Raw genomic sequence first — 72,089 nt, 5'->3', positions numbered from 1 at the left:
ATTTCTGGACTGACACTACCAATTATCTTTTCTGATTCACTGAGAAACACCCGCCGGCCATGTTGTGGTGTGTCACACAGGACACGTCATACAGACTGAAGTAGTAGTCCTGGTTCAGGATGTGCAAATCCGGTTGATGTGTGTCAACCTGTGATCACTCAGCATTTGAATTGGGGGGGTGGGCAACATCCGACTTCTCTTTCAAACTCTCCTTTTTCCTTCTTTACATAACCACGTCCATCACTCTGAATACCTTCAGGGAGACACTGTACGGAAGTGTGCACCATTATCCCCATTTATAGAACTCATCCCATTTACACTACTTGGTTGGATGGCTGTGGTTCAGGAGGTGGAGCGGGTCGTCCACTAATCAGAGGGTTGGTGGTTTGATCCCAGATGTAAAGGACTGGATGAAAAGCTAATTCTGTTTATAACAACTTTACAACACTATGTTCAAACCATACAAGTCAAATCATTCCTTCTTGATTTCTGTCACAGTAGAGCTCTTTGATGATAGGGCTTTTGGTATTACATTATTTCTGGTCCCCTAATAGAACTACTGACACAGCTAAATTTGGTATTTCCAACATCAAGCTTTGCAGTGTGAAATTCTTCTTTTATTACTCTTGGCTGACATTTCTGTGAATGAAACTTGCCTACAAACGTAGTGGAACAAGTAGCCAATTTGATGGCAATTTTATGGTCAAAACTCGCCAAAGGGTGGCATTTATTGAGTTGAAACCAGCATTTACCAACGTGTTCGTGCAAGCAAACTTCATAGAAATCATTAATGATTGTTTGAAAATACAAAAAATATTCTTTCATTAGGCTCAGTAGTAGTTTCCTCCAACCTGTGGCACCTTGGTGACATAAACCTACGTCTTCACACTTTGTCATGTGTAGAAAATCTAACTTGTACATCTTGAGATATCTCACACTGGACCAAAGAATTAGATGGATTACAAGACTGTTTGACAAATGATTGAAAGGTACTTCTTAATAATAAATTCTCAAAAGCAGAAATCAGCTCTGGCAGCGTCTCTGTCACCTGCTGTGAGCATCTCTCAAACAGAAACATGAGAGGAGCTGCCGGGTAAAACGGAGCCTGGACTGCAGCCAAACAGCCATCAGAGTGGGAGGACGATGCCTCGGATGCCAAGGCTGCACGGAAAACCTTGTTAGTAGGAATGGGACAAAAAAATCGATATTGCAACATATTGCAATAATTCCACTTGTGATACGTTATCGATACACTGGCACTAAGTATCGATACATTTATTTTAAACACAGGACTCAGAATTGATTCAGCTACTTTGACTTACCATTACCAGAGCACCACTACCCTCCACCTCCTCATGGAGGCGCTGAACAGACTGGTAACAGTCAGATGGATGGCAATTGTAGGTCAAAATGTCGAAGAAATGCAAGCAAAATAACCAGCCATGAGCCACTGAGCTACTGTCAGACTCTCCGTGTCAATGCTAGAGACACACAGAGTCCACTGGAGCTTTGACAGTCACTAGAAGCACATTCATGAACCTTTGAAAAAGTTTCTGTGTGGCACCTTTGTTGTAGCTCAGCTAGCAGCTTTACAAGAGGCTCTCTAAAGTGTGTGTCTGTGTGGGAGTGTCAGTACATAGCCCTGCTGTTTATCATGTTAATGTTACTTTATGTTACTGTTGTCAGCCCTGAATATCGTGTAAAGCTTTGAATATAGCACAGTTAGTTATGGCGATGTTAGGGCGGGTTGTGTGTTGTGTTTACTGCCACAGACGTCGCCTCTCTGTTGTCTCTAATCAGGCTTAATAACACAACCAGCAGCTCTGTGTGAGAACAAGTAAGTAAGTAACTTTATTTATATATATTTATATAGCACCTTTCAACAGCAGAAACGTCACAAAGTGCTTCACAGAGGAAATAAAGCGTAAACATACAAACAGACATAAAACAATAAAAACAGAATAAATAGAAAATAGAAAAATGACACAAAGGTAGGTCTGAACAAATGGGTATTGATGTGCTTTTTAAAGGTGTCCACAGAGTCCACAGATCTTAAATCCAATGGGAGAGAGTTCCAAAGTTTAGGAGCCACAACCTCAAAAGCACAGTCTCCTTTAGTTTTAAGCCTAGGTCTAGGAAGAACCACCAAACCCTGATTAGAAGACCTGCTGGTAACATAGGTCCACAGTAGATCTCTAATGTAGGCAGGTGCCTGACCACGCAGAGCTCTATAGGTGATCACAAGAACTTTGAATTGGATTCTGAATTTGATGGGGAGACAGTGAAGAGCAATCAGTGTCACATGAGACCTTTTGGAGGACCTGGTCAAGAATTTAGCAAGTGGCACAAACTGTGGCTACAGCTAGCAGTGTTCTGATATTTATACTTGGTGGCATTTCTTTACTGTGAAAATAATGTACTGTTGATAAGCATTGTACATTATCTGACTAGTTCCTGCTCTTTGAAATACTTTTGAAATATTGTGATATATCATATATTATTTCTTTGTGATATATCGTGTATCGCATTATTGCCATTGTTGTGTTATATATCGTTATCATGGGAAGAATATCATGATAGCATTACATTGTGAGTTCATCTCTGATTCCTCCTACTTGTTAGACTGTCCAATCTGTTCATAGAAAAACTACATACTGAGAGATGACAGTTTGTATGAGTCAGAGCAGAGAAGCGCATTCGTAGTGCCTCAATGATGTAAAAACTGTTTTAAATTTGATGTAAATTAATGTTAATACCACTACAGTTATGAGTTCATCTAATATTGATGTAAACACTGACACATTCAGAGGACTGATTACTTGGATTTCCTGGCAGACAGCTGTACATATCCTATTAAGATAGTACACTGACTGAAATCTTTGTGTTATTTAGTTTTTAATCTAATGAACGAGTTGATTTACATAGAAGACACAAGGAGTTTCCTCACCTCACTGACAGATCCCTGTATTGTACCTAAGGGGAGAACAAAACTTAATAAATGTGATTTGAAGTCTGGGTGGAAAATTAAATGACTCGTAAAGACCAAGGTAGTTTGTTGAATATGAATGAGGGCCACAGTGGGAGGCGTTCAGTTCGCTATAGGAGCTGCAATTAAAACTAATCCACACACGTTTAAAATGTCTGATTCAGAGCCAAAACTTAAGGAGGAGGAGGGGAAGCGTTGCCAGCTGCTGTCAGAGCACAACAGCACAACTTTAAAATACACAGTAACTACATCCAGATCAAAGGAACCAGGCTAACAGTTACTAGCATCTCATAGAGGTGTTCATTACACCCCAAAATACAAAAATCTATTGGATATTTGATTCTGTTGCATCATCTTTTCAGTTTTAGAATGTAATTTCTATATGCATACATGGACAAATACTACATGTCTGCATCAGTTAGTATTCATCTAGTTTAGTCTGGCGGAGGCAACCTATCGACCTGTTAAGGCCTCAAAACACTGTGTGATTGCAGCAACCTTATAGGTCCATGTCATACTGTGTAACATGAATCTAATAAAATCGTGGTGTCAGTCTGTGTCAGATTGTATGATGTCAGTTTTGAGGCATGTCAAAACACTACTGTGCAAACGTTTTCAGCACTTTAGATGTTTAAATTCTTTTCCATGGACATCTGTGTCACAATTTCAGTCTTGGTTTCAGAACCGTTGCACCCTTAGTTAGTTGGTTTAATCATCTGCTTGACAGTTACACCTGGCTGTTAGTAGAGTATAAATATTTAGTAAATCTCTTCTTAAGAACCAGTTCATGTCATGCAACCTCAATTCAGTGATAATAAATCTCACACTTACTAAGTTTGAAAAGCTGGTGCACACGACTCCTGATGATTTAGCTATTCTTAGAGCCTTAACACATTTGTCCTGAGGATGACACTATACGAAAGGTCAAAGAGTCATGAGGTTCTCTGGGGAGCAGGATTGGGATTTTACAATGTGCATGGCAATTTTATGATGATCTGTCCAATACATTTGATATTTCTTGCATACAAGTGGAAATTTTGTGATGGATCAGACCAATCGTTGTATTGATATCTCATTCTTTTTTAAAATATTAGATAGAAAGACCAACCAACCGCAGCAGCATGTTCTGAAAGTATCAGGAGTTTAAGTTTCACTTCCTGCTAAAATTCCAATTAGACAAGCTCTGTTGTCTGGCTGCAAATTAAAGACCCAAGCTGATGAAGTTCTACGACATCAGACAACTTCCTGCAAACTGCAGTTGATCAAAAGTCCGATGTAAAATAACAGCAGTGAAAGTATTATCATCATCAGTGATAGTAATTAATCATCCTGCAATGTCGGCACTGTGTCATCATGCAGCCGCACTGTCACCTCCCGCTGCTGATGCAGTTTGACGTCGCTGCTGCAGGCGGCGAATTAACATCATGACCGGACGTTACACGCAGCCAACCTACTGATGTGGCTGCAGGCACCGCACTGCTGTGGCAGCGTGTGTGACTGTAGCTGGTTAAGCCGATGTGACATTTTTCTGAAGTTTGGTTCCATTGAAATAAACTGAGATGTGAAAGTTTTCCAGGTCAGTGAAGACGGTACGCTTTTAAATACAGCGACCGGTTCTCTGAAGATCATGACCTCTCTGACATATCCTGGGTCATGATGAAGACTGACAGGGTCGAGCTGACTGACTCAGTGATGTCATAGAAGCTGTACCTCTGACCTCTGTTTCTCTAGGGAAAGACAACAGAAGAGATATTTGCTGGGTTCAGAGTATCTGTAAAGGACCACACCACAGTTTTTTTCATGTTTCAAATCCAAACTTTCCATCCTTGCTGGTCATTTTCCAAATCTTCCATCAGAGATTCATCTCCTTCTTTCCATAGGTTTAACGTTGTTTTTTGTGTTTTTTTAAATGAAAATCCGCCTGCTGATACTTGAAACCTGCTGCAGAGAGATGATCCATCACAGTCAACAAATCACATCATGCGGATACATTAAAAAGTAGATAAACTGATCTTCTTTGACAAAGTGACTGCTGGTACAGGAGTAAAGTACATGTCATGTCCCTATTTAACTAATTCAGTGAAGCTGTAAAGAGTTGTCGAAGCGCAACTGGAAAAGAAGGTCAGATGTACTATTTAATTAGTGTTCGCTTTGATTTCTCTTACATATGCTAATTAGTCATTTATGAATTGAGTTGCTGACATGAAGGTTTGAATATCTGATTATTAAGTTGCGTGAACTGTCTTTATTTTTGGAATGTGGTATCGTTGGAGAATGTGTGCAGCACATTCTGGATCTGGTTTATATTCTTTTGGGGTGTCCATGCAAGCATATTTGTATGCATGACGCAGTGATCAAAGGTCACATTATCATGATGTTGAGATGCAGTTGAGACCTGACATGGTTTTTAAAAACTCACACTCCACAAAAAAGCTGCTGAACATAAATTAATGTCTAAGAACTACAGAGCCACAGGAACTAAACTCAGGTCCAAGAAACTCTTGAAGGACTCAGGACTAGAGGAGCAGAGTCTGTCAGTGATTGGCCAAACACAGATGAAACAACATCAGCAACTTGTCTACAGCAATAAACAAAAATAGTGTGATGTGAGTTTCCTCTGTGTGTATATGTAGTCTGTCCTCTTCCTAGGTCTCCATGGTGATAGAGCTTGCATCTGTTTTTGGCGGCACCTAGAAGTTGCTCGATATCCTCCTGTCTTGATATATGTTATTAATCCATCTATAATTTTGTCATCCTGTTTATTCTTGCTGTATTACTGTAATTTTGCTTTCTTAGTCTATCCTTTACACATCTATTTCCTGTCTGTCCATCCTGGGAGAGGGATCCCTCCTCTGTTGCTCTTCCTGAGGTTTTCTAACGTGAGTTGTTTGTTATTCAAATTGAGGGTATAAGGACACAAGATGTTGTATTACTGTGCAGCCCCCTGAGGCAAATTTATGATATTGTGCTATACAAATAAAAACTGACTTGACTTGACAAGAACAAGAAGTGAAAGAGAAAGATTGTTATACATTAAACTAAAGTAGAAATGAAGGACAATGAAATGCTCTAGAGTTTTCAGTCTCCTTTTCCTTCATTCATTACATCAAAAAGATTAGAGTCAATCATAAGTACAGAGGACAGCAGATGAATTTGTGTTATTTCTTCATGTGTGGAAACAAGATCATTTTAGTTCCTGATGGCTTTTTTGACCAAATAGTTCTGGGAAACTAGGAACTAAAAGACCATTTTGAATAGTCCTGTTTGTGTTTCCAGCATATCTGAAGAATGGAAGAAGAATTACATAGACGTCAGGAAGTACTATTCACAGAACAGGGAGTTTTTTGGGGGTTGGGAACTAATATTAGTTCCTGGTTCCTCTGATTGAAGCACAGATAAAGTTCCTGAGAAAGTTCCTGCAAAAGTTCCTGTGGTAGAAAGAGGCTGTAACTTTGATTTCTATAGAAATGAACTGAGAGCAGCTGCCTGGAAAGACTCTACAACTGATGGATGATTTACAAAAATCATCAACACAAGTGGAACTGTTTTCTTTTTTCCAAAACTTGAAGAAAATAAAATGCTTGAGGACAACTATGTCAAAAAGTAAACATGTGAACAGTTATATTTATTTAATTTACATATTACATGAATATATACATATATAATAATATATACATATTATGTAAAAATATAGAAAATGTATAATACATTTTATATTGATCAAATCAGCTATGGTCTAGAAATAGTGTTTAGAATCCAATGACACAACCAAACACACCCACACACACACAAAAAGGCACATTAAACATATTTGGTCGTTGCTAAGCGCCCAATCAGCATGCAGTATTTCACATGTTTAACTATTTAACGACGACACATGTTCTCCATTAGAACCACAGAAGAAGAACTCGACTCGACTCAATGAGGCCTGCAGCGGAGGGGGAGGGGCCCCCGTGTGTGTGTGTGCGTGTTTACATAAATCATGGTTGTCAGGTGAAAACCTCGTATAGTGGTAAAATCCTCCATCTCCTGAAAATAAATCATCAAAACAAAGATTTACATCACGGAGATACATGGTTTTCATCTGACAACAGATCTGTGTGTAGGACTGCTTGTTCAGTAATGTATGTGTGTGTGTGTGTGGTGTGTGGTGTGTGTGCTGCATGCAGGACGCATCACTAATCTTTATAAGTGGCTATAAATCCAGCTCGCTGTGCTGCGGCGCCGGGCGGCATGCTGCTGCTGCTGCTGCTGCTGCTGGGGGGAGGTAGGCAGAGAGGAAGCAGGGGGGTTCGGTGAGCGTTCAGGGTTCATTGGTTTCTGGAGTCCTCCTCGCTCGCTCGCGTGACGCCACGCCTCATGATATGAATATTTATGAGAGGAAACTGCTGCAGTTGAGGCAATTGATCTCATCTGGCGAGAGCTGCGGCGCTGCACAGGAAGTGATCGTGCCTCACGCCGTCCTGGATGTTTCTGGATTTCATCCAAACATGGCCGACTGTTTTGTCATCTCCCGACCTCAGCGGCTAGATCGTCCTGTTTGTTTACAGCAGAACAGGCGAATGAAAATGATGTAAATTGTACTTAATAACCATGCAGCACCAGCACACCTGCACATGTGTGGCCACGCCCCTGCCCTCTGACCTCGAGATACAGGCTCAGAATATAGTAGTACTGTTCTCTTTCCCTCTACATGTACAATGCACCGCATGGCCAAAAGTATGGGGACACCTCCAATCTTCTGGTTTCAGGCTTTCCAGCACGTGTTGGCACCTGGCTGCAGGGATTTACTCCCATTCAGCCACAAAAGAATTAGGGAGGAACACTGATGTCTAAATGTGATGAACAGGACATACTGCCAAAAATGCAGAGAAGATTTATGTGTTGTTCTGGAGTGCATGGACCAACAACGTTTTTTTCGTCATTTAATTTGGAGGACTAGTTGATGGCAGTCTAAACGACTTACTGAAGCAATCAGCTGGCACACGTTGTATTCATTAGCTATTTCCTGACACCTCTACCTGCTCATGATGATGTTTTGTTAATCTAGTTTTTTTTACTCTCTTATTTGCATGAATTAAATTCCTTTTTCTTCCTTTTCATTATATTTTCTTTAATCAGAACAAAACAGAACAGTCTACAACCCAAAGATATTTAGTTTACTATCATATTTGGCAAAAACAAGCAACAAATACATTTAAGAAGCTGGAACCAACAAATGACTGAAATGATTAACCAATTAATTTTCAGTCAATCAACTAATTGATTAATTGTATAAACAACAGGAAAGTGGCATTATCTCTTCTACTTTTTACGGTTGGCAAACAACAAAACTCTCCATCGCAGCCAACATCTGTCTGAAAGCACTATTCCACTGTTTGGATAAATTTGGGTAAATGAAAAGGCTCAGGTTTGATGCATTTACAGATTGAGTTGTTGAATGTAGCCCAGTCTGTGTCTCGAGGCTGTAACATAAAAGTCCTGGGGATGTTCATTATGTTTGTGTGTATGTATCATGCGGTTCAGAATATAAACACTTTACATCCAGGAGGCATGAAAACTGCACGCCTCTGCAAAAAAAAAAAAAAAAAAGCTTTTCATTTGTTCTCCAATTTTTAATCAGCTCTAAAATTTTTCTGCAGACAAAAAAAACAACAACAACACCCACAACAAAAAGCAGCAGAGTAGAAACTACAAAAAAAAAAAACCGCAGGCAGGAATAAAATAAGTAAAAACCAATTAATGTAAAAGCCTGCAGGAGTATTAATGAGGAGGATTTAAAGGTGAGGGAGATGTAGTGCTCCTCAGGCAGGTAATGCAGGCTCCTGACATGAATAATGTATGAGTGTCAGAGCAGAGCAGCTGATGTTAAATATAGACAGCTGAGAGCACAAGACGTAAATGAAGCGCTAATGTTCAGAGCCGAGGCAAATTACCGTTCTGTAAATTACTCACATGCCTGTTTTGTTTTTTTTTTGTTTTCTTTTTCCATCCAACCATCTGAATAACGCAGAGACAGAAACACATCCACATACTCACTTAAAATACACACCGAGCCTTTCAAGCTACAAATGCTACAAATCCAGAAACCTTCATTGGAACATGAGATACCAGAGGATGAGAGCAACCTAGTTACAGTTTGAGTTCCAGCTCCTGGAGCAGAACATTTTGTAGGGCTTCTTCACTCTCTTTATTGCCACGGTGTTAATAGCAATCAATATTTTTACAGTAACAACGGATCAAACAACTATGTGAAAAGGGTCACTTGTAGTGAAGAATTATCACCTGCAGTTCCCCTCAGCTTTAGAGAGCTTTTAAGCCTCGTATAGCTAAATATTTTGGTTTCTGGGAATTGATTTTACTGTACTGGTTCACTCTCATAGCGTCCTAACCCTAACAGGAAAGACCTCAGGAAGACAAACAGAACAAGGAACCCTCTTCCAGGATGGACAGACACAGGACCCATATAAATATCAAACTGAACTGAGAGAGTAAAGACACACCTAGATCTGCCATTAGAGCATCTGTATTCACCTTCAAAAACCCACAACTGGTCAAAACTTCCAGTGAACTCATGACTCGAACCTGAAAAATGACAGTGAACACTAGATAAAACATAAATCTACCTACTGGCAACAAAAGAGTTTGACCAGTCTATGGAGAACAAGGGAATGTGTTTTGTTGATGAATATACATGAGTATTTCTAAAGGGTTTCATATTTGTCCTTTTTCAGCTATGTTTTGCTTCAGGTCAACCACTAACTGGTAAATGGAGCTCTGCCGTACTAACACACAGGAACCCTCCATGTGTTTGAATTATATTCTCAGATTTGTAAATGACTTCCTGTCCACCGCAGGAGTGAAAAACCAAATTAAGCCGAGCTGAGCAGCAGCTAACACATCGTTTTCACTTGTCCACCTTATTAATCCACCGCTCCTGGCTGCGACTACACACAGAGAGTCTTTTTCATTTGGCCGAGTGATCAACCTCCCAGACCTCAGCGACACACACACTTCATCTGTTACCGGAACACAGCGAGAGTTCAAAGCTGCTCCTCAACATACAGTGTGAAGGGTCCAAAGTGTCTTTGTTCCAAGTCAAGACCAACAAGTCCCTAATAAAAATCAACAAGTCCCAAGTAAAGACCAACAATCCAAGTCAACACTCAAGTCAAGACAAACAACCTGTGCCAAGTTAGGGAAATCCCAAATCAAGAGTAACGTGTAAATTATGTCAAGACTTAAATAACATAACAGTGCAGGTATTTTTTCCTTTTTCCCCATAATGGATGGCTGGATGGATTGATAGATGGATGGATGGAGGACGGAGTAAATTAACGTCTCCTTGGTGTTAAAAGCCTGCTGTGCCTCTAATGGATTGTCTCTGACTTTATTATTCAACTCTGCTTCTTGATGAAAAGGTTTTACTGCTTTGAGCTTTTAGCTTTAATGTGATTCTTGATTAAATTTAACTCCTGTTGCTTCCATTGTTTGTTGTTTTTCTGCAGCGTTTGGAGCTTCGCCAGTGCATTTTGACCAGCTGTCGGCAGAAAGACTGACTCTTAATGAAGCCGTGGATGAAGTAACGTCTGCTTTTTTTTTTTTTGTAGCTCTCCACTTTATAAAAGCAGAGTAGTGGCACCTTTTATGAACCAGACAGGCATGTATGCCATCATAGTGACAGTGTATCTATGATGTGTTTGAATCCTCTGTTGCATTATCCCACCTCAACAGTAATTTTCATGAATTTTTTTTTATCTTATGATGCTGAGCTGTCAAAACATTGATGCTGATCAGTTCATGATCACAGGAAAACAAAACTTGTCATGTTGTCACATTGCAAAATGATCAGATGCCTAATGATTACATCTTCAAATGTAATCTTCATTTTTTTTTGTAATTTACTGGAAATGTTTTCACACATTCTTCACTCTTTCATTTCATTTCTAAGAACATTACCCGTCAGAGCTATGAGAGCGAGAATCAACCTTTGATTCCTTAAGTGAAACATAATTGATCACACTGATTGATTGGAGGAAGGAAGATGCTTCTATGCTGCTGAGCTCTGAATCATCAATTTGGTGATAAAATACCCTGATATTAGCAGAAAGACGGGGAATTATTTCAAGCAGCGGTCGGCTCTTTGTGATCGTCAGACCTTTCATCAGCTGACTGATAGCTAATAGAGGGACAGAGTCTCTGCAGTCTTTCAGATAAATCAATGAGACCCCCCTCCAAACAAATATATCAAAGCATTGATATACTGTTTATCATCCAGCAAATTATGATTAAATGGTTATTATTATAATCAAAAGAGTGACATAGATGATTGCATTATACACGCTTACTCGAGAATCAACAATAATTTCCTTAATGAAGACCTGTTACATTGTGATAATGTTATGATGTTACATGAAAAATGGGTCGCAATTTATTTTAAAGTACACTAATGAAATGTAATAATACTTTGTATCAAATTAGACAAAAACAATAAAATAATACAATACAACAATAAATAATATTTTCTTTATTAGACAGTAAACAAACACAGTTATAACCTAATTAGACCCCATACACCTAAATTAGAAAGTGCATACAATGCTGTATTAAACCCAAAATATATTATACTTAGACACTTATTATATCTTATACTCTAATAATATATCTATGGATTGGAGACCATTGATGTATTATAAGAGCTGGATATTGGACCGAAAATGGTGCCTATTCAGTCCAATGAGAATTGCTCCTCTGGTGCATACGCCAAAAAAAGTTTCTAGCTTACGGGTTTGCTTCCATGTTTTGTGGCCCAACTTCCCGCTCAGCCCATACGGATTTTCACGGATTTTTATCAATTGACCAGTGGGAAAAATTGGCTGCAGGGCTGAGTGGCAGAGCCCTATCCAGCTCTTATGATACATCCATGGCCAAGACACACACCTGTCTCATGAGAATCACATAGTTCACCACAAGAGTTGAGAGCTGAGATAGGCGCTGCTCACAACAGGACCAAGAGGACAGAAACGGAGCAGAATTAATGCTGTTGGTTAAATTTGCTTTTATGTTGGCATGTATGTTCTAAAACACTCATGTTGATGAAGAGCTCAGTGATTTAGAGCCTCTGTTTTCCTGACAGAGTTCCCATAAGGACTGTTGGCAGGCATTAGCAACATTAGCATTAGCTTGCTTCAGCAACTCGATGGAAACTGAAGTGCATCAGATGAATTAAAAGAGTTAAGAGTTCAAATTATTAGTTTATCTACAAGAAGCTGTACTTTTGTAAATCATCCTTTTCTGCGTTTATCCAAATAAAATACTGTTGTACGTTAACGTTACATTAACAGACGACTGAGTCAGACATGGCGTTGGTTGGAGCATTTTAGAAAGTAAAGCTGATATGTGATTTCACTTTAGTTTACAGTACATTAATGTTGTAATGTGTCACACATTTGCCTCTAAGACAATCTAATAAGAGTCTTCCAGTAAGAAATAAAGATGCAATGTCCTGGCAGCTTCCATAATGTTAGCGGGGTGTTAAATGGTCTGATGTCTAAATAGCCTGCAGCATTTGTTGCTAGACTACAGTGCATGGGACCAGCTGAAGAAAGTGTTGGTTTGTCTCAAGTAGCAGATATGTGATTTCACTTTAGTTTGTGGTACAGTTCTGTTGTTATGTGTCGCAAATTAACCTCTAAGATAGTCTAATAAGGGTCTAACAGTGGGAAATAAAGATGCAATGTCCTGTCAGCTTTCATAGCCTAATGTTACTGGATAGGATAGTGACATGACATTGCATGGTCTTAACTGGTATGGGAGTAGAACATCAAGGAAGCAGGTATTAGGCCATGTATTATTATTATTTTATTAGTATTACTACCTACAGACTCCATGGGAGAGAACATCCAGGCTATGAGGGACATGTGAAGTAGTGACCAGATGTGACCCGATGTGGTTTGACTTTAGTTTATGCTACAGTTTCCTGCTAATGAGCCAACAAATGACCCTGTAAGAAAGTGAAACTATGTTAAATAAAGGCCAAATAGAAGTATTTTTCTCTGAGCTCTGTGTTGTCTAATTAAGCTATCATAGTTTAAATTTAGACCATGTTAGTAGTATTAAATTACAGTACAATTTGGTAGTAAGGGTAGAATAGCATCTAAATGTAGCATATTTTGGATCTGATATGGATTGTATTTGATTTCTAATTAGACTATGATCTTGTAAAATGGTGTGTAATGTGTATTAGGATCTCCTATTTGGTTTCTAATTAGAGTGTAATCTGTATAATAGTGTCTAAGTATAGTATATTTTAGGTTTAATACAGCATTATATGTGGTTTCTGACTACAGAACAATTTAGGTGTATGGTATCTAATTAGAGTATAACTGTGTTTGTTTACTGTCTAATAAAGAACACATTATTTATAGTTTTTGTCTAATTTGATACAAAGTATTATTACATTTTATTAGTGTACCATAAAATAAAGTGTGACCAAAAAATGTTGGACGAAAAATTTAAACTACTTCAAATGTCAACAATGACCCTTTAAACATTATAAATAGTTCTTTTTTCAATCTTTACTACTGCATTATCCCATCTGGATCTTGGCAGCTGGACAGTGAGAGGATGAAGTTTGGAGAGATTTTAGTGAATGAATCAAATTTAAACTGTAAAAGCGAAGCTAAAATAAGATTTTGAAAAGTGGAAATTGCACCAAACTATTCAATTGAAAGTTGTAAAGTTGAAAAATGTGAACCTATCCTTTGAGTCAAAAGAGAAAAGTACAGAGTCTAAGATCTTTAAAATAGAAATGAAATATGTATACAACATTTTCACACAGTATTCAGACTAAAGAGTCAGCAGAGGACCAAAAGTGAGAAGAATCCTTCCACACAGAGACACAGACAGCAAAGTGTTCTGAATGAACAGTGAAACAAATCCTCCTCTGGATACAGACAGAAGATAAATCTGATCAGTCTAAATACTCACAGTGTTGATTCCTACAGCACTGTTCTAATGGCCACCCCCTCTGCACATACACACACACACTCTCATAGGACTTTTTGAGAAGCTTATGGCAGAAAGAATAAAACTCTGTAAACTGGGGCTGATAATCCTCAGATTCACCCAGACAGGCAGAGGATGTGAGGAGACATGCAGGGACAAAGAATAACATGTAATCAGCAGGAGGATTGTGAACGTCACTTTGTGTTGCAGGAAAAAAGCCTTGTAAACAGTTTTTTATTAAAGCTGAATGTCTTCACCTCCTTGAAATCTGCCATCAACAACAGTAAGAATAATGTTTCATACATACACAAGCAGCAATCCGAGGACATCGCTTTGTTTCTTTATGGCTTTAAAGCTTTATTTCCAAACAGAATACAGAAGTCAGCAGTTCGTCCAACAGTTTGATCCAGAATGAGACATCTCAGCTACTGACAGGATCATTGTTGTGGATATTAGTCATCCCCAACAATCAGGTGTTGTATTAATTTAGTTAGTGGTTCAACATTTTACCCATCATGCTCTGGGCTGTATGTGACTCTAGTAGGTCAGAGAAGAAGACAGACAGGTTGGTGGTTTCCTTCAGTGTGTGACAGGTTTAAAGAACTCTCTGCTCCGCCAGGTTCACAGTCCAGTGTCGAGTTTAATGATGAATTATGGAGGTTAAAGCTCACAGGGAATAATCTAATAACACCACCAAAACAAAAACAAAGATGATGTACTCACCTCTGTTTCACTCCCTCAAACATTGCATCCATCTTCATTTGGTCGGACACCAAAATGCCCCCGGTGGCAGGAGGAGGAACTACAGAGAGTTTTAAATAGTTTTTTCCACAATCTGCTCTGTTTCTACATTTCTGAATATCTCTCAGCTGACTGAGGATGCTTTGTTCTCAATATCTTCTCGTTAATCAGCACTCACTTCATTCCTGAAGCCTTAGACTTTGCCATGTTGGATCCAGTTCATGAATGGGGAGTGGTCAGACTGAAATTCAGTTGCTTATTAGTTCGGTCTGGTTTCACTTTGTCCTGTGAAATCATTTATGCTCTCTGATGTCATGCCAAGGAAATGATTTCTGTTTATTCTGTAACTGCAGGTAAAATGATACAGCAGAGAAGAGGGAAACAGACCCCTTGGAAAACCTACCTGAACCCAGCATGCATGAATTACTGAACAGACCCAAACAGAGCGAGAACACCAACACTGGCAGCAGCATGACACCAATTAACAAATTAATTAATTAGCAGCAGCGGTAAGAACAAAGCAAATGAAAGTCCTAGTTTCATCTCCCTCACCGACGATGAAAGTGGACAACTGGACCATAGCATGATAATCATTTTCTAACAAATTTAATTAGTTCACACTCTCACTGTCTCCAAAAACACATTTTCTGCATGTGATCAGTGTGCTTGGATCCACTCAGGGATTGATCCACACATTGTCACCTGTAGAATAAACGTCAGGGTTGGTTGTTGGTTGTTAATTGGAGGCACACACAGTCATGCTATCAGCGCTGTGAGGCTCAACTGAGGCACAGCAGTGCATTGAGCGAGTTGCTAATGTTACCATGCTAACATATGCATATGTCACATGATAATGCTAGCATGCTGATGTTTAGCAGCTGTGATGTTTATCATGTTCACATCTTAGTTTAGCGTGTAAGCATGTTAATACTGACTAAACTTTTGCAGGTATTTGACCATAAATCAAAGTCTTGGACAACTTACATTTTGAACCCAATGATGCAGCTGGATGAAAAGTCAGAGGATCAGCAAAGCGATAACAATTCATTGTGAGTGGAGCATGGATGTGCGTAACAAATTTCAGAACGATATTGCCATCCTAAAAGTGTGGGTAGATTTTTTTAGCCCTGAGAACTGTCTGCTGAGCTTTCTATCAGGCTGCGTATGACTCCAACAACCTCCAGTGTAATGTGACTGTGGGGCGGACAAACACAGCAGTGAAATCACCTGCTGAGGTTATCAGCTGGGATGAAAGCCTGCAGACTGTTGGCTTTCTAGTCTGAACAGACAGAACACCTGAACACACCTGTGAAAATGTCTGCTGGTGTAAAATATTCAGTCTTCTTGTGTGTGTGTGTGTGTGTGCAGTATCCATACAGATAAATGCTCGGTCTGGGTAAAGTATTCAGCTGAGGATTTTACAGCTGTTGTACAGCTGTTGAAAAAACACCAACCACACACACACACGAGCATCCTCACACTGAGTGAGAACTTCTCAGCTGATCCAGCAGCCACCATGTGTGTATGTGTGTGTGTGTGTGTGTGTGTGTGTGTGTGTGTGTGTGTGTGTGTGTGTGTGTGTGTGTGTGTGTGCGTGTATGTGCTCTCCTACCACCAATTAGCTTAATTAAAGTGTTTGGACATAATTTATTGACAGCATTAGACTCACAGAGAGAAAGAGAGAGTCAGTCCAGCCAACACATCCTCATAATTAAACGTCCACATAGGTTGATTGTACCTGGCCTCCACAACAAGCCATAGGAGCGTTTCCAAAACCATTACATATCACTGGTGTGACAACGCTGTGGTTACGTCTGTTTAGGGTTAGGGGAAGATCATGGTTTGGGTTAAAATGATCACTTGGATTATGCCTCCTTAAAATTACGCAACCTTCATCATGGCAACAGTAAACACCAACAATGTTATCATCATTGTTACGTTTTTTAAAAAAATGTCCCAACTTGCGGTTGGAAACGGGAAGCAAACAACAGTCTCCTGCAGCTAAGTCCACGTTTTGCCATCTATCTATCTATCTATCTAGCCATCCACCCAACCCAACCCACCACCTCCTAATAGGGCAAATTGTCACCTTATATTGACGTCATCTGAACTGCATCACTTAACCGGGTCATAATTACTACAGCCGCTAGATGGCATAAACATAACTATAAGTCATTTTTGCCAGCTGAATTTTGGACCTATACTGTTGTTCTCCTCATGAGGACGGGCTGGTCCAGCAACTCTCAGATCTGTCTGTTCAATAACTAGAATCAATAAGCAAAACAACAAACATTAACTGATTCTTAAATGCTGCTCTGGTACATTAAATGTGAACTGAACCAACAAGGATTCATTTCAAAATCCACTCAGATGATTTGTTGGTGAAACAGATTTTATATTTACATAATATGTGACAAAGGTGATATTTACTTATTCTATTAAAGGACTAAATACCTATAGCATACAATAATAAATGAATGAGGGTTTACAAGATGGACAGGCAGGATACTTGATGTTGTTTACTGTGTGTTCTAAGACAGTGAGAAGCTTCAGACTAAATATCTTTAACTGGAATAAATAAAACCCAGAAATAACATGTAAAATCCCATATTATGGCCCCAATAAAACCATTAAAACCTGCTTAAACTGAAAGGACTTGTTCCTAGTAAACCAGTCAGTCACAAAAATTCACTAAAACCTGCTCAAAGTAGCAGCCCGAATGGAAATCAGGATAATGCAATAAAGACCCCAAACACACTCAAAACCTGATCAAACCCAGACTAGTTAAAGCTGGCTATAATGAAAAAAAGCAAACCTGAACATTACTAATAAACACACAGTAACAGTATCACTGTGTGATACTGAAAGTGGAACAGCAGCAACATCCAGTAACATTCACTAAAACCTGCTCAAAGCAGCAGCCTGAATAGAAATCAGGTTAAATCCAGTAAAACCCCATGAAACACAAAAACCTGGTCGAACCCAGTAAAGATAAGCAAAATCTGGTTTGAAAAACACAGTCAGACTCACTAAAACCTTCTCAAAGCAGCAGCTATAAAACAGGATCAATACATGACCCACTGAAACCTGCTGAGGCCCCATTTAAACCCACACTCAGAAGTCAGACCCCAGCTGCCTGAACCCGGTTGGTACAAGAAAATCATCATTCTGGAAGAAACTGAAGGGAAAAGAAAAGCAAAATCCTGGAAGATTCAGTAAAACCTGCTAAAAGAAGCTGCCTCAGACACGACCGCACTGGCAGGGTATCCCCACAAAAAACCTATCAAACCCAGCCAAATCTGATCAAAGTCAGCAGCTTGGACAAACCTGAATAGTATAAAACATATCATTCTGAGTGATACTGAAGGTGAATCAACAGCTAAATCCATGTGAAATTTTTACCAAGAACCTGCTCAAAGCAGCGGCTACATGATCAGACTGCTGAAGCCCAGTGAAGTCAGTTTAACCCAGTAAACCCAACATGGTCATACTTGCAAAAATCAGGTGAAATATATAATAAATCCCCTCAAATCCAATCAAACCCAGTACAACACAGTAAAGACGTGGTGGAAGCCAGTCAGACCAGCAGTCTAAACCTGCTCAGTCCCAGTAAACCAGTTATTTTAGGTGATGCTGAAGGTAAAACTGCAGCAAATTCCTGCAAAATTCACTAAAAGCCACTCAAAGCAGCAGCCTAACACATGATCAGAGCAGAGAAACCTGCTGAAGCCCAGTCAAATCTATTTAAACCCCAGTCAAACCCTGCAGCCTACAACCTGATCACGCTGAGTAAACCCCGGTAAAACCCCCGTTAAACCCGGTCAGACCCGGGTCCTCCCAGGTTAGAGTCAAGGTTTAAAAAGCAGCCAACAGGGAGACGCAACAAATGTGTACATTGTCGTTGGGGTCTGCGGCAACCAGCAACACCCCCCCCACCCCTCCATCCCAACACACACACACACACACACAGTCACACACACAGTCACACACTGCGGGATGGAGGCAGAAATCACGCATAAATTTCTTTTTTTTTCCACTCACCATGCGCTGTGGAAAGAGCAGCCAGCAGCCAGCAGAGCAGCAGCAGGTAGAGTCCTCCAGTCCTCCTCCTCCTCAGCACCAGCACCTCCCAAACATCACCAATACATCCAACCAAAACCAGCTCCATGCTGCCCTGCTCCAGTCCCGATGAACCCGAGGAACCACAGGAGAACACACACACACCCGCAAATCCTGCTGTTCTTAGATTTTTTTTTCTTTTAAATAAAAAAATCCTCCACAGAATCCAATTATCACTTCAATATAAGAAAAAGGAAACCCCCACAGGGTTGTGAGTCAGGAGGATGATTAGGAGGAGAGGGGGGGTTGGAGAGGGGGGTAAAACAACCTCTCCTCTCCCCAAAAATAACCCTCCCCGGTCGGGCTTGGATCCCAAAAAAGAAAAGAAAAAAAGAAAAGAAAAGAAAAATCCAAAACAGACGCAGTTAATTTCCTCCTTTCTGAGATGAGAATAAGTTCCAGGAACTATGAAGGCAGAGTCTCCATCACTCCTGCACGGTGCGGCTGATTCCCATTCATACAGATGGAAGGACGGTTCAAATCCACGCTGCCTTCCCGGAGGTCTGCTCCGTCTGCCGGGGAGGACGGATGGAGAGAGACGGTAGAGGAGTGATGGTCTATACAGCTGGAGAGAGAGAGGGGAGGTAAAGAGACCTAGGCAGAGCGTGGAGCCATTGATCTAAAGAGGCTGGAGGTAAAGCTCGGAGCTGGAGCTGAGGGGGAGCGGGGCGGAGCGGGAGCTGGAGACCGGCAGAGGAGGGAGAGCAGCGGGGAGAGATTAGCTGAACTCTCCTGCCCTCTCTGGTGACACCGGGAACTTTAACACTTCTACTACAGCTGGGACATCAAAATACATGAATATTTACCAGTCTGCTCTGCTAGACACAGATGTTCATGTTGTGTATTTAAAATGTTAAGGCTATGTATTCATGTTAAGTATAATTTGAATTGTACTCTATGGAAGCCTATTACTGTCAAGACAAATAAAAATAATCATAGTATGTCAATATTGAGATATACAAGTCAAAATGATAGTAGAGCAAAATTTTGACTTGTATTATCTCAATTTTTTTTCAAAGTGAATGATATCTCATAATGTTTACTTAATAGGTAGAATATTGCTTTTTCTCATATATTTAATTTATTTTTCTTATTTTATTTAAACATAAAGTGTTTTATGTAGAATCTCAGACATTTATTCTCATATATACTTTACTTTTTTTCGACTATCTCATAAGTTTGACTTAGTAAGTCAAAACTAATTATTATTAATTTATCTTTAAATTACTATCCCATATTTTTGACTGAGTGTGAGTTCCTAGTTTTATAATTTCTAACTCTTTTTTTTCTTTTAAATTTGAATTCCTGCCTGCACGAGTTTATTAGAGATATAAAGTTTCAGACAAAGGTCCATGACTGACTGAATGAGATTTTCCGGCACCCCACCTGACTATAATTTTTACATTATGAGAAGGGTTTCCTCTCTCGGCTCCAGAGATCTAATCACAAGATACCTTTACTGCCTGCCCTAATGTAATTGAACGGACTGTTGATGTGTTCTTTATGGCTCCTTGGGTGTGCTTATGTTTAACAGACCTAGCATGCTGATTAACATCATTTTTCCCACCATGACCAACACTAAAGTCCAGCCTACACACCTTGCAAAACGCATGGTTGTTTCCTAACATGCTTTTTGTCAGGAATGGGAAAATAGTATTTAAATATTCACACAGAGAGTTTCTTTCTTTCTTTGCTGGTGTCTCACCTATTTCTTTAAAGGTACAGTTACTGAGGTCAACAACCTTTTAACAGCTTATGAAGAAAACATCATGTTAATAGAGTTGTTGTGTAGTGTTAGTGCCTGTATTAAAAAGTCTGTAAATCCTTTTATAACAGGTTTCAGTCTTGTGCTTTGACTTTTGTTAATGGGGATGCCCTTGAATGTATATTTGGATTTACATTTGGACATTCTGCAAACAGATTGTGCCTTTAAAAATATTTACCAGAACAGTAATTCATCTACCAGTTTTCCTGCTTTGAATTTGTTCATGTCTCTCCATCACCTGACGCTTGAGCTGCCTCTATGTGTTTCTCTTTCCTTCTTAAACTTTTTATCTAAATTTTGAATCAGTTGCATATTCAATATTTTCTCCTTGTTTTTCTTTCAACACCACTACATCCTGCAATTCTTCCTCACTTCTCTCTCCTGATTCCTTCACTCATTCTCTGGAAATGTAAAAAGGCTTCCTTTTAAAAATGTGATTGTCTTGCTAAAATCACACATGGACACTTCAAATGTAGTTTTACTCAACAGTTAAACCACTATTCTAAATCAGAGCTCCGGGTGTGTTAAATTCAAATAAGCATAGCGACAATACTGGTGCTTCAGGTTCTGTTAGCAAATAACTCACCTAACCATTAAATTGACTACAAACTTTGGAACTTCTCTGATCAATATCAACCTTTGTTTAAGACTGCCTACACTCTTCACACAAACACACACAGACACACCAACGCACGTCCGGAGACAGACACGTCACACAAGAAGTTACAAACCAGGTAAACTACAGCACAACAGTGTGTGTTTCTGCTCTCGGTGCGAGTCTGATCAGCTGATAACAAACCTCCCTCTCTCTCTCTCTCTCTCTCTCTCACACACACACACACACACTCAGACACAATTATCTAATTACTGATTATCAGACTGTGAATTCACAGCAGACTAAACACTGAAGCTCTGTCTGTGTGTGAGTGTGTGTGTGTGTGTGGACCAGGTATTCTTCATGTTGTGGGGACATAAATCTGTTTATACAGACTTGCCTCCTTTATGGGGACAAAAGGCAAGTCCCCTTAACCTAAATCATTCATTTTAGGGTGAAGACTTGGTTTAAAGTTAAGGTTAGTTTAATGTTATGTTAAGGTTAAGGTAAGGGTTAGGGTTAGGCAAGTAGTGGTTATGGTTGAGGTTAGAATAAGTCTCCAGGAAATTAATGTAAGTCAATGTAATGTCCTCTGAAGTGGTGGAAACATGACTATGTGTGTGTGTGTGTGTGTGAGAGAGAGAGAGACCCTTGCTAACAAAGCCCTCTTTATCCCACATTGAAAACCCTCCAATAGGAGCCAATTAGAACACAATACAGTTGATAGCATGTATTTATCAGGCTGCTGCCTCACCCTTCCATCCTCCTCTGGCCGCCTCTGAGTTTCTGAAGCCTCTTTAACATTTACATCTTCACTCTGATGTATTCAGGCAAAGATTTCCTCTATGCAGGTGAGATGATGTGTGTGTGTGTGTGTGGGAGGGGGGGGGATCTGAATCTTTGGACTGATTGAAGATGTATCTCTGTTCACCTTAAAAGCGGTTCAAAACCACTGTGGCCAATTACACCTGTATTTACTTTGTTGAAACTTGCACAACTTTATTACAAATTCCAGTGGAGTTCGCAAAGTTTGCAAAGCATTTCAGGCTGAACTTTTGGGAAACTGTGTCTAAACGACGTACAGGACATGTAGGATATTTCAACTTCTTCTTCTTTCCTCCTCAGTTTTACCTTCTCCCTCTGTGTTTTCATTACAAAGATCAGCAGCTCAGATATACCAACACAACAGTGGAAGACAATGTGTGTGTGTGTGTGTTCATCTCTGAACGGATATTAATGTCAGACGGGAAATTAAAAGCCAGGTTTGTAAAAAACTGTGTGTGTGTGTGTGTGTGTGTGTGCGTGTGTGTGTGTGACCAGAGTGTGTGGTGCAGCAGTCTGTGTTGGCAGCCTTACAAATATGAGTGCACATGAACACGCATATACTCACACACACACACACACACACACACACACACACACACACACACACACACGCATACTGTCTGAGATTTGTAAGCTGTGATGCATCTTGGTGTTGTTAAGATACCTCTCCAATAAAACACAGCAAACTGGCACGTACGTTACCCACAACGAAACTCTAAAACATGAGTTTTATGTTTGATGAGTTTTTGACTGTATCCAATGCTTTGAAACAGTGAACCATTGTCAATGCAATTGCTTCATATTGATTCAGTGCTTCAGAAAGCTTTGTTTCCCCCATCACTACCCAGCAAACATTTCAACATTGAAAAATAGTTGAAACGACATCTAAACTAGATCTAGATGCTGTCAGGGGGTTGAAATATATGGACACAATGAAAGTTGAACCGACGTCAGGTTGCAACGTCGACGTCGTCTCACCTGCAGTCTTCAATGTCTCGACAACATCAGGTCACAACATAGAAGCCATCTTAATGTGTAGTCTTCAACTTTTAAAAATGATTCCATTTCCTGACATGTTTAGTGAATTACTGTCTTGCAAGAATTTCACCAATGCTTATGTTGATATCAGGACTAAACACAACCACTCAGTATTCAAGAATTCCTGGGCACATCTGTTCAGATGAACATTTGAATCTAAAATAATCAATTACAATATAGTAATTATTATATATTAATATACAGCGCTGTATATATATATTAATTATAATACGCATGTGACTGTATAGTATATTTATTAATTAAAAAGACCATCTCAAAGAAAGTCCAACAGTCTCCTAGTGTGCTGAAATACTTGAATGCTGCATTATTCTTGCTCTGGATGGCATCCTGGACTACCAACACACTACACAAAACAGCCTACATTTGCCATTTTTTTTACTGTTGAATTTACAGTATGCAGATGAACTTATCTATATCTCCTTTTCAACCACAACAACAAAAATATAATGAAGATATTTCAATTAAGATGTTATTTGATAACAGATAAAGTAAAGAATGTTCCTAACATGCCCGCAGTGACTGCATTTATTCACAAATATAATGCATTGAGAGGTTTTGGTAAAAGTGGTACAGTTGACACACATATGGCACAAGTACAAACAGTTTAGTTAATTTTATTTGTGCAAAAACATCCATAGATACTAACTTGACATCTCATTTCAGAGGGCAACACCCCCTCAACATAATTTGGCTGTGCTCAGAGAGGGTGCACTAAAAGTTATAACAATATGACACTCCTGATATTAACATTCCACCATAAACTTTTTTTCTGACTGAATTAGTATCATTGTACTGGTTCTTTAAGTTTGATGCATGTAGAATAATCCACTAAACTAAACTAATCAAAAAGAATCTGGACTGCCTGATGCTACCACTACCTCCATCTCCCTCCACCCCCTGCTTTTCCCAGAGCATGCTTTAAGTGGTCAGACATGGCATGCTCTATGTCGTGGGTTGTGCTGTCATCTTTTCACAGCACTTGCGTAGAGGCTAAACAAACAGTTCCTTGAGATCTGTCAATTCTTTCAACATTGGCCCTTTGCACAGCAGCCATTTTGATTTGTCACAGACGGCTAAGCAAAGGTTTAACCATACATAGAATAATGGATATTCAATGAGTAATGGTCTGAAAAATGTGCATAAATGGCATAATGTTCACTAACATCACTGCTCCATAACTTCTTAAACCCAGTCATCAAACATCAATACCACACCAAATGATATTATTTTAGAGAAAGGTAAATAGTTGACTGGAATGCACTTTATGTTCCTCACAAATCATTATGTCCTCATTATTTTTTCCGGTTTACCATGTTCTTGCAAATCACTCAAGAGAAGACAGTGTTCTTGTTTGTGTGCATTATGAAAATGTGAAAATACTATTAAGTGGTAATAAAAGCGCAGGAATGCAAGGGCAAATGTCAGTCATATTGTATAAATGGACTGACACATTCACAAACAGTACAGTAATACTATTCAGCCACAAACAAGGGTGTAAACCTGGCTGTCCTTGAAACTCCTCTTGTTGCGATGTCCACCACCAACCATGTTGAGAGCAGCCATTACAGAATTTGACATCACCTTGAGAAAGAAAAAAACTAAGATTGCACAATTCTAAACAAACACTTCTGTGTTCTTTTTTTTTTTTTTGTGTTTTTCTGCATTATATACTCCAATGGCTCTTTCCGAAAAAAGTGCGATGCAATGATGAAACATCAGTGAGTGATTTAGGTCTTTAGTTATGCAGCCCATAGATGTCAATCCAATCTTTTTCATATAAGAATATAGAGGGGGATGAAGAAAAATAAGCATCAGCCATCTGAACCTTTCAATGACATCATTGTAGCTGCTACTCCAAGCAAAGTAATGGGGGAATTTACTGAAAGAGACTAGGCCAGTTTGACTCGCACTAATAGGCTAATGAATAGCCTGATCATCACAACAATGCAAGTCATTTTATCTTTAGGTCACAAGATATTGTGCCTTTACACATTTTAATTTGCTGTGACATGAACTAACACAAACTTTCAAAGACCCATCATGAAAATATGCATACCCCTACTATAAAGACGTAGCCCGAGAGGAGGAAAAAAGATATATATAAAATATATATACAATGTTTATTTCAGAGTGCAAGATGGTTCAACAGTCATTGCACTGAAATTTACCTATTCATTATCTTGTTGGTGCAGTCATGCAAGGAGGCACTTCCAATTCATGCCAAATGCACTACCTGAGGATATGAATATCACAATTACAAAAAAGCAACACTAGGACAATAGCCGTGAAATTAAGGACAATATCGGTATGGTTATAAACCTAGATTGAATTGATTCTGCGTAAAATCTGTTAAAGTGAGAAAACAAGGTTGAAAGCTGCTGTATTTATCTGTGCAGTAATTTATGTCTTTATTTTAGGGCAGCACGATATAAGGAAAATCTGCGATGTGTGATAACATTGTTTAATACTGTTATGCCTTCAATATTGTTACTGCCTTCGAAACTTCCGGAGAGTGTACACTGGCGTGATCTGCTGCCGCTGCTCTCTGGATTTCTCTTTTTTGTCATCTCTCTACTGTTCCTCCAGCCAAATGAACAGTAGCTCACTCTGCCATCATATGTCAGAGATTTAATTTGCTTGATCTTATGGACTATTTATCGGTCATCAATATACTGGCTTCTTACCTGGTTGCTGCTCATCGCCTCCCCAAGCTGTTGCTTCCTACTCTGGAGTCTGCATCTTATAACATCAGCAACAATGCTAATCAACTGGCTGCTTACATAGCACACGTTTGCCTGGACTGTCCTGTATTCTATACTCCATCCAGTGACACCAATACTCCAATACGCGGAGGCAGAACACTTTCAACTACGATTCCACCTCTCAGAGCCTCCACCGTCATTGCGTTTCCACCTGGATGTCACTCGTCACCCTCGTCGAAAATATGTCCACCGAGGATCCCAACGGAACTTCAACTTTGATGACACAAAGCCAATGCGATTCTTATGATCCCATATTCCACGTCCAAGAAACTCGGTTTAGATGCCAACAATTTGAATAATTTCCAACCAATGTCAAATTTACCATTCCTCTCTAAAATACTCGAAAGAACAACTCAGATTCATGCTCATTTGTCTGACAATAACCTGTAAGAACAATTTCAATTTGGTTTCCGTCTCTCCCACAGTACAGAGACAGCCTTGGTCAAAATGCCTAGGTCACCAATGACCTGTTTATAACAGCAGACTCTGGCCTCTTAACCATACTTGTCCTCCTGGATTTGAGTGCAGCCTTTGACACCATCTCACATGCCATCCTCCTTCATTGATTAGCTTCCATTGGAATCATTGGCATCCCACTTCCTTTGTTTCATTCATATCACTCCGGCCGTTCTCCTTTTGTTCAACTTAAAAATCTGAAATCACAGTCCTTCCCTCTTATTAGCGGTGGTCCTCAGGGGCCTGTCTTGGGCCCCCTTGTTTTTATCATTTATCTCTTACCACTTGGCCATATTCTCAGAAAATGTGGTATACAGCTTCATTGCTCCACAGTGACACCCAGCTCTACCTATCTACCAAGCCACTCTTCCACCCTCTTCCCTTTCTGACTGCCTACTGGAAATCAAATCCTGGCTTTCTTAACAGTGATAAAACAGAGGTTGTCCTCGTGGGTACAAAATCTACTTTATCCAAACTTGACAGTTTTTCACTGACTATTGATAACTCCACAGTCCCTTCTTCCCCCCAGGTTAAGAGTCTGGGTGTCATCCTTGACAGTACATTATCCTTTGAAGCACACATCAATAATATCACCCGGTCTGCTTACTTCCACTCACGCAATATCTCTTGACTCTGTCTGTCTCTTACATCCAATAGCACCGCCATTCTCACACATGCTCTGATTACATCTCATATCGATTACTGCAACTCTGTCCTTTCTGGTCTTTCTCACAAGATCCTCCATAATCTTCAAATGGTTCCACATGGTTACCAGAATTTCCAAAGAACATATCATCCATGTTCTCCAGCAACATCACTGGCTTCCTGTTAAACACCATATTGACTTTAAGATTCTGCTTCTCACCTTCAAGGCCCTTCATAATCTAGCACCTCTGTATCTCTCTGACCTCCCTCACACTACTCTCAGATCGTTTTGGTGCTTTTGGTGAACAAATTGCACATGAATACTCAACCATTTAAACAGAACATTAATTTAAATAATGCATTATAACTATAACCTGCTCCCTTTAAAATAATTTCTTCTAAACTCAACAAAAACATCTCTTACCATACAGTGTCTAAAAAAATCTGAATGAAAACTTAAATAATTAAATAAATATGTATTAAACATGTCAATTTAAAATACCTGTAATGTCTCCCATTACAATCATCAAGGCCTTCGACTCTGCCCAACAAGGTGCAGAGATCTATAGTATGAGGGGGAAAACTGAAATAGAGTAGGGCCACTAAAACAAACTAAAATTAGATAAAATTGGGAGAAAAAAAATCTACCCCTAAGGGCAGGTGTCATTTCACAAAGGTCAGAAATCAAATTTCTAAATGTTAGCTAGTAACATGATTCATGGAATGAAAAAGGCGGACCTCAACTGTGAGAGAAGTGCAGCATCCGGACAGAATACAGCTTGCACATGCTAGAGTTCATCTTCAAAAAGGATTATTGATTTAATGACTAACTAAATAATAACCTTTGCAAGATGAACATGACGTATACTGTGAACTTTCTATGCCATCACTCAGAGACTAAAATTAGTGGAGTGGAGCAGTGAACTCCAGCAGTAACAAACAAGACTGGCTGACCAACACACACTACAGCATTACAACTTAAACCAACTCTGAGGTGAAGAAAATAACTCGGTGCTCAGTCTGTTTCACCTCAAAAACCCTGCACCTGCTGAGCACCTTGAGCAGTGACGGGTTACCCCGGAGCTGCTGGAAACATAATGTTAATAATACATTGGAGCACTCTTCCACCTGCATGGCATGTGTAAATAAAATGATTTTTCTTATTCAACGCATTTCAGGCAGTCTTTTGCGATGTGTTTATTGTACATGTTCATATTGCAATGACAATGAAAATACGATTTATTGTTTAGCCTTACTTTATTTGCTTGAAAAACACTTTGTAACATTAGACTTAATACAAATAAAGATTAATACACTGAAAAACAAGTTTTCCAAAAATATAGATATCACAAAGTACTGTAGGTTTCCACTTTGGCAGTTCCTACCAACTTTCTCCTATATTCCCTGTCTGCCTCAAGGTACTGTTCAAAGGCCTCTAGTTCATCTTCATTTTGGACCTTCAGAATGTCCAGCAAGTGTTGTATGAGTCCATAACCCCCTGGACTGCACTAACTTTCTCCTTTACTTCCACCAGCAATGTGAGAAACCTGCATTGGGATTCTAATCAGAGTCAAATATCAGTCTGAATGTTGAGCAAAATCCATATAACAAAAGATCAAACTAACAATAGAGAATTATTAAAACATAATTTGACCAAGGACAGAGTGTCAGTGATCCTTCAAGATATATTTCACTGTAGTACAGCTTGTCAAGTTTCAGCAGTCTTACCTCTATCTAAGTGCATCAACAAATAAGCTAGTGACCACTGCTGTGCCTTGTCAACACCAACATTCCTCCCAGGTGTCATTCTCCTCATTCACTTCCATTCATTTTGGGGATTTAGTCTAAATATCATACTTATAAAGTATAAACAAACTACTCCAGTGCAGATTTCAATAAAACAGGCAATTCAGAGTCAAAGGTATGTGCCTGTGTTGGCATTTGATATGTCTTTAAAGATTTGTAACCTTTGAAAAATGAATGCAGATCTGCTACATTTGTTGTGTGTTTGAGTATGCTCTGTATCTTTGCCTTGCACAGGATGTTTCAGGAGTCATTACCCATGGTTACATGTTGCCATGTTGGAAGAAGCACTCCGGGAAATGTTGACAATTGGTCAAACTACACCTCAAGTGAGATTTGGTTCCTTTATTGAATATTTGAGAATAGCAACATAAAGCTCATAAAAAAACTAGCCTTGCTGAGTATAGCTGGCCCTAGTAAGAGAGCTGAGAGCTGCCCTGTGATTAGACGGCAGCAGTGGTGGGATCACATTTGGCATTTCGATGTGATGCTGCACTGCAAGGAAAGCGAGACACCGATCCCCCTGCTTCCACTGACAACACAGTGCCGCCACTCCCAGTCACTCCCAGCTGAGACGACTGCTTCGTTTCCAGATGATGAAGATGACATCTCATTGGTGTCCAGTATGTCAATGTCCCATGGAGCCCCACTGCTGGCCAAATGAATAATCTGATTCAGGGTGTCACAACCACAGCAGGTGGAGTGATGTCCCTGGCCACAGTAGGCTCTTGTCACATGTGACTGGGACTTACTGCCATTCCCAAGAAGGACCAGGGTTGAGCAGGGGTGAGCTCCTGGGAGCCCCTGTCACCACTGAGGGAAGCTTCAGATCCATTACATTGGTTACTCAGCGCCTTAAACGACTGGAGGGGGAGAAGTCACAGCTTACATGTCATCTGCCACTCACCCACCCTCAGAGAGGGGATGAAGCGAGATGCAACAGCATGCAAGAAAGAAGGAGAGAGCGGCACCGGAACAGAGCACCTACAGCTCATGCCACCTCTACTTCTCAGGCCGCTCCGATGGAAGGACTGCAGCATGCCCCCCGAACATGAGGGGCCGTGAGGGCAGCAGAGATGGCAGAAAAAGGATATCACAGATTCCTGACTGCCACTACACAGCTGGTCACTCGCCCCTTGACACAATTTTAGGTGTGGTGACGCAAATGCATGTTGATAGAGTGGATGGAAAGGACTCTGACACTGGTACAGGGCAACATGTGAAATTGCATCTGCTTTGCCCAGTTCACCCTTTGGCATGTTATCTTCACCCTTGCATGTAAAAGAAACTCCTTGCTAAGCGGCTTTGCAAGTGCATCTCCCAAGCCTATAAGCAGGCAGGAAGAGACCCTCCCACTGTTGTCTGTGCAGCGTTGTGGTCTATGCCACGTCCATTCATACAGTTCTATCTCTTGAACACGTCTGGCTCCTTTTCAGTCTGTGCTCACTGGAACTACCTGAGACTGGTGAAAGGGGTGGGTGTGTGTGTCAGCTGTGTTTTACCTGACCCCACTCTGGGCATGATACACCTGCATTTTTCACATGCTCCTTGATAACCCGGGCAATGAGGTGTGCAGAGGGTTTGTTGCTTGACAGTAGACCGCTGCGAAATATGTGGGCTGCAGCGACTAACCATAGCTGATAGTGTGGGATGCTGGACAGTTGTGACGCTGCCTTATACACTGTGGGCTCCACACGTATTGTGGTAGGCACATCTTGATCGGCTGGCTACATTTATGCAAAGTTCAGTGGGCGAATACGTGCATGTGATTGGAAGACAGTAGTACCGAATAGAATCCAGTGGAGGGCTCCACCTGTGCTAACAGAACAAGGGTTACGATATCGTAACCTTCGTTACACAAGCAACCTAAGTAGAAGACTGTCTCTCCACCCATAAGAACAGGGGCTGCTGAAATGGATACTCATTAGCAATGCTTGACACTTACCGGAGTATATAATCTCTGATAAACTTTTAAACACCTCAAATATTGTAATGAAAATCAAAAACAAATTTCACACAGGTTGAGTAGAAGACACACAAGAATAAATAATGAGTTTTATTGTAAATTAAATTCAGTTGGGCTATATATTATTCAATACAATAATAATGACACTTTAACTTGGAGTTTAGTTTATTTAATGGGAAAAAAGAACAAACTCAGTTCAGTTAACAATTTGTTTGTAGAGTCCTCTAATTAAAAAGAGAAGTGTCAGTCCTTGTGTCTCGTTAGTGTTTGGCTAACGAGGTTGGAAAAAAAGGCCAACAAAGGTCACAGCCTGTTTTTTTTTACAGGACTGTGAGTCTATTTGGTCCCCATAATACAGCAAAAAAACACATCTAACATTTGAAAGTAGTCAGTCAGTCACAGCACATCACTCAATAATAACGATCTCAATTATTTAGACTGGAAAACAGAGAAGAAAATGAGACAAACACACACAAATAAACTCATTAAACAGCTAAATATAGAGTTTAGTTTGAACAGGAAACTGTAATTAGAGATGTTTACATGTTTAATCCTCTCTCTTTCTCTCTCTCTCTCTCTCAAACACACACACACAAGAATTTAGTTATTTAAAGGTCAAGTTCTTTTAATGACATAAAACTTATCGACTCTTAGGGATTGAAAAGGTTGAATCTCGGTCTGAGGTGTTGATATCAGAGCAGCAAGAGACAAGTTTTAGTCTCAAAAATGAGTTCACTTCTGTTCTTTAAAGGGGACATATCAGACTTTTTTGTGATTTTCTGTCATATATATACTATACTATACTATAATGTCGGATTTCTAGGTTAAACATAGTTCCAAAATATGAGGTGAAGGTACGGTACCAGTTTGGACACACTTTCTCATTCAGGGGAATGGGAAGGTGTGTCCAAACGTCTGACTGGTACCGTATATAAAAATGCTCCCTGAAAGTCAAAAGTCAGGGCTTCAGACTGCTCTGAACACTTCATTTGCAAATAGTACCTCTACTTCCTCCTCGTGGTGATGTCAGATTGTTCACACATGCCCACAAACAGCCATCCGTTCCATAAACATTTTTTGCTAATGTTGTGCCATGTGTTGTTTGCGTTGTCCACTCACATATTGCAGTTTGGATTTTTGCTCAAACATGCATGGATCTATTTGAGAAGTTAACATTTTGAGTAAAAAACAAGAAAAAGAAGTGAAATCCTACTACTATAGTTTGTTGACTTGCCTCTGGAGTCAGTGAGGTCTACCAAGGGGCGGTTTCCTGAAGCTGGCCAATCCGAACAGAGTGGGCTCATCAGGAGGAGGGTCTTGAAGAGACAGGAGATTCACTTTTCAATTTACATAAAATTGGTGGCAATTTAACACGGCGGTCTAATGTCTAAATAAACGGTAGTCAGGGTAGTTGAGAAGGTGAGTCAGTATCATGGCAAATTAAACCTCCACCATGAAGACAAAAAAACACGGCAAGCAACTCATGAAAAGAGTCTTAATGTCCTGGAGTGGCCAATCAGAGTCCAGATCTCAGTCCACTCAAGACTGACTGGACTTGAAAAAGGCAGTTTACTCACCATGCCCATCCAACTTCACTAAACATGAGCCCATTTGCAAAGAAGGCTGTAATTGGCTGCATCTACTAAATACTGACATGGAGGGGGTGAATACTTGTGCAAACATGTACTTCGTATTTTAGATTTGTAATTAATTTAGATCAATTTGTAGAGAAGATTTGCTTTCACTTTGACATTAACGGGTCATTTTTTGTCGATCAAGTCAATCTACTGTGATTCAACGTTGTAAAACAATAAAACATGAAAACTTCCAAAACTTTAGGCACTGTACAGTGATTCATGCAGGTCCCAGGTCAGATCTGGTACTGATATTGGCGGCTCCAGGTTTGTAAAACTCAGGATGTGTATTTCACTGTCTGTATATTATCTGTCTGTCCACACTGTAAAGTGGCGTCCATGCTGCTAATTCTCTTCATTTTACACAAACTCATCACCACAAGTCTGTCAAACACAAAGAGCTCTGAGCCTAATGAGTTCTTTAATGGCAGATAATTAATTGGATCAGCTTCATCCTCATTCAGCACGTGCTGCATAAAATCAGTGTTAGCACACAAGACATTATTTTAATTAACTTTTTATATTATCTATACAGAGGCAGGAGTAAAGTAAAAACTCTGTGGCTCATGCTCTGAGCTCCTCTTACTTTGTTAATCTTGATGTAATTCAGGAAGTTTTAACTTTAGAGCAGAACGTTTTCAGTATGGTTATCAGCTAACGCGTTGGATAGAACATAAAAAACAGAATGAGTAGGTTTAGTCGTCAGGACAGCTACTAATTACTAAATTACCATCAGATGTTAATTACTTTAACAAGGAGTTAAATGTGTTTTTTTCTTGCTGTTTCAAACATCATGTGGTGATGCTGAGGAGAGCAGAGAACCCTCCCAGACGATGCATTCGATGACACTTCATCTGAGAATTCAAATGCATGGCAGGAAAGTGTTGCATGACAAGAAAAAAATGGAGATCCAGATTCATTCAAACACATTTGAAACTAAACTCCTAAACTATGTGGTTCTTCCTAAAAAGCTGTTTGTAGTTGGTTATACAAATAATCCAGTTGCTCCAAGCTTGTCTACACTGTGAAAAACTGTCTTTGGCTTCAACACATAGTGCAAAAAACCATACAGGACAATAAGGACAAACAGCAGAGACTCAGTGTCAATAAACAACATAAACATACAAAAAAAATTTAATGGGAGAAGGGCTGGATGTTTGTAAAATTCTCAGTAGGCTATGGATTCAGCATCCTAATTGCATTTGGCAAGAAGAACTTACTGCTCATATTTTTTCTGGCTCTTACTTGTCTGTAGCATCTCCCTGAGGGTAAAAGCTCTAGCTGTGATTGAAAAATCACTTATAATCTGGAGAGCTTTGCACTTTGCATGTGGTTGCATATGGCCTTCCATATAATTTCACTACAGCTATACTTACTATTCACTACAATTTTCCAATTTTCCTGACATTCAGATTTCCATGCTACTCAATACCTGTGGAGCAGTTATATAACATAATGACTTGATTTCCTCACCAGGCCATCACACTTATCCATGATGCATGTTGATGGAGTGAGGCAGTCCACATACTGCTACAAAGTAAGAAGACAACTCGCCAGATCAAAAGAATAAACATCTGCATCGACTGATCTGCAGAGCGAGCAAGTGCCTTATTGTAATTTTCCTTTTATCTTGTTCGCTGCTTTAGCATCTAATTGATCCAGGAGCACAGATGAGAATGGGGGTTACTTGGCCACATCTCATCAATATATAAAAAAGTCTAAAAAACACAGACAGAGTTGGAAGTCAGGGGTGCACACTTGCTCAAGGATTCAGAACTGCATGGCCCTGTTGGCCCTGACGGTAGTGTAGGGTTTCCAACTTAAGCAAGGTTTCTGTAAAACATCATGAGCTGCTGTTTCTGAAGGCACTATCATATTCAACATTTGCTGTCTACTCATCCAAATTATAATTCAGAGTGTACATTAGAGTAATTACTGACAGCAAAGGTCTGCGGCATTCTGAGACTTACCCTAAGGCCTTTGCTTTCTTTTAAGCAGTCTCAGTCTGAATCCTTCTGCTGTTAAGACGGCTACAAAAAGCACCATCCATACCATGGATCCCCCCCACCACCCCAATCTAGTTACTAAAGGATTAATGGACACCTGCCAGTCAATCTGAATCCAGATTTCTGTCTGGCAATGGTATAATTTGTATAATTAAAATATATAATTGTTTTCCTAAACATTCAACGCTTCTTTAAAATTAAAAATCTTTTTTTTTTTTTTTTTTACTGTTTTATTCACTTTTGCCTCATCTATCAGATAGTAGACAGTAGAGACACTGCAACAAATGAGGGGAGCGAGAAGGAATGACAAGGATGGATTACAAACTGGGCAAAGTGGGCAACAGCCCAGGGGCCCTAGACACCCAGTGGCCTGAAAAGCCCAGGTTTAATCCATATCATTTGGGTCTATGTAATGTGATTAATTGAAAATTTGTTGAAAGTTTCATAACAATACCAATCATTATTCTCTCTAGTCCGAAGGAACACATTCAGACGTCTTGTTTAATCTGACCAACAGTTGAAAACCCAAATATTTTGAGTTTGCTATCATGAAAAACCCAGAAAACTAACAAATATTCACATCTGAGAAGCTGGTGCCAGTTAATTTTTGGCATTTCTGCTTCAAAAAATGATTTAAATGATTAATCAGTTATCAAAATTGTTGCCAGTTTTCTCAACTAATCAATTCTAGAGTACTACCATGTATATTGGGGGTCAACAGGTGCCCAACAACAAACTTTTGCCCTGGGGCCCCCCCTTGGGGAAATACCATAGACTGTAAAAAAAAATATGGACGTAGTTATTGTGACGTCACCCGTTGGTTTCTGAAGAGCGGTTTTGAAGCTCAAAGTGAGCCGCTCCGGCCGTCGCCATCTTGGCAGTGCGTGACGCTGCCTAACTCCCAGCCAATCAAAAATGGGCAAAGAGGCAGGCCGAATGGCTGAAACAAGCCACCTAGCAGCTGGCGGACCTGTCACTCAAAGCAGCCATGTCCTTCATTATGCATAACTTTACAGCTTAATAAAATTCACCCCCTGTACAGTTGTCATGAAAGGGGAAATTAGCTATAGAGACCTAAACCGTTTTTTGTTCCAGGCTGAAAACATGTTTATTTCTGTTGTAAAGTTGGGCATTTTAACATGGGGGTCTATGGGGAATGACACGCTTTTGGAGCCAGCCTTAAGTGGCCATTCAAGGAACTGCACTTTTTGGCACTTCCACATTGGCTTCATTTTACAGCCCCGCTTGGCATACAACAAAGGTACTCATCACATGGTTGGTGCCAGAAAATTTTCATTTCTTGCACTACAAGGGCTTCTGTTCTGCATCTGACGTTTAAATCTCAGATGGTTGAGCATCCTTGAACTCATCAATGGAGGCTTTTCAAAATGGTCTCTGCTCTCAGCTGTTCAGTCACATTATGATAAATAAACTTAACAAAAGAATACTGTGATATGTATCTGTTGGCAGCAACTTTTAAGTCTGCAGGTTGATTTTCATAGAAATTAACTGAAAGCAATGGCTGCTTAAAAGAAAGGAAATCGATCTAAAAACCGAGATGGGAAATGATCGGCAGGAACGTGAATTATACAGGGTTTATAGTTAATGTGTTCAAACCTTGAAAACCCTTCTAAAGGCTGAAACCAGTTCCTGGTACTAATTATCAGTGTTGGCCAGTTTGAGGCCAGAATCAATACTCGGAGGTGTTATCAGTTTATTAGCAGTGGTGGTGTGCCAGCGACTCCCCTGATAAGGTTGTAATGTAGCCGCAGTCCAAACAGCAGCTAAATGGACTGAACAAGCTGCTGTTTGTGTCTGTCGGCTGGAAGTCGGATTGTATCTGCAAAACAAAGAGCAGCAGAGAGATGGCAAACAGAGAGAGAGGAGAGGATCGAGGCTTTAATCAATGTAGCTCATCCAGGGATGGAAGGAGGGGACAGAGAGAAAAGGACAGCAGGAATGTGAGAGGTACAGGAATGAAGAGAGGGAAAGAAAGAACAGAGAGTTCTGTACAGTCTACTGAACAAAGACCCCAAATAATAAAACTCTGTTGTTGGATCCCCTCATGGCTGCTATTTAAATTAATTTTATGTGGTAATGAGGCTGAAGCTCTGATTCAGCACCATCATACTATCATGATCCTGGATGTCTCTCAGAGAGAACCTGAACCTTTGAGCCTCTCAGCAACCTCTCATGAAAATTACATTCACATACAACCGGGGCCATAGCCAGAGCACTTCTTTAAGTGACCCCCGCTATAGGCCCTGGGGGTTGTGATGGGGAGAATTTGTTGTAATTTCCTGCAGCCCAGAGCAGCTTCCATCTGTTCTGAAAGGTACATTTAATCTGTCTGATTCAATGCTCTGTGTGTCATCATCCTCTGTCTCTGGACCTCCTCTTCCATCACTCTCGCATTTTATTTGGACGGAGGAGGTGATTTTTCTGGCTGCTCTTCAGATGCTTAAAACAAAAAAATAAAAACAAAATAGTTCGATAAATTGTAATAAATGTGTTGAATTGGATAACAAATTTAAAAAGCCTGGAACCAGTCATAATTTCACACTAATAATATAAGCAGGTTAGCATTATAATTGGTTATTTAATGTGTGATGCAGCATAATGAGGGGTCACATCGTGTTTTCAAGGCCCTTTAAAACTGAATTCTGAGGCTCAGTTACTTGACTCTGGCGTGCTGGTTGCTATGGAAACAAAACACTCACAGACTCATATCTCAGCTAAACAAACTAAAAAAGTTTTGCGATCAATTTTTATAGCGAGCATTAATCCTTGAAATAACCTTAGCTAACACTTCACTCTGCTGCAGACTACTAATTTATGTGAAACCCCGCAGGCCTACACAAACACTGTTTATCATGTTTAATAAACGACATTAGCTTAATATCTCAACATCCATTTTGCCACTCATGGTGTCCCAGACAGGTGTACATCTTTAGTGGGAGATAGACTGATTATGACACTAGCACAGCGCTATTTTACACAGCTGTCCCAACATTTGATATCCACAGGAGCACTTAAATGATGATGCCACTTAGACTACAAACATCGCTGTCAGTAACCAAGACAACCAAAAAACAGGAAACCTGTGGTAAAAGTTACTGAGGTGCAGACCTCGGGGACCTTGATGGTATCTATAGCTGTGTATACAACCAATTAGCAGACGCAAATATGTTTCAAGGATGCATCATAAAGTCTTTTACTTTATTTACTGTTAATGGTGTTGATACTATTATTTTTACTGAAAATAAAATTTTGCATGTTGTATCATGACAGTAGAAGAAATAAATGAATGGAGACAATTTAAATGCTGAAATCATTACACAAAACTATGATTCCCACTAACAACAAATCTAACAATTAACCAAACTGCAACAGGCAGCCTAGTGTAGTGTCTAACACTTAAGTTCAGGAACTAATCTGGCGAGCACCTAGTAGGTATCTTCATATTCTTTGTCATACAGATAGCAAGTTGGTTTATACAGGAAGTGTCAGCGACTTTTTACAAGAGCTGGTATCATGAGCATCTGAGTCGAGTCCAGTATACGGGTTTGCAGAGCCGAACGATCGTGTACATATAGTTGTGGTAAGCACCAGGCCTGCATAACACACATCGTCACACCATGAAGACAGAAGACGTAGTTCTGGGTGCGCTTGTGGGCATGTGCAAATGATCTGACACCATCATGAGGAGGAAGTAGAGGTAACTTTGTTATTCAGAGTAAGTGTTCAGAGCAGCCTGACGCCTTTTGACTTGCAGGGAGCATTTTACATACATTCAACTCAAGTTTTGGAATTTTGACCATCTTTAACGTAGATATCTGACATCATAACAGTATCAAAATAACAGAAAATCACAAAAAGCTGAATATGTCCACTTTAAGGCAGAGTAGCTGACATGCTGATCCTTGGAGCTAATGTGATACAGTTTTTTTTTCTTTTCGGAGAGTTTACGCGCACCAAGATGCTGGTGACGTGTGGGATTTTACACAAAAAACAAAAAGTGCAGGAGTTCTGGCACGCATCACACACCACAATGCCTCTACAAGCCAATCAAAACCAGCCCGTCCTCACAAGAAAAAAGACAGTATAGGTCTAAAATTCAGGCCGGCAAAAACAACTTATAGTTATGTTTATGCCACCTAGTGGCTGTTAATAATTATAACCTGGGGAAGTGACGCTGTTCAGATGACGTCAGTATAAGGTGACTTCCTTATCAGGAGGAGGCAGGTAGGCTGATTGATTATATAGATCATATTCAACCTTTATCCAAGAAAAAGTTCAGTAAGTCTGGCAAAAAAAGAAAGTTTTATTGTATTTTCTTGACATGGTCATAAACACACAAACATGACTTCAGCTGAAGAACCATCCACATGCAGCACGCTGAAGGTGAAAACATATTTGCGTTTGTTTCTTCTATTGCAGCAGCAGGTTTCCAGTTTTATTTTCACTTTTTCTGTTGGTTTAAATGATGAAAGTGATTTTTCATCTGCTGAGAAAAGAACCAGGGAGAAACAAAAACTTTTGATTCCAGAGGGGAAAGGAGAGGAACAAAGTCAGCTGAAGCTCCGCAGGTGGTTCCTCACTGTCAATAAGAGCAGAACAGTTTGTGCAGAAGAGACGAGGACTTCCTGTTTTATTACAACATATGAAAAGATGCACACAGAGAGCTGAATATGAATAAAACACAATCCAGGAATGATGACTGACACCTCTATTATCACTCGACTGTCTGAAACACAAAATAAAACATATTCAAATCAGACAATAAAAATGAAAAGTTACAGTCCTTGAGTCATCTGTGACACCGACCGAGATCAAATATCAGACTGATATTCTACAATATGGTTGCCACCAGCAGAACAAACTAAACAGAAACAAACACATAGCTTCTCATACATACATTGTGTGTTCACAGGTCCCGCCCCCTCCTCCTCCTCCTCCTCAGTATTCTGGCGGCAGCGGCAGAGAGCACTGCCAGCGCCTATCGATCAGACATTTAGCTGAATGTTCTCATCGAACAGCCGGCTTCTGCGGACGAGACACACGTGGGGAGACTGGGAAGCAGCCTCACACACACACACACACACAGAAAGAGAGAGAGAGAGAGAGAGAAGAGAAGAAGTGGAGAAAATAAATGAGACTTATGTAGGAAGGCAGAAAGAGAGAAGTGATATTGCTGTCCAATAATACACAGTTAACTAATAATTATGTACAAATTAAAAGGCTGTTTACTATATGGCCAAAAGTATTTGGACACCAAAACATTACCACCATATATAATTGTTGATCATGTCATTCCAAAACCATGGCCATTGATCTGCTGCTGTAACAGCCTCCATTCTTCTGGTTTCAGGATTTCTATCAGGTGTTGGAACCTGCCTGCAGGGATTTGCTCCCGTTCAGTCACCAGAGCATTAGTGAGGTCTGATACTGATGTTGAGTGATAAAATCTGGCTCACAGTCCAGTTCATCCTAAAAGAGTTGGATGGAGTTGGGGTCAGACATAGGTTGGCTGATGATTATTTGTATGCAATAGCTAAGACAGATTATCTTGGTGAGAGAGAGGTAAAAAATGTCACTACGTGATGAGACTCTTTTTATTAATCAGTATGCTGTTAGTAAGAGGTGATTAAAGTGCCCATCTCTCTCTGCTGGTTCACCTGCACTCATCATCACAAGTGTATCCCCTCGACGGATTGGCTTATATCTGTAGTTGAAAGAAATTGAATGAATTTATTTTTAATAAAAAGTGAACTCGTCTGTAACCACGTCATGAGGCATGTCTACCTGTCCTGTCTACCAACAGCAGTGTACTACTAAACATAGACTAACTGGGCTCTGTTTTCATGGCAGTGCAACCAGCTCAAGCAGTGTTCAACAGTTTGGTAGTCACAGTACTTGACTTTGAAATTTGCTTTGTCCATCTGTGTAGTATTTTGGTGTTCAGCGCAGGGGTGCGCAGGTGGGAGGGTCAATCAAATGAAACAGTGCAAAGCCAGTTGTGGGTATTTTGGTGGAAAATAGGTTGCACTGAGAATAGATGTCTCATCACTCTGCTGCCAATCAAGTGACAATGTAACACTTGCAGCAAATGTGCAGCAGCAATGGAATAATGCTTAAAATGTAAACACCAAGCAATAAATGTCTTTCAATCAGCAGATATAACGTTTAATGTGATTAAAGCAGCAAAGTCTGTAAATCAGTCTGTATTCATCAATAAATGAATGAGGGCGATTCTTGCAGTATCTGTTGTCCACAGCTTATCCTTCAGTTCATGAAATCCCTGCAGCATCTGAGGGCAGCAGGACAGATATGTTGATAAATCTGCAGCCTCTGATTAGAGATGTCAGATGTCAGAGTGCAGTGCCTTATGCACGGCCGTTCACTGTGTTTACCTTCATTAAATCATCCGCAGATGCAGGCTGCTTCAAATAACCACAAACACACATCAGTCGGTTCCGTTATAGCTCGATATTCTGCCTGACAGATTACAGGAGCTCATTAATCCTGTGTGTTATGACCTCCTTTATAACTACTTCTTTTGGCATCTTTTCAGCTGAAAAAAAGCCTTCCTGTCAGCCAGTTCAGTCGTATCAGGAGAACCTTCACTTAACAAATAGACAATACAGACAAGCTGATGAATTAGAATATAGATTCAAGAAAAGATGGTATAATGAAATTTGGTTAAATGCTGCACAGGAAGAGTGCCCCATCAAAAAAGGAAAACCTCCACCAAATAATGCTCCTGGGTGCTATTTAAAATATTCACCCCTGGGTAAAGATTTTGAAAAAACTATTCAAAAACACCGGCACATTTTGAGCTCTGATCCACTACTTAAAGATGAATTAGAAGATTCACCCAGTAGTGTAGTAGTGTACAAATGTCCCCATAACTTGAGACAAATGCTGGTGAAATCTGATCTCATCACAGCTTAAAAACACAACTGTCCTTGATCCTCCTCCAGGGAATTACCGGTGTGGTTCATGCATCCAGCGCAATTTTACATATAAGTGTACCATATACACCCACCCGATAACAGGAAAAAAAATGTGAGTAAGAGGCAGTATATCATGTTCCTCAAGAAATGTGATCTGCCTTATCAAATGTGGTTTAGCATATGTAGGAAAAACACTAAAAACCAGGATAGCAGAGCACAGGAGCTGCATCCCAACCCAGGACCAGCATAATCTGGTGGCAGTGCAATTCAGAGAGGCAAATCACCCAGTGACCTCTCACATACATTGTCATCTCATATACGTTAGCATCGATGAGGTAAATCCTGTCTCAGTCTAATGAGATAGTTTCTATATTTTCGCTCTCCAGACTATCACACCTAGAGGTCTGAATCAAGATTATGAGATCAAACAGTTTCTCTAAAATAAAAAATAAAAATGGTGGCTCTCTCTCTCTATATATATATTTTGTATATTTCTAGACCTAGACACACATATAAAAAATGTTAAATCTTATAAATTCAACAGGAGTGTCATTTACCTTATTATTTGAATTGTTAAGACACAATTTTTATTCAAGAATTTAAGGTTTCTTCTCTCTTTTTTCTTACTTAATACAATAAACAGTGTTTTTGAATGTAGATGATGTTGATTCTGATATATGGGATGATGAATCTGATATAATATTTATATATTAGATGTATATTTGATATTTTGAAGTATGGCTTTTATATTACTGCTTTTTTCGATGTACTTTGTTGAATTGTTACCTGTTTTGGGATGTTTATCACCCTGGGTGGGTTGGATGGTTAACCATACCTGCCATCATAGAGCTTATCAGCCCATTAGTGTGCATCATGTATAAATATGGGTGTGTTTTCCATTTTTTTAAACATTCTAACCTGACAAAGATCCAAGTAGGATCAAAATGTCATCATTAAACTTTTGTGGCTTGGTGTAAGTGTGCAGGCGCTGCCCTTTTTCATTGATGCTGTTTTCTGATAGCCTTGCACCGATGTGATGAGTTGAATAAATGCACTGTTAGGAGTTCACTCTACTCATTAAATTAAGTTCCTAAACAAACATGATCAGCATGTTAACTGACTCTCCAGAGACTCTTCTTTGTGATGGAAACTTGCTGTGTGTCTTTAATACATGTTAAAATAAGTCATGGTTGTTTCTTTTCATAACAATAAAAACAATGCAAACCATGATGAAGGTTAGTCCACCGTACACTCATATAATAACAAAGTCACTGAGAGCAGCTTTGCATGTTATCTCTGTACTGACTCTACAGAGTAGCAGCAACTACCACAGCTTAAAGTTCTTTACTTCAAATGAAAAACTGACTCTCCAAATTGGTAAAAATGTAAATGAAAACCAAATTTAATCTGAATTAGATTTACAATTTCATACAACTGCCTCAATGAATCCACAAATCAAAGACATACAACATGCTATGTTTAGTCAAGATAACTTTTGGTGGTGTGAGAAGAACCATTTGAATTTATTGACTTAACCTAAAATTTTAAGGCAACCCCATATTTAAGTTGAAACAACAAGTTACATTTTACAGTGTATACAGTAGGTATTATTTAACTTGCTGAACTACTGTACTAATTAACACCCCTCCATCCAAAGCTATTCGATCACTGAATTTTGTAGCCTCCCCAAGCATGATGTCCTGGTGCTGCCTGTGGATCAGGGCTCCGTGCAGGTCGGCCAGGTTCTTCCACACTAAACTGGGAAAGCATTTCTTTATGGAACTGGCTGTGTGCACAGAGGCATTATGAAACAGGAAAAGGTCAACCATAAACTGTTGCCGCAAAGTTGGACGCACACTATATTGTTTAAAACTGAAAACTGTAGCATTAACCCTTTGTGCCTGAGGGATGCAATTTGCAAATTCATATCCTTTAATCTCAATCCTATTCATGTCTCTGTCCATATATGCAAATTATATATAATATAATATATATATACACAATTATATATATTTAAGATTTTACTTAATTGGAAGGCACTCTCCTTCATGCTTTGTAGGTCTGCTCTGCAATAACACCTTTAAGACTAAACACTGAATTATATAGAAGAGGGTGTATTCTGAAGGGGCCTATAAGTTGGGTTTACTGTATGATTTCTCTAATGTATCTGGATTGAATCAAATACAGGCAAATGTATTATGTATGTCTCTTGTGTCAAAGTTCTGTCGAATCCAGAGTCCAAATGCACCATCATTTAAAAACTGGTTTGATTTATTAAATACATCATATGAGGTAATATTATTAAAAAGAATTATACATGAATATGGAATAAATGTATGAAAGGAACAAATTTAATATAATCAATCTCTATGGTTAAACTGTATAGTTATGTTCGTGTTGGCCTTTGGACTGAATGTTTAATAATGTAAAACACAACTGATGTGGTGTAATGAATTATAGTGTGGGTTAAGGAATTTTAATCAACTGGAAAGCATGTCTATACTGACATAATGGACTATTGCACACTAGGGCTGCTCGATTATGGCAAAAATCATAATCATGGTTATTTTGGTCAATATTGAGATCACAGTTATTTAACACCATTACTTTTTGACTCTCATTTTTGCTGATTGCCAATGCCGATATATGCACATATTTTTTCCACCTGGCTGAGGAGACTATTACACATGCAATCATAGATTGTACTAATGATCAAGAAAGACAATATGAGGGAAGAACTTAGGAAGACTGGAGTTCAGCATTAAAACTTGAATGAACCTGGCAAGTGGGTGGAGCAGGGTGGTGGTAATGCACCTAATACACTGGTTGCCAACCGCTGTTATTAACCAAAAGGAAGAAGAAGAAGAAGTCTTTTCAAACAGAGTGGTACATCCTGTCAGCTGAGGGGTTTCCTATCTGTGCAGCCGAACACCGCAGCACCTCCATGGACTATTACATCCAGACGGTCCTGGTGTTTCCTCCGCAGGCTCCACTTCACTCAGCTGCCCGACAGACCTGCTGCTTCTTCCTACTTTAACCTGAATAACAAACCAGGGCTCGGTGCTCCGGTTGGATCTAAACAGAGAGCCGGCTAACGCCTGAGACACACTGGATGTGTGAGCAGTGTGTGTACGTCGTGGAACCTCTTGCTTTTCATTTTCGGCACCCATGTTAACAGGTTAGAGCGGCCACACAGCGCGCATGAGTCATCACGTCATCTAGAGATTCGAGGTCTCGCCTATTTTCTCTGCATGACGCGCGCGGTTCTCAGCAGAAACAGACAGGGAACACGTTAGAAAGATAGGGCTGCCAGTGGCAGAAGCGCCGCAGCAGACACGCTCCCTGTGTGGACGCTACAAGCCAGCAGCAACGCACACGCACTGCTGAGGTTCACGCATCCAGTGTGTCCAGTGTGACAGAAATTGGATAATGTTCACCCACAGGTGTAGAAACCAAAATCACTACGGGGTTACAATAGTCTATATAAGTTCAGTTCTCAATATAGAAATTCATTTGCATTAATGTATCCTTCATAATTTTGAAATGATGTTTGTGTGTTTAGATTGCTCAGTGTCCAACAGCCAATATTAAATAGCCAATATTAAATATTATTAAAGGCAGTAACAGCAAACATCAATAAATCATTAACAAAATGTTCTTGTTGTCAGTGTCATATTTGTATGAAATACCACTATATATCTGATGTCAAGTCGATGTGAGAACTGTTTATACTTTCATACAGCTTGTAACATACAGAGTATGTTCACACCCAGTTCCAACACAGAGTGGAGTCAGCTGTGGAAAAGCGTAATGCGTCCAGATTCATTTGTGATTATACAAAAGGTGTAGAAAATGAAATGACGAGGGGGGAGTGGAAACTATATAAAGTTGATTAACATGCCACAACTTTGTGGGTTTGTTTGTTAGGTGTTTCGATAGAGCTTTTGCAGCGACTAAACAGGATATTAGTGAGCGAGATATAGCGAGAGATAGAGACTGATAGTGCGTGATTAAGTGTCTTTGTGAGTCAAAGTGGCTGAGTAAGTGAGGTGTGTTACTGAGAGAGGCTGTTTGTCGTTTTGTTTGTGTATTTGTGTGCATTGTAATTGTTTGTGTGTGAAAAGGTAAGGGAAAGGAGGTAGGAGTAGGTAGGGTAAAATGGATCCGAATATTGTTAAGGAGGTACTGGATGTAAAAATCAATAACCAGTATCCAGCAGGATTAACCAGTAAACAACAATATGTAATTAAGAGAAGAGCTGATAACTTTAGGATAAAGGGTGAGGATGCATGCCATGTGCTCCTAACAATACAATGATCAACTGCTATGGTACAACTCCCAATAATCTAATATCATGACATTGAAACACCAGATAGGGACCTGTACTACTTGTGCAGGCGCAAAAGAAATAAGACTGAGCACCTTGCAAAGGTTGTAGCAAGTGCGGAGGACTTTGAGGAATTCCACTGCAGTGCTGTTGGTGGACATTGTGGGGTGGAAAAGACCCACAGTGTCATCATTCAGCGGTATTATTGGCCTGGCATGGAGGAGGACATTCGCAAGTGGGTGAGTTGGTATCTTTAAAATATTGAGGTGGAATACAAATTTAGCGGCTGTACAGAGGACATTACAGAAAATTCCAAAAAGTGTCCCGATAATACCTGCTGATACTGTATGCTCAACAGACTACCACTATATATCATCTGTAGCATCTATATGGGGGATTAATTTGCACATTTGTAATAAGTTTGAAATGTTTGTTCAGATTGCTCAGTGTCCACAGTGCCAGGCCAAGAGAGCCAGTATTAAAGAAAAGAGGGAGTATGAGACCATACAGGCAAAGGAATTAATGGCATCAACAGTGATACAGTGATAGCCTACTATAATGCTCATGTATCTCATTTTTTTTACTTTTTGTCTTCTATTCCTTCTATTCTTCTATTCCTTGAACTTGTGGGAATGGATCTGGTGGGTAAACTCACGCAGACACATGATGGCAACCAGTACACATGTGTCATTGTTGATTATTTCACCAAATGGGCAGAGGCCTACCCACTTAAGAGCAAAATAGCAGATTAGGTGACCAGTTGTATTCTTGATTTCTTTTACAAATTTGGTGCACCTAAAAGACTGCTAACAGACCAGGGCACTGAGTTCTGCAACAAGGTACAGTATTGAGTCAATATGAATCCCCAATATGTAACAGTTGCTGTGCTGACTTCTTCCATTCTCGTCCAATTAATCATTTCTAGGTCAACTATGGCCTTTGTGAGAGGCTGGGTATAAAAAGAAGCCTGTGCTCCCCCTATCACCCACAGACCAATGGCCTTGTGGAGAAACTAAACAGAACAATACAGAGGTATATTTTGTTATTCACATGTGAATGAATTCTAGCTCTTGTTATGAGATTCTGTCGTTATCTGAATGTGCAATCAGTAACAATTTCTGAAAATAGGTTGTCATATTGTACCAGGGAACCCAAATTCTCTCCTTCCTATTCATGCCTGTACCTGAATTCTGTTTTGAGGTCCCTGAACAAAGTTGTCATGGACAACCTCCAACGGTGGGACCTCTACCTACAGTCCACCATGTTTGGTCTGCGTACCAAAAAGCAGCTAACTACTAAATACAGCCCATATTTCCTCATGTTTGGGAGGGAGGCGAGGTATCCCTCTGAGGTTCCAGAGTATGACATAAGATTCTCTTATGTATTGTTTTTATTGTTTTAGAAATTTAGATTTGAATGAACAGTCAGCTATTCCACCTATATTCTCTACATTCTATCTGTGGTTTGTGGCAGGTAATGGAAGACAGAGTCAGAAATGTGGGTAAAAATGAGGAGATCCCTGAGGGGCTGAAGAGATACCAGGCAACATACACGGAGGTCAAACAAAATATTAAGAAAAGCCAGGACAAAGTCTGCAAACGACAAGATGAGAAGGGCCAGGAGGACCACTTCAAAGTGGGGGATATGGTATTGTGAAAAAATATAAGACAGGAGCAGAGGAAAGGGGGAAAAATGGACCCTGACATGCTGGGACCCTTCATAATTTCAAAACTGGAGGGGAAAAGTGCAGATCTGGTGTCAGACAGGGGCAAGTGTTCACTTAGAGTGAACATAGACCATCTTCTACTTATGTCCAACCAGAAGAGAGGATCCCTGCCAATTTACAAAAAGTGTTAGATCCTTCTCCTCTGGCTGGCCCAACGCACACTACACCACAACAGACACATACAGACATACACAGACCGACATCTGACAGGCCAGCCACAAGCCACAATGTCCCAGAACCTCCAAGTGCCACAGAAATTTGTGAGTAAACTTCCACAATTACACCCTAAATCGTGCATTTCACAAATAAATGACATTGATATTTTTGCAGTTATCAGGGATTTATGGGCAGGGAGAAAAAGAGAGACTCTATTCTCCAGGATTGGGCCATACAAGGTGTACAGCGAGAACTTATTGGACCTGGCCCCAGGATAGGAGTTGGGGAGTGAAACTTTCTTTTTTTATTTTTTAAAGAAATATTATTGGTGTGATATTTCACTTTCTAGATTGTTTGGACAACAGCGGATCATAAGTCATTCTTATACTCATAGATTGTGAACGCCTACCTCTCGCTTGTGGGGAGGAGAACGGAGGCTTCCATTATTGATGCCTACACGATGACTGCAGTCTGGCAGGGCTCAAAGAAAGGTTTTAAAAAGGTGAGTAGGATGTTTTACCCTTCGAATATAGTTATCTCATGAATTTCAATGTATGTATTTTATTTATGTCATTTCATTTTATCTGTTCAAGTTGGACCTTTCCAAATATGATGTGGCAGCAGGTGCGGTTTGTCACAACAGACACTGGACACTCATTGTACATAATCTTAAGTGTTAACAGATTTAGATGCAACAATGGGACCATCTGGTGTATGAGGGGTTGGCTATCATTTTTAATTGCATTTCCATAGATTATGTATCTTAAGGAGATGAGGTACCTGTTTGTGTACCCATTGAAGGCCACTGAAAAGCAACTCAGCCACTGCAAGGACGTAACAAGGTGAGTGAAGTATCGGCTGTAATGTTTGCATTAGACTGACTTCTCTTTTCATGCACTTTGGATAATATTGAGGGAGCAACAAAGCACATTAGATCATCTTCCTTGTGATTACTGTTCACTTAGGCTAACATGATGTTGTCCTTGTGAAGTCCTTTTAACATCATTCAACTTATCTTGAATTGAAAGGGCTCTTACATGAGCTGAAGTTAAGAATGGCAAACTGTACATCAATCTGTGCTCTCTGTGTAGAGCACTGGTCCGCAGGCACCGTCCTGCGGTTGGGAGGTAGGTGTGCTCCACAATTAGCCACCCAAGACAACAGGACACTACGTCATTTGTGTGCAAGGTAACAATGTGATTATCTCTGCAGACATCTGTTATTAGGATGAATCTTCATAATTATACCTATCAAATTTTTTAGCTTGCAAAGCAAGCCTTGCAGGGGGAGACTGTCCAGTGCCCTGTGGACCAGGAAGGTGTGGCCAGGTTGCAGCTGGACATGGCAATGTCCCTGCTGAATGACACAGGTATGCAGTACTATACCAGGTATGCTTAAATGATGTGTGTGTGTGTGTGTGTGTGTGTGTGTGTGTGTGTATTGGCATTTGACTACATTAATGTCTGTATTTTCACAGATTGACAAGGGGTGTCTGGTACACCGGGGCTAGACCCAAACACACGACTCAACCAAACAGTTCCAAAAAACAAAGTCTTTACTTGCAGGTTCGGTACACGGGCAGGCAGTCAGAGAAAGGCAAAAAGGCAAAAAGGACTGGGCTAAGGCAGAGTCAAAAGACAGATCTGGGGTAAAAACACTAGAGGTCAATAACTGGAATAATAATGCTGGAACACTTGCAAAGAAGGCTAAGATGAACTGGCACAGGGAGCAGGGATCACAAAGACTAAATACACAAGGGGAGTGAGGGTAATGAGACACAGGTGGATGACATTAGGGGATGATGATGAAGACAGGAGCGGGAAACACACAAGGGCAGGAAGTGGATCTGAAACGAGAGGAGAGTTAAATACTGTTTTTTTTTAAAAATTCTTTTTCCTTTCAGATTGAGTGCACCACCTGCACTTTATGGTATCACACTGTGTGTGTGCACCATCCCTCCACAGAGGGAGACTATCTGTGCAGAATGTGCAAATAAAATGCATAATGAAAAATCATTATTGTTGTTCTTCCTTCAGTCACAGTAATGGGTCACTGTAGTTACTATGAGAAAACATGATGCTTGCATTGCATATTGACCTTGACTTTGTCCATATTGTCAATGAATACATTAAATAAAAATGTATATATTTTTAACAGCAGGGCTGGCGTGTTGCCTTCGCTGTTAAGTGGGTCTGACTGATGCCACTACTGGCAGTATATTGTGAAGCTACATATTACACCGTATAGCATAATATTTTAGCTACAATAATACCACAGTTCGCTCATATTTTGGCTGCATTCAGGTTTTATTATTGTGACACGTTTATCCTCGCTGTCTTCGTGGTTTAATGTTAATTCTCAAGTAACCACTTTGCTTCCTTTAAAAATGAAAAAAAAAAATTCTAGCAGTGTTTTTGCTACAACATAAAACATATAAAAGTGCAATTTGTACATATTAAACAACATTTTTATAAAATGCTGTTCGACTCCAGCATGGGTTGTTTTTACGTGACCAGACAGTGAATGGTGTTTTCGTAATGGAGAGATGTACTACTTTCACTTTTTTTTTTTTGCCGACACCCGGCAACCTGTTTCTAATGTGACATCTCAAAAGACACTGATAAATTAATGTGCTGGAGTAGCGAAGTGATCAGACTGTTTATTTCTTGATTAGTCAACAAGGGGTCCTGAAAAGCCACGCCTACGAAACATCTGTCTCTATCATTATCTATGGATGTCATTGTCATTATCATTATCATTATATATGTCATTATCTATCATTTTATCTCGATTATCTTGTTTTCATAATCGTGGGAGGCCAAAATCGTAAATAAAATTCGATTAATCGCACAGCCCTATTACACACTGAAGAAAATCGAGCTGAAATGAAAAGAAACTCTTATTCTTCTAATTGATTTGGGAGTGTGAACCTCTTTCTGTGCATAGTGGCATAATGTAAAATGATATTTTTAAGAGAGAACAAACAGAAATGTTATTGCTTAACTCTCAGCAACAATATGCTTTTGGCCCTAAAAAAGCAAGTATACAACTGCACACACCTCGAGGTACGTAAAATCCATTTCATGCATCTTGTCACCTGAAAATTCTGCAGTCTGAACGTTGCAGCTACAGCATGAAACAACAACAGAAAGCTCACCTCTTTCACCTCTTTCATCTCTTTCATTTCATCGTGCTGACAGTTCAGCGAAGCTCTGGTTGAAGTTTGTCTACTTGATTTAGGCAGGAATTCTCTGCTGTTCCTTCATTGGTGATTCAAAGGTCACACATCACATCTTCTGTCTTTTCTTTTTTCTTTCTTCTGTGCAGCAAGTACAGCAGTACACATTGCTTCATGGACACCATGTTTATTTGTACTATATCTGACTAGCTTCATGTTCACCAAGGTTGCGTGTTTGTGTCGACTGGGCCAGGCTTTGCCATTTGTGTTTGCATGGAGCATGTCTTCAGACAAAAAGAAGAAGAAAAAAAGATTTCACTTAATTCTAGCTATGAGGCCCAGACCAAACATGTTAAGAACCAAATCAGACCAAAAGTATCATTAATGTTTGAAGTGTGTTCCATATTATTTGAATGTTTAATTAATCATTTGATTGATTGATTATTCAACAAGTCCTCCAAACTAAATGACCAAATGCGTCATTAGACCATGTGACTCCAGAGTGACACGTAGGAGCGTTCTCTAATCTGGCGCCACTATCAGCAGTAATCAGCAGAACAACATGTGTCTGTTTGCAAAACTGTTACAAAAATCATTAATTCAACACCAATATTTCATGTTGGTTTTATGGTGTGACAACGCTGTGGTTAAGGTCTGGTTAGGTTTAGGCATAAAAACCACTTGGTTAGGTTTAGGGAAAGATAATGGTTTGGGTTAAAATGATCTTTATTAAGGTTAGAGAAACATGGTGGTTAAAATGACTACTTCCTTAAAGTTAGGCCACCTTCATCATCATGACTACAATAATAACCATGGGGTTATGAACATCAGTTTACAATACAAGATATAAACATGCTGTAATTAGCAAAAAAATGCTAATTTACATCCGTCAGTCTTCAATTATTCCAAGTCCTCCAAATTAAACTACAAAATATGTTGTAGGTCTATGAAGATGTGCACCTTCCAAAACTGTTATAAATCTTTGTTGTAAAAATATATCAATGTAATAATATGTTTTATGATGCTTGAAGTTTGGTTAGGTTTATGGAAATATAATATAAGTTAAAATAAGTACTTTAGTAAAGTTAGAGAAACATTGTGATTTGGGGTTGAAATTACTACTAATGCAAGTCGATTTTATTTTTTCATTATACTTAGATTTTAGGTAAATTATATGTATAAGGTACAATATTTTAATTTTATTTATTTTCACTTGTTTGAGGAAAAAAATGAGACCTGTGTCCAGATGATAACAGACTAACCGGTGTCAATTCACCTCCAGCTCGTTCAGTGTTACATCAGGACTTCTCAGTGAGGATCATCAGCTACATAACACCCCTAAAAGACAACATCAACCTCAACAACAAGATCGACATCAGCTCAGGAGAAGGTCAACCACCAGTCGAGATAATCATAAGACTCATACAACGCAACATACCGCAGCAGAGGAGAAAACGACGGATTTGAGAGAGAAGATTTGTTCTGCAGGTTACGCAGGAAGACAGACAGACAGAGAGACAGTAAGAGGAGATAAATCAGAGTCAGACAGCTGTAGTCAGCAGGCAGAGTGATGGAGAGGAAACTATTGGTCAACTTCCCTTCAGCTCAGTGTGTGTGTGTGTGTGTGTGTGTGTGTGTGTGTGTGTGTGTGTGTGTGTGTGTGTGTTTGACCCCTCAGGTCAGATCTATAATGGAAGATCCTCTCCTCCATCTCACTGCTCTGCCCTTTACACTGCTACTGACACACACAAATACTGTACACACACACACACACACACACACACACACACACACACACACACACACACACAGAGAGAGAGAGAAACCCTGCATGTGAGCACTTACACAGACAGAAATCACAATAGATCATAGAAAAACACACAAAAAATTGTAATAATGCATTGACATTTGTAATAACGCATGTAATAACGAAAACTAAAGATCCAGCCTTGAAACAAAGCTGTACTCAACGGTATGTCATGTGGTTCATTTCATATGTCTAGATAACAAGGGTAATTTTAAAAAATCCAACATATTTGTTGATTCAATATATCTGTTTTTCATCAGCGTTTAACAAACATGATTTCCCATCAGCCCTAGAACATCAGCAGTTTAACATCACAGCCCAATATAAGAGACAAGTTCATGGATGAGTTGAGTGTCTATGGTTAATTCAGACATGTCTGTAATAACAGCAGGACAGATTACAGTATGAGTACTGGTGAATATAATGTATACAGATGAAAACAAATTATGATGATGTAAGTACCTGCACTGCTACGCTCGTAGTTTTTTCATGGGAGCTGTAGTTTGCATGCTCACAAAGCAATCATTGTTTAACTTAGTTAAAATCATGAAGGTTTCAACTTCTAACAGCAGCTGCTGTAGAGTATGAAAAGGAAACTCCAGGGACATGCTTCATTTTGTCAGAGAGAGATGAAAGAAATGTTCAGTGAGTTACAGACGCTAGTGAGACAGAGGCTAGCCCAGACGTCACGTCAAGACTTTTAGCAGACGCCTTTGTCCACAGCAACTTACAAATATTGTGTTCAAATTAAAAATGAACAAGAACATGTCATCCAAAGTGGTGGTGCAACTGTCTAAAATAAGCAGCTTAAGTGTGTTAAAGAGCTACATCACATTTTTTCTTGTTTTGACCTTAATGCTACCATCAGCATGCTAACATGCTCACAATGACAATGCTAACTGGCTGATGTTTGGCAGGTGTGATGTTTACCATGTCCATCAATTCAATTCAGTATAACTTTGTTTATCATCTTAGTTTTGAGTGTTAGCATGCTAACATTTGCATTTGCATTAATTAGCACTAAACATTAAGTACAGCTGAGGCTGGTGGGAATGTCATTAGTTTTGGAGGTTTAGTCATAAACCAAGGTGTAACGCAAATTGAAATTTTGACCTGATGGAAGGCACGACATGGAAAGTGAAGGGATCACCAAAGTTATTACAGTTCATCCTGAGAGGAACAGGAATATCTGTACCAAATTTAATGGCAATCCATCTCATAGTTGTCAGCTTCATGATGGCGCTAGAGGAAAAGTCAGCCAATCATCAAAGTCAGAAGGATTCATCTTCTGGGAACCATAAATGTCTTTACAAAATGTCATGACAATCCATCAAATAGTTGTTGAGGTAATTCAGTCTGGACCAAAATGGTCGACTGACCAACAGATAGACTGACATTACCATCTACAGAGCTGCGCTACTAGCATGGCTAAAAGTATCTACCCCCAGTGATGGAAGAAGTATTCAGATGCTTTACTTAAGTAAAAGTACCAATACAGGAATGTAAAAATACTCTATTACAAATAAAAGTCCTGCATAAAAATCCTACTACACTAAAAATACATAAGTATTATGAGCTTGATGTAGTTAAAGTATTGCTGTAAAAGTACATAAGTATTATAAGCTTGATGTAGTTAAAGTATTGCAGTAAAAGTACATAAGTATTATGAGCTTGATGTAGTTAAAGTATTGCTGTAAAAGTACATAAGTATTATAAGCTTGATGTAGTTAAAGTATTGCAGTAAAAGTAGTGGTTTGGTCCCTCTGACTGATATATTATTATAGATGACATCATTAGATTATTAATAGTGAAGCATCAGTGTTAGAGCAGCATGTTACTGTTGTAGTTGCTGGAGGTGGAGCTAGTTTACACTACTTTATATACAGTTAGCTAGTTTAGTCCAGTGGTTCCCAACCTAGGGGTTGGGCCCCTCCAAAGGGTCACCAGATAAATCTGAGGGGTCGTGAGATGATTAATGGGAGAGGAAAGAAGAAAAAACAAAGTTCTGATCTTTGATTTTTGGTGAATTATTGGATCATTTGAACATTTATTGAAATGAAAGCATGTGAGAAGTTTGGAGGGAAAAATCACTATTTGGTGGAGCTGTTAACAACTCATAGACATGTGAAATGTGACCCCGACTTCACACTGCTTTTTGTAAGACATCAAAAGCCAAAAAGGTTGGAAACCACTGGTTTCATCTTTAACAATGTGTTGTATCTTCACCTGAAAAGTACCTAAAGCTGTCAAATAAATGTAGTGGAGTAGAAAGTACAAGTACAAAGCTTCAAATGATTATCAAAGCATCAAGTAAAGTACAAGTACCTCAAAATTGTAAGTACAGTACTTAAATGTATTGTGATGTAAGTTATTTCCAGCACTGTCTATCCCCTTTTTATATGAGCACCTGTTATCATGTGACTCAAGATTTAAACATCACTCAAAAACACTTCAGCAAGAAGAAGACCCTGGGAGGCAGTAGAAAGCCCTGAAAAATGTAGCAAGTGAACCTTTGAGTTGAGATTATTTTGTCACACATACTGTTCCAGAAGAGAATCTCAAGTGAATAATAATTTATTGTTTATAGAGCTGTAGTTTGGGTTGATTGACAGGTACTCAGGCAGTCTACTCTGTGAGATTTCACCTGCATGAAGTGTGCTCAAAGAGCAGCACACACAGAGCAGCACTCAGCCTGCCTTATTAGTTCACACAGAGAACATCTGATGTTTATTTTATTATTAACGCGAAGAGCAGCGGGCTGTCTGTTGTTTCATGCACAAAGAGGAAACTATGTATTATTGATCAGATCAGTTTGGTTCTAACAGCTGAAACAGAATCAGAGCAGTTTGAGAAGAGAAACTTGTCTGTTGTCAGATACTTTTCTTATATTTCTTTCATCTTTACACAGACAGATGTGTTGATCCTAAACCATTAGAACAAATGCACAAATTACAGTTTGTACTTCTACTGAGAACAGGAACACTGCACCTCCTACTGAAATGACTGCTGTTACATAAGTTCAATCTTCACTATTACTTCTTCTATAGCTGATACAACTGCTAGTCCTCCAACCTCACTAACTTCTGACCCCAGTCTGTGTCTGTGCTCGAGTACTGCAGATTATTTTATCTCTGAGGTCCTCACTGCTTTGTTTCTTGCATTTTCTGACACTGGATGAAGCAGTTTATTATTTTCTCCAGCAGTTCCTCATGTTGCCAGAGACAGCGACATGAGACTCACGCTTGCCGTCATCTTCAGCTCCAGAGTTGGATGTAAAGCAGGAAGCAGGGGTGCGTTTGGTGAACAAGCCTTATCTAATCTCTTCTGATCTGGGTTCATCTGCAGATCAATGTGGATTAAGCCTTTACATGTGGGCAGATTAGCTCTCACAGCAGCAGCTTTTACAGTTCAAATGAGCCCCCGGCTGCGTCACAGATACAGTCGAGTCGCAGATAGATGGTAATAAATCCTGCGAGGAACATATGGAGGAGAAAATGAGGGATGTAAAGCGTGGAGAATCGACCTGAAAGCAAATGAAAAGATATGCTGCGTTCCTGCAGTCATTACAGCGACGGCGGCACAACGCCTTGCTAATATGAAGATTTAATGGAGAGCCTGGGGCTCCATGTGGTCATGGGGTAGAGACAGCATGGAGGAGAGTAACAGAGAGAGAGAGAGACAGTGATGGAGTGCAGGAGAGGGACAGGAAAAATGAAATCAAAAAGACACAGAAATAACAAACAGGAGACACCCAACAGCAGACTCCATAAGTAACAAGTCAATCCATGTGAATTATTTTCTGTGTCAAATTTCAACTTCATTTTTTCAGTTTATTTACATTCTGCAATTACCTCTTTAAACTAGTCTTCACTGTAACTGGTGCAGTCCGCCTTTCCTGTGTGGGGTTGAAGGGATTCACAGGAAATGATGCAACTGATACTGGACGTAGTGTTTGGAAACCAAACTTATTCTGATTTTACAAAAAGAAAAACATGCTAATACATTGTGAAAGATTAAACCAGTGGTTTCCAACTTTTCCAGTTTGTGACCTCTTGCAAAAAAGCAGTGAGCAGTCCAGATATACACCACCACCCATACAGCACATCTCTCTATAGCCAGATGACTACAATCATTAGTGTGTGATTAGAATTACAGTAACAGTAAAGCAGCAAACACACAACCAACTAATGAATTCTAGTAGCTTTTCTCCCTTCATTGAATCCCTCTGGAAGTTCTGTAATGTCTGAGCTCATCACACAGACAGAATATTTAAAATATTTTGGTTAATTACCATACTATCATTTCTGATGAAACCAGAGCAGAAAATTGAGCTAAATAATCTCATCCTTCAAACATAAATTAGTTTATTCATTTTGTCTTTTTTGCACGGCTTCAGCTGCAGAACACTGAGTGGTGTTTTCTCTGGACTCACTGGGCTGTGGTCCTGAATCACTCTGCATGTCATCCTCTCTGCCTGTTGTGTGCAGAGCTACTGCTGCTGCCACCAGCACTGCTAAATGTATTCATTTTATTTCCAGGGATTTTAACTTCTTCATCTCTTTGAGCGATTCAGCCCCACCTTTATGATTGGCTTTGTTATTATTCTATTAAAGCAGGTTTAAGGACAATTGAATGAAAAACTTCAAACTAAAAAGTTTGAAAGATTCTATTCAACTCTGTTTTTACCTTTTTTAAAATCCCCGTAAATAACTTTTTATAATAATAATGTATCAAATGTCAGTGTGTAGTGTGTTGCGTGAGGCTCATATTGATGAACCAACAGAGAATAATCAGCTCCTCTCGGCTTTACAGATTTATAGCAAGTTTCAGCTCATTGTTTAGCTGTCCGGCTGCAACTTTACTGTTTAGGTCATTCTCAGTGCTCTCATAGTGTCATTTTTGGACACATTAGGCAGATGTTCTCATCGAAAGAGCTCTAAAAAGCCACTGTACACAACCTGCTCAGCACTAAACCGCAAACACACATTAAAAAACCCTTTGAAAGAAAACATACTGTATACATATTTGGAAGAAGAACAGAGGAAGTTGCCTACAGAGCAGACAGCTGGACCTTTAGTTTTAAGCAGGGTGTAAACGTGTTTTGAGTGAAGAATGTTGATCCAGTTAATACTGTGAGTCAAACCTCCACAAAAGACGCATTAAATTAGACCATACGTCTCATAGAAGCTGCTTTTATCCAACAAACAGAAATACTTGCAAATGTTGAATATAGTCAATAATACCAACAAGACACAAAATAACAAACAAACAGGATTATTGACTTTGGCCCTGTGTGTTTCCCACAGCAGAGTCCACACACACTGTTCAGCCCTCTGATCCGTTTACCACAGAGTTCTATTTCATTTGTAAACAATATTTTTTTAAAAAATCCTATTTTGGGGCTTCAGGGCCTCTCTGGTTTGTCCACACTAGAGTGACAGTAGAAGAAACGGAATAATATGTTTTACCAACAGAACACATGAACAAGAACAGCTTAAATTTTCTTTTTTTGGTTTATATTTGCAAAACCAAACTATAACTGGAGTCCAAGCAGTTACCAGTTATTATATGCTTTGACTTCTTTATTTATGATCAAACTGCCCCCTATCAGCAACTATAATTGAATAACACTATTTAACACTATATTGCGTTTAATAGCAATGTTGAATAAGAAAATGTTAACAAAAAGGCTTTAAACTCAGGGGTAACGTTAGCTGGTTAGCTAGCAGCACTGTCAAACATGACGCTACTGTTTTTACTGACACTATTTATATACATTGTTTTGTAGGATGCATTTCAGTGCTTTCAAATTTGTTTGGACAAAAACAATAATTTAACTTCTAATAATAGCAAAGGACAACAAGTCAACACTAATGTTAATGACTTGTGAGTTATAATTAAAACCATTGATGCTAAAGTCACAGGGAAATTCTGAAGCTGGAGGTACTTTACATATTCATTAAAGTCATACTGTTTTATGTTGTGAGCTACTATATTATTAAGGCTAATTAAAAACACTTTGTGAAAATAGAATTCAGCAATTTCTAAAGCCATCCAATCTCAAATATTTTTGATGCGACACATTCCCCCCTCAAGTTGAATAGGCACGAAGCCTCAGAGTGGACAAATAGATGAAATACCATTTTCCACTGATAGTAGAAACGAGAATACCGGTGGGGTTTTTTTGTTTTTTTTGCACAGAAACAATAATAAAAATTTAAAATCAGGAAAAATTCTAAAGTTTGATTTGATTTTTCTGGCTGTTTCCACTAGTGTTGCACCGCATGTCAAAATAAGAGTTTTTATACTTCTACTACTTTTTTTTTTACGGTATCTACACACACAGTTTAAGCATTTAAAATGATATTTAATCAACAACAGAGAAGTATGACTGGAGGGAGGGAGTGGGGTTTGTACATGATGTTCTGTCCTGGTTCTCTGTTGATGATGGGTTGATGATGTAGCTTGTATAGCAGTAAGAGAAGACCCCCATTACATTTGAAGGAGTTTGTGTGCTACAAAGCAACAGTTTAGTTTAAAGTTCCAGTGTGTAGAATTTAGTAGCATCTCGCGGAACAGACTTGGCAGAAATAGAATATTCATAAGTATGTTTTAATTAGTGTATAATCACCTGAAAATAAGAATCGTTGTGTTTTCGTTACCTTAGAATGAGCCCTTTATATCTACATAGGGATCTGGTGCTCTGCCATGGAGCCTGCCATGTTGCATCACCATGTTTCTACAGTAGCCCAGAACAGACAAACCAAACAATGGCTCTAGAGAGGACTTTTCGCATTTTTCGCAAATTTCGCAGCCACTGTAGGTTCTCCTACACACTTGGAGGGGGAGGGAAGGCGTATTCAGTTGGCTGCAACCTCACCACTAGATTCCACTTATACCTACATGTATGAATTGGTACACCAATTACGCTGTGAATTGGGAATAATTAGGCTGTACGTTGCGGGCCATAATCTAAAGCGTTACCATATGATTACTGTGCATCCAGAGCTCAGCAATTATTTTTGTGAGTACAATGTTTTCATCACTGATTTAAATGTCGGACAAAACTAGGGAAATAAGATCCAAGTTTTAACAAACTGAATTATCCTTTAAGGCAATCAATGTGGGTGTGAGTGGGTGTGTGCTGTACATCGAGACTTTCCCAGGAAACGTGAATGCCCTCATTAATGTGACAGATTGCCACAAAGTGCTAAGAGCCCCAATTCAGTGTCAGTATGGATTTGTTGTTTGTTTAATAAGGCTGGGGACTTCCTAGGTCATATCTTACTGACAGAGACACTGACCTGACACAGGCCGATCATGTTTGAAACACTGCTGTTTCTATGTAAAAGTTTCTGTTTTCATGAGTTCAGTGTTACGCTGTCATTCTGTTTGTGCTATTCTAGTGTATCTGAGTGCCACTGTTGCTGTGTTCAGTGCTGTAAACTGTTGATAAAAAAATTAATTTTATAAAAACAAAACTTGCTTTCAGTCAGATAAAAATAAATGGAAAACAGCAGCAGCGTCACACTGCATCGCCACAAGGCTCACAGTCAGATAACTAATGTACCCATTGAATTTCAATGAGTCTTTCTGAGGAGAAATATCCTGAATAACTCAGCCTCACTGACGGCTAAAATCCATTTTATTGCTCCGATTTGCTTCCCACCAATCACATATGATTTGTCCTGTGATGCTCATGGCCTTGTTAAAAAGACACAAAAATCCACAACAGATCAGCCATCCAAGAAAAGAAGAAATATCACTTTTTTGTCCTCTGAAATCTTTAGCAGCAAACTTCTTTAGATGTTAACTTTGATACTGTATCCAGAAACAGATCACATAACATTCCATCTGTGTCTGTATATCTTGTCTGGATCAGAAAAAACATGGTAATGCAGGTGTAAATGCACACACAGAACACACTGCAAACAGGATGCAATCACAGTGACCAGAACATATCTGAAGGAGGTCTGGGTCACATTGTGATCACACCACAGCCAGCTCTAAATGAAATCTGCACAGTGTGACCATTTCCTTATCTTGTTGGCCCCAAGTTGAAAATTCATGTAACTCTGCCTCTTCTTGCTTTCCCAAGCTGCCTGTAAAAAAAAAAGCTGCAGACAAGCTCTTTCTCTGCAAAGCAAACATTATAGGAGACCATACAGCACCATCGCTTTGGGAGAATCTCAAGGGTCACATGACCAACGTGGGTAGACAACCAAGGACTAGCACTAGCAAGTTTCTCCACAGGAGAATAAACAATAAATATTTTTCAGTTCAGCTGACAAGAATGCTATTTGCAAGTCAGAAACTAGTAATCGCAATAACTCTAATATAACATGAACGCAGTATAAATGTCCCATAACCCAAAGATCACTGTGTCTTTTGAACAAGACCAGTTATTTGCACTGTATATCATCTCATTTTAAAAGGCAATAATCTGGGATTGATAAAACTATTTTGAGTCTATGGATCACAGAATCAGCTCATTGACTTAATTGTAAACTGTCCATATTTTCTGTTGCATTTTGTTTATCTGTTGCCATCAAATTAAAGCAAGAAGCAGCCAACAGTTTCCACCGCAGTGGATTCATTCCAGTCTTTGATCGTCTGTCGAGCATTTTGTGTTTTCGAGGGTAAACTTAATATTTCATGTTTGTCTTTCAAATGAACTTATTTTCTCTTTGTGAACCCGACTGTGTGCTTTATACATGATAACAGTCTGGTTTGATTTGGAACTATGTTGGTTTCTAACTCTGTCCTTGTGGGAAGCAGTTCATATTACACACTCTAGGACTCAAATGAAGTTTTCATATTGTTTCTTGTTGTCAGATCCATACTTCAACCGCTCTGAATCTGCAGGCCGGGCAGCGTTCAATACCAATCTGTCTTCCACACATGGTCGATCACCCACAAAACTGTGTGTGTGTGTGTGTGTGTGTGTGTGTACAAATTTAACCTCTGGAGTGTTTTAAGCCGGTTTAGTTTTTTTGAATCCACAAACAGCCAATAAATGAGCTACCTGACTGACAGTACAGACATTGGTTGTAACAACATACAACAACTCCCATGAGGCTTTGACAGTGTGCTGATGGTCAGGATTATAGGGATATGTGTTGAATAGTAACAATACAATGCACAAGTACACAAGTGGTACATACAAGTGGTTATATGTCCAGTACAGTAATAGATATTGTTTTTCTTAAAATATATAGAAAAATATTTCAACTTTTCAAAAAGATCAAAAGTCAGGCACACCAGCATTTGAAGTGCCAAAACTTTGGAGTGAAATCTCTTTCTGTCAATGTAATCACTGTGACCATGACTTCGCACTAGTGGTGTCACAATTACTTTTTGAGATACCATGGTCACTGCCGTTAGTCAGAGACGATGGAGAAACAACATAACTGGAAAGTTCTCTTGCTTCCCTGAAGTCACCAGTGTGGCAACATTTTGCCTTCCTCATGAGACGTGTAAACAATAAACACATCGTTGACAGAAAAATTACAGTTTGTAGGCTATGCTGCACACTTCTGTAAAGTTGGAAATATATTTACAGATTCTAACCTCCCGGATCAATAACTCATAAGTGAAACGTTGTTAAAACACAAACTACACCTCTTTCCTACCATAGTAAGGTAGACAAAGAGCTACAAACCTAATTTTCACCAAAACGAGTCATCCTCTGAGCTGGACTAATAACATTGGTCTCTATGTACAGCCGTGTGAGACGAGTGCACAGGGACCGTCTACAAAGTGCAACACTTAAACTTAGTTTCAGGAACTCATGCTTTTGTTGTAAAGTACCCTTCTGCAGTCTGTGGCTCTTTATTTTACTTTTCTGTTTAACAGTTTTTCCCAACTGACTGGTGAAATAAGTTATTGTTATTACATTTTAAATAAATTATTTAAATTTTACCATATGACCTTCAAAATTGGTAGTTATATCACACTTGATACCGATATAGCTTTTCTTTTTAAAGAAAAGCTGTTGATCTTTACAAATCAAGACTCGATAGTCTAACAATGGCAAAACTGTCAGTGCTGAAAAAAAAAAGCTTAAATCAAAAATTGAATTGAATTGTGATCTTAAAATCGAGAGTCAAATCAAATCATGGATTTGGAGAATCGTGACACCCCTATTGTGTGTGTTACCTATAGAATACAATAGCCCTGCTGCATGTTAATGCTGATGTCATGGTTTTTAAAACAATAAGTAGCCCGGCTACAACACACTGGGAAATGTGTTTGTGGTCTGTTCAGTCTTGTAGGCATCAGCCAGTCTTTAGGTGAGTCCCCAGCTTAACTGAACCTAGATGTTGCCATTATTTTCTGACTGACTAGAAATAGCTAACTTTGCTAACCAACTAACAGTCACTGACTTATCTGTAGCGGGCATTAGCTAACTTACTAAAAGTATCCCTTATTAGCTAGCTGACTACCAGTAGCTACTGTTAGTCAACAGCAGATACTTGCAGAATGATTGCAGTAGCTTGAACTTGTACTTAACACACTGTTCATATTCTTAATCAAATTACACTTTGATACCAACAGTTTTGGTAACACTTCCTGTCTTCCTTTTCAAATTCCTCAGCTGTCAGTGGTTGAGGTTGTTAACTGTAGCAAGCACACAACATACAGTACCAGCCAAAAAGTATCTCATTCTTCATTTAAGGGAATGGGGAGGTGTGTCCAAACTTTTGACTGGTACTGTACATACCAGCTGGGCGTGTTTGTGATAAAGGTTCTGATTGATCTCAGAAATCACCAAAGACTCCAATTCTCTCTTTTTTCCCTCCTCTTGTGTGTAATATGAGGTGGAGTTGTCAAATCTTGGCATAAGCACAAATTTATCACTAAAGTTGTAACATATTCAAAATCATATCCACTTCACTTGTTCCACTGACTTGAAATTTACTTTAGGTTCAGTCTAAACACACTCTTTGGTAAATAAGGAGAATCTCAACTCTTCTGTTAAGTGCCTAAAAAGGAGCCACAAGTCCATATTAAAATCTCCAAAAAGGCTGTACCAAGTTTTTTTTTCTAGGAAATGCAGGTGTAAAATCTGCTGCACTGTTTTATCAGACACACACAGAGAGACAAACTATAGCATAGAGAAACGAGTGCGAGAGAGACGCACTTTAAAAGACTCATTACAAAGTTACAAAGTTAGCTCTCTGCTCAGCAACACAACAAAAGAGCAGCGTTGTTTTGCACATGACTTTATCTTTCTTTTTCCCTCGGGTCTCTCCTGCATATTTTTCCTGAATTTAATGGCTCCCTGCAGGTCTGGTGCAATATAATTAAAGTAGCCAGTTATTATGTAGACTGTTATATTATGTGTTTACTCTTTATCTTGTCAAAGGAGTTCTACCATTTGTTTTTCATTACTCATTCAATAACTGATCCTTTTGTTGAGCTGACAGCATCAGTATAGTTGACTCATATATCCTCACATAGCGTTTCTCTTGCAGAATGAATACACGCTTGCATTTCCACTCCACTCCATTCCCTCCCAGACGTGCGCAATGCATGTCAAAACAGCCCTGCATCAGCTTTTACTTAGCTGCCCTGCTATAGCAGCTGCATATGCAAATCAGATTAACTGCAGCTGGGCTCATTTAAATCCGTAGTCTTAGTAAATACCTCAGTAAATAACAGTAATTTGTTAGAGTTCTGCTCTTGGGTCAGGTTAAGGTTTGGTTATTTTAAAATGCAGTGTCCAGTGGGAGGAGTGAAAGAGTGTAGCCAATGCAACACATTGCCAGTCAGGTTAAAGACATGGATAACATGGGTATGTGCCAAGTTTAAGTCTCACTTTTAAGCCTATGCAGAACTTGTGTGTGTGTGTGTGTGTGTGTGTGTGTGTGTGTGTGTGTGTGTGTGATGCATTGATCCACTCTTTCTTCCTACAGAGTCAATCAGTGCATTTCTTTTGGTCCTGCAGCTCTGTTGTAAATCTCTCCGTCTCTCTTTCCTGAGGAGAATGTACCATAACATTCAATATTCTGTAATAAAACACAGTCAATACTCCGGTGCTCATTCATTGACGCTGCCAGTCGCCAGATACTGTGTCTTTACATTTTCTTAAATCATGCTGAACCAATGCTAATAAAGCCCTTTAGTGTGTGTGTATATGTGTGTGTGTGCGTGTGTTGTATAAGAGACACTGATTTACTGCATTGATTTGTACACAAAACATGCCTCTCTGGAGTCCCTCTCCAGTGATTACACATCTCTTCCTCTCTTTATCCCCTCTCACACATGCACTGCAACCCTAAAGTTATCTGGACCCGGAGGAGCTGTATGTGTGAACGCAAATGTTCAAATCAGTTGGACAGGACATTAAACTGATTTTACCCCGCCAGCTGCCTAGGACAAAGTCTGTGTGATGTCTGATTGAGCCTTTGTAAATAGAGCAATGAATTCTCCAGAGAATTTGGGTAAATTTGCGAGTAAGCTTCCTTGTTTTCTTTTCGAAATATCTGTATGCTGACTACAAAACAGAGAAATGAGTAATGGCAATTTGGAGAAATGCGGTGTAATGCACAGACTGAGTGGAACTAAAAAAAGTTTGTTTTTTTTTCTGATCTGTGAGTTAAAGTGAGTAAAATTTATGATATTGCGCCGCCACGCTTTGATGGTGATGGCAAGTATATCATGCATGCCAGTATCTTTATTAAAGTGAATTAGTGATCAATCACCCTCATGCATGAATCATACATCAATAATAGCCTAATTTTATGCATGATCCATGATGATGAAAATACAGAAAAATTGAAATGCATTACAAAAATTGCATACTGTCAATATTTTAGAGACCCCCAAAATTTCACAAATCATGTTTTCAGGGGAACTCATGTCTTATTAAGCCAAGCCAAGCTCCCCCTGGCTCCCATGTAGTTCTACCCTGCCTCTGCTGCATGCATTACAGTGTGTAGTTGATGTCCTCTGCTCTGACTCGTGGTCAGTGAAATGTATCGCTCAAAGGAGGTCAGCTTTGCCTGGCTTCCTTCAGAGAAAACAAGTAAAAGTAATCCGACAGGCTCCATCAATGTACATCCACTAAAAGTGCTTGTTTTTGCCACTGACAGGCTCAGATTGTCATTATAAGTATCTGACAACATTATGGAAAGGACCATACAAAAAAAAAAGTTTCTCATTACCTTTCGTTTGATCCGGTCTGTTTGTTACTGTGTCTAACCAAGTCTCGATCGAGGAGAAGTCTTGTTCTGAAATCTCACTAGAGTTCTTGTTGAAATCGGCTAAATATTCAACCATGACTTGGAAAATCTTTTAAATACCACTAAGTTATGCTTTCTGTACTCCAACATAACAAACTCCTCCTGGCACTCCTCTCTCCAACTCTGTCATGGCTGAATATTTAGCTGATTTCGAAAACAACTCAACTCTTTCAGAATGAGGCTTCTCCTTGATTGAGACACAGTAACAAACAGACTTGATCAAGCAAAAGGTAAAGAAAAACATTTAATTTCTCTGTAGGGTCCTTTCCATAATTTTGCTAGACACTTATAATAACAGTCTGAGTCTATCAGTGGCAAAAACAAGCACTTTTAGTGGACATACACTGACGGGGTGCTATTGCCCTGTCAGTTTACATTGTATCCTGTTTTGTGGCTTCTGGCTGCAGCACTCTCACTCAGAACTGGACAAATTTCAAAAATAGTTGTCCCCATTAGTCACTTAGACACAAAAAGATGGGAAAATAGAGCCCAGGTTGAAAAATACCTAAGTTTCCCTTTAACAAAGACCAGTCAAGACCTTTACTTAAGACATGGCAGCTGTCAACACAAACATTACCTATGATGCAATCCCAATCTTAAATTTATCTTCCCTGCCTGCCAGCATGGGAAATAATGCAGGAACAACAAAACTCAATGTAAAATAAGCTCTGCACTCAATGGAACAGATGAGCTGGCTCTACAAAGAATGGGAATGCTGGGTTGTATGAAAAACCGAATACCAGCAAAGTATACTACCTAAATTTGCATAATGGTTAGTGAGTGAAGTCAGTGGTGTCTGTCAGTGGATGTGTGAACCAGTGAAGGAGTGAAGCTACATTCTGACTGGACTGGGCAGGTACATTCACTTTCACCATCACATACTCCACTTATCAGGACCTAGATGGGAGATACAAACACGCAAATCTACAGGCCATGAGAGAGCCACAAGGCCTTTATACAGATCTATATCCCTCATAATCAGAAAAAGCTTGCAACAAAGCTTGGCTGACAAAGAAGAAGAGAAGATTGTTCCAAACTGCATTAACTTACACTTAAATGTAATAATTCACCCAGCCATCTGTGATAGAAGCCTCCTAACTAATAACCCACAGGTCATCAGTTACCTAGTGGATCAGTTATTACTCTAATTAGTCTTTATTAAACAAGGACCATGCGCAAAAAACATTAATCTCAAACTGAGAAGAGATGATTTATGTCAGATTTAGCTGTTAGCTAATTTCCATCTGCAGTCCCTGAGCTAATAGCATCATCTCTATTTTTTCATCTGTGGGTAAATTAGTATGGATCAGTCTGACAGTGACAGATATAAAAACATCTGCGATTCCTGGTTTTATCATCACAGGTGCAGAAAACAACTGCTTTTCTTCTCTTTTTTTGTGTTTCAGTTTGTTGTGTTGTCCACTGGTTTATTTAATATTTCACATATTTCTGTGTTCTCCTTTGTTATTTGGAATATACACAATATCATGTCTTCAGAGAGACTGTGGTGAAATTACAACTACAAACAACAACAATATTGAAATATGAAACCTCCCAATTAATTCCCCTTCCTCAGAACAGAATCTCTTTGGTTTACTGTATTTATGGTACTGTGTTAAATTCCTTGCAGAGAAAATCCTCCTGTTTGGGACAATTAGGTTGTGAAGTTGAATGGCCCGTATGCTGTCGAAAAATATGGAAGTGAAATGTAGAAGGCCCCTCATTAAGTCCACTGCTTAACAGGCTGAAACACAAAATGTTAAGTTTCTCACAGAGTTTAACTTTTTAACACACACAGCAGCAACACCCAGTTATGAGCTCACACAAGATTGACAGTAACTGGAAAATATTCCTGAAGGTTGCACTGGAGGAAAGTTCAAGGATTCACCAAAATCAGTAGGATTCATCCTCTGGAGATCATGAATATCCATCGTGAATGTTGTGACAATCTGTCTGACAGTTGTTGAGATATCTGAACGGACAGACTGTCATCTTCAGAGGTTCGTTAGTGTCATCATGTTTCTGCTTTAGTGGGCAGAATACAGCAGTGAATCACTAGAAACAGGTCAGAGAGAAAGGGTTCATTAAGGATTTGGCAAAGGTCAAGACAGGGGGTGGAGGGTAAAGGGGGGTGTCGATCTGAAAACATGAGGAGCAGACAGAAGGCGGAGCCTCTCAGGACCTGGACAGCAGAATGGGGAAACTGTGATGCTGCTGGACTGTTTGACCATCAAACCTGTTAAGAAGCTGATCGATACGAAGGCCAGAAGCTCATTACCTCGTCCACTCAATACAGAGCCTCGCTCTGACATTTACTGTATGGACTCTGCAGAAAATTACCACAACCTGTCAACAGACATTGAGCCAAACATACCATTTCTCCTCACATAAAGGGACAACATCTAATTTCTTTTTCCATTTTCGTAAACATATGTAAATACTACGTTGTTCCTCTTTTATTTCCCTATAAGAGCAAACATCGTATTTTAATTGTTCTTTGTAAAGGAAGCACTGGTGGCAGCATGTAGTAGCATATATGGTAAATTGTAAATGGACTGCATTTATATAGAGCCTTTCTAGTCTTCCGACCACTCAAAGCGCTTTATACTACATGCTACATTCATTCACGTACACATTCATACACTGATGGCAGAGGCTGCCATGCAAGGTGACAACCTGCTCATCAGGAGGACTTCTAATAATTCACACACACTTTCACCAATGACACAGCCTTTGAAAGCAATTTGGGGTTCAGGACACTTTGACATGTGGACAAGCAGACAAACCGCTCTACCTCCTGAACCACAGTCACCCCAGTATATAAGCCCTAATATATAAGCCCTAATATATATATATATATATATATATAAGCCCAAGTTTGTGCTTCTCATGTATTCTCATCACACTCAAATCACAGAACTAAGCTTTTGTTTCTCTGAAGGATAAATCCCTGATCATCTTTTAAAAACCCAGAAGGTACACACAAAAAAATGGTGGTTTTTCAGCAGTTCTTTAGGGTGGCTGCACCTTTAAAGATAGGTACTATATGGCAACAAAAGCGGTTCCCCTGCGATTACAAGCCAAAGAACCACTTTTAATGCTCTTGAGCACCATTTTTATTTAGTGTGAACAACATCCTCTGCTGTTTTGAAGGTATTTCAAGACTCTTCTAACCATCTGGATAAAGAAATATTCCATCTCCTGCATGATAAAAAAGCTTTTTAACCCATTTTCCAAGCTGCAAGTGAAACCAGACACCATGGGGATTAAACCACACCGTAGTTGTGTTATCATAGACTCTACAGGGGATAACCTAGACTCTACTAAGGTTAAACCACAATCTTAACCAGTCTCCACTGGTATTAAATCAGACTCTAAAATAGAATCCACTTGGGTTATAAAAGACTTTTCTGGGATTACACCAGACTTATGGGGTTAAATCAAACTCTGGTGGGGTTAAACTAGACTCCAGCCTCCACTGGAATCATAAGCAGCATTTAGTGGGGTTAAACCAGACTCTACTGAAGTTAAACTAGACTCTACTGGGGGTTAACTAGAGTATAACTGGGTTGGACCAGACTAAATTTGAATTAAACTAGACTCCACTGGGGTTATACCAATGGAAATAATAAGACTGAACCAGACTCTACTGGGTTTAAAACCAGACAAGTGGAGTTAAATCAGACCAATGGAGTTAAAGAAGACTCTAGTAGGGTTAAACCCAAGCCACTGGATCATCCAACTCCAGTGGAGTTATACTAGACTTTAGTGGGGTTAAATCTGACTTGTTACTTGTGAGCATGTAAGTGATGATTATTTATTTCCTGTCATTTCAGTCCCGCTGGCTAATTGTTTTTATGTGTCCAGATTAATAAGATCAGAGCAGGAACAGAAAAGTGAGCCTGAAGGTTGATGTCTGGTTTACAGCTGAGTGGCCATCTTGTATCACAGCTCAGCTGACATAGCCCTCGTTAATGACAGTCGCCATGGAGTGACAGGTCAGACGACCTCATTGGTCCCCAGTCATGAATCGAGGGGGTTGAGGATGCTGAAGGGGAGGTGCGGACGAGGAAATCGGGTGCTGTGCTTCATCAGCATTTGTCAAATCATCCGCTCATGAAATATTGAACAGACTGAAAGAGATGTGAAGTATTGACTCAGAAAATGGTAGAGAGGTGGGGGAAAACAGGGTGAGAATGAGGTGGGAGGAAGGGAAAAAGATGTTGAGGAGAGTTAAAGCTCTACAGTTCAGCATAAGTCATTTTCAGTATTTACCAACATGGATCTAAATGTGTCGTACATCCATTCTTTCAGATGGAGGACATATTAACAGCAAATAAGGAGACCGTCATCAAGGTCTTGAAATAACATTTCTAGAGCATCAGACAAAAAATTTTCTGGTTGTTGTAAAAGTTACCTACATAAGAATTTTGAAAATATTTTTTATATAAGATCTCAATGAGGTCAATGTAGAATCAACAGAGACAATGTTTTTAGTCAAGCTGTTGGTGTATCCATTTAGCAATTGTATATCTGCCAACTTTACCAATTGTGATTGTGTTTCTCCTGATCCTGTTTCTAGTCCAGGAAACCACAGTTCCTCCAGTTCTACCCCAAACATGAATGTTTCCAGCAAAGAGAAATAATGTGCATCAGCAAAATTACAAACAGCAGCAATGCTGATACCAATGGCAACAATGTTTCTATCAACAGCAACATTGCTTATACTCATTTACTGTTGAGGGCCACAACATGTGAGTGAAAGCTCTGGAAGAGATCTAGAAGGTGGAATTTGTCAAGTGGATTTTTTTTTTTGTCAAATGGCAGTGATGTTTCTATAAACGCAAATTACATTTTCACTCACAATGATTACATTTTCACTATAGCACTGGCCTTTTTACGATCAACAACAATGCTTCCAACAACAGCGTCTACCAACAGCCACAATGTTTCTACAAGCAATAACGTTTCAGTCAATAGGGACTATGTTCTATGAACAGGGACAGTGTTTCTATCAACAGCAACAGTGTTTCCATCAACCGACACAATGTTTCTACTAATGGAAACTGTTTCTACCACTAAACATTTTGTTTACCAATGGCAATGTGGTGAAATGTTTAAGGTTTTCAACCACGCAATGAATGTCTCCATGAACTAGTGATAATTCTTTTGGTCTTTACAGTTTTACCCACAGTGATGCTGTTTCTACTCCCACTGATGCTTCTATCCAGGGACAGTACATGTACTAATAATAACATTGATTATATATATATTGCCAACAGTCAACAGTAGTTATGTTAATCATAGTCATGACATTTCCTCTTACAGCAGTGAAGTTTGTACATTGAAGATTTTTCCACACACAGCGAGGGCCATATGCAGCCATGAAATGATGTTTCTACCAACAAAACTGACATTTCTACTGACAGTGAAACTCCTCTTTCTGCAGCAACAACATTTACCTGAAGTGATTTTGATGATGATGATGATGATGATGATGATGATGATGATGATAATGATGATGATGGTACCCATGGTGATGACATATTATCTGTCCATGCAGATTAGTTTTTACTGGGCTCTCTTTGTTGCTTTCGTTCTTTTGAACCTGGAGAGTTTTTCTGTCTCCTCTCACTGCTGTCGGAGTGAACGAGGCCCAGAGGAGCTCTATCAATTAGCAGCCTGTGTTCAGCACTCTGCAGCAATCCTGCTATGACAGGAGTGATCAATCTGCAGTCTGCACACACACACACACACACACACACACACAGCATCAACCCCCCCCCAATCACAGAAGCAGCCAACAGTCAGTGAGAGGCAGACACCTCTGTTGGAAGCTTTGAATTTAAAACCATGAAATCCAAAAGTCTTACATGAAAAAGTTCAGAACAAACTCAGACTTTAGAAAGATAACAGCTTAAAATCCATCCTAGAGGGAATTCACACTAAGACTTGGAGGTACATTTCATATTATCAACAGTGACAATGTTTCTATCTGTCATGATTCTGGGAGAAGCTTTCACGCCAAAATAGGCCTAATTAGTCACCTACAAACTCACTATTACCAAAACAAAAACTAGGAATGGGGAAATGTCCCCCTCACTTTTCAAAATCCTACTTTTAACCCCCTCACTTTTATAGTCTCAGATTTCCTTCTTAAATCTATTTTAAACAGTTTCCTCTGACTGTCCATCTGCCAGATTCTGATCCAAGTCCAGATGAGAGAAGATGGGGGTTGATAAAAAATGTTGAATTTAAGTATATACAACTCCAGATATTCTAAGACTTTTCCAGGACTTGCAGGCAGCCAGAACAAAGAAAAC

At 39.5% G+C, this 72,089-nt stretch overlaps 2 long non-coding RNA genes across 4 annotated transcripts; both read left to right on the top strand.

Annotated features, from left to right (window-relative positions):
• The first annotated feature begins 47,137 nt into the window (after positions 1–47,137).
• LOC121885952 lies at positions 47,138–48,195 on the top strand. Its single transcript, XR_006092647.1, has 3 exons — positions 47,138–47,638; positions 47,709–48,036; positions 48,128–48,195. It is a non-coding gene; the product is annotated as an uncharacterized LOC121885952 (long non-coding RNA).
• A 338-nt stretch (positions 48,196–48,533) lies between these two features.
• On the top strand, positions 48,534–52,345 carry LOC121885953. 3 transcript variants are annotated; one of them, XR_006092650.1, is made up of 3 exons: positions 48,534–48,661; positions 48,798–48,903; positions 51,995–52,345. It is a non-coding gene; the product is annotated as an uncharacterized LOC121885953 (long non-coding RNA). The 3 variants fall into 3 exon arrangements; XR_006092648.1 differs by lacking the exon at positions 51,995–52,345 and adding an exon at positions 49,012–49,098; XR_006092649.1 differs by lacking the exon at positions 51,995–52,345 and adding an exon at positions 49,012–49,098 and having other exon boundaries at positions 48,650–48,722.
• The last annotated feature ends 19,744 nt before the right edge of the window (positions 52,346–72,089 follow it).

The sequence above is a fragment of the Thunnus maccoyii genome, chromosome 19 (assembly GCF_910596095.1).
Source record: "Thunnus maccoyii chromosome 19, fThuMac1.1, whole genome shotgun sequence".
Lineage (NCBI taxonomy): Eukaryota > Metazoa > Chordata > Actinopteri > Scombriformes > Scombridae > Thunnus > Thunnus maccoyii.
This window is presented reverse-complemented; position numbering and strand designations above follow the sequence as displayed.